The sequence below is a fragment of the Arachis hypogaea genome, chromosome 17 (genome assembly GCF_003086295.3).
Source record: "Arachis hypogaea cultivar Tifrunner chromosome 17, arahy.Tifrunner.gnm2.J5K5, whole genome shotgun sequence".
Lineage (NCBI taxonomy): Eukaryota > Viridiplantae > Streptophyta > Magnoliopsida > Fabales > Fabaceae > Arachis > Arachis hypogaea.
Window position 1 is genome coordinate 33600991 of NC_092052.1, and position 72089 is coordinate 33673079.

General features: G+C 36.0%; 1 protein-coding gene and 1 non-coding gene across 3 annotated transcripts; both read right to left on the bottom strand.

Annotated features, from left to right (window-relative positions):
• Nucleotides 1-42814: 42814 nt before the first annotated feature.
• LOC112767216 (uncharacterized) lies at nt 42815-45682 on the bottom strand. 2 transcript variants are annotated; one of them, XM_025813102.2, is made up of 3 exons: nt 45522-45678; nt 45088-45234; nt 42815-43663 (listed from the first exon to the last, which is right to left on the bottom strand). In XM_025813102.2, exons 1-3 carry the CDS (start codon nt 45610-45612, stop codon nt 43071-43073), a joined length of 831 nt encoding a protein of 276 aa, XP_025668887.1. In that variant the 5' UTR covers nt 45613-45678; the 3' UTR covers nt 42815-43070. The 2 variants fall into 2 exon arrangements, with proteins under 2 accessions (XP_025668887.1, XP_025668888.1); XM_025813103.2 differs by lacking the exon at nt 45088-45234 and having other exon boundaries at nt 45522-45682.
• Nucleotides 45683-71236: 25554 nt separating this feature from the next.
• Nucleotides 71237-71308, bottom strand: TRNAD-AUC (transfer RNA aspartic acid (anticodon AUC)). The gene has a single exon. It is a non-coding gene; the product is annotated as a tRNA-Asp (tRNA).
• Nucleotides 71309-72089: the final 781 nt, after the last annotated feature.

Consider the following 72089-nt stretch of genomic DNA (forward strand, 5'->3'; position numbering starts at 1 on the left):
TTCCTTAGACCTTCTTAGTCTACTCTAACTTTCATCAACCGCCAATTCATTGGTCACTTAATTCCAATTAGAGGGTGAAGTTCAAATCTAGTTTATATGCCACAAAAATCCTAATTACCCAAATATAAGAGGATTATATGTCACGTATCCCGTTAAGTCCAGAAAATTAGAAATTTAGGAGAATATGTTTTCAAGCTGTTGTTCAAGTAAAGAGCTTTTCCAAGTTATACAAGAACTCAATTAGAAAAAGGGTCATACTTCCGTTCCACCCAAATTCATAAGATAAAGAACGAAAATAATTCTTGAATTATAAATCAGTACATGAATTAAAATAGAAAAATAATAGTATCAATCCATACAATAGACAGAGCTCCTAACCTTAACAGTGGAGGTTTAGTTGCTCATGGTTCAGAGAGAAAACTAGGATTCTGAAAAACTGTAAATTGCGGAATGAGGTAGAAGAGAAGAGAGCCCCGAAGGGCTGATTCTTTTTCCTTTTATATCTAATCCTAATTAATGTAAAATATATTTTCTAAAACTAAAATAATATCTTTTCCTAATTGTAAATAAAATAAAAGTTGAATCAAAAGTAATTTAATTGATCCATTCGGGGCTTGAAGAGTGTGGGGACCATTGGATTCATTAAGCTCCATGCTGAATTTGGCTTTTTCCAAGATCAACGTGGAGAAGGCAGCAAGTGCTCAGCGTGTTCCTTTGAATCCACGCTGAACTTGTCTTTTCCCAAGTTCAACGTGGAGAAGGCAGCAAGTTCAACGTGGAAGATGAAGAGGTTGCTGGAGAAGAAATGTGCACTATTATATATCGTTGGAAAGCCCTAGAAGTTAACTTTCTAATGCCACTGAAATCACGTCAATTAGACCTCTGTAGCTTAAGTTATTCCAGTTTTAATGCAAGGAGGTCAGGATTGACAGCATCATTCGCTTTCTCCCTTTTCTGCTACAAAACTCCATCAAATCCATCCGAATGCTACCTGAAATAAATAGAATTGTGAAAAACTCAAAGTGGCATCCATAGTGGCCAAAAGATATTTAAATTTTGATTAAACGTAGCAATTCAAGTACAAATTCACAAGGAAAAGATACATAAGATGCTCACGCATCAGAACACCAAACTTGAATTGTTGCTTGTCCTCAAGCAACCAAAATAAGTGCATGATTAAGATGTGAATTTGCATGAGAAGTGAGAGTTCAGTTATGCTCAAGTCTATTCTTAAAGTGGGGTTTATCTCCTGCAATTCTGAACAGTTTTGGCATCTCACTCTCCCTTGAATCAGAGGACTGTCAGTGTTATTCGGAATTAGAATCCGGATTATATTATGAATTCTCTAATCTTTATACTTCAGTTTAATCCTTGAACACAGCAAATTTCCTTTAATTCTCTTTTCTTTGGTGCTTTGCACCTTGAGCCTAGCCGTGACTTTAAATGTTTTGTCTCAAGGGTTACTTGACACAAAAACACCACAAGCACTTAACTGGGGAACTCTCTCTAAGTTCTGAATTTTCTTTCAGTTACTCCCAGACAGTGGTGCTCAAAGCCGTGTGCATACTCTGCTAAATGCATTTGGTCTCGACTCTAAATATTCTGTCTCAAGGATTACTTGACACAAGAACACCACAAGCATATGACTAAGGAAACAACTCTTTGATCTTTTAATCATATCTGACCTCCTTAGTCATTGATACTCAGAGCCTTGGACATTGCTTTTATTTTTCTTTTGCTGTTTCTTTTGCTTCAAGGATTAAGCTTTCACTAATTTTAGAGAAGTCATAATAGTTCTCTAAATTCTTGTTCCTTATACATCAACATCCTTTGATTCAAATTCAAATATGCATTGTTCATATCATGCATTCAAAATCACAAATAATACCATCACATTTAAGTAAATAAGACTATTATTCAATATAACTCAATCTCTCATGCAATACATCATTTTCTTTTGAAAATATATTTTTAAAACTAATTAAAATATATATATTTTTGTATTTTTTTTCAACTTTTTTTTGAATTAGATATATATAGTTATTTATTTATGCATTTATTTATGTATTTATTTATTATATTTTTTCTTTATATATATATATATATATATATATATATATATATATATATATATATATATATATATATATACACACGATAGATAGGGGGTTTATATATGTAAAAATATATAGGAGGGGGAGGGGGATAATTTATATATACGGTATATAAAGAGGGGGGGAGGGGGGTTAGTAATATAATTATATAGCCACCACTCACATAAACATCACAAAAATGACTTTATGGTAAAGACGCCTACGTGGCAAAATCTAAACCATACATTCAAAAGCCACACTTTTCACTTAAAACCGTAACTCTTCACAAAGAAAAGCGTCACCTAATGGAAAAAAGTAAATTAGAAGATTTAAGAGAAGAAATAATTAAATTATCAAAATTAATAGATCAAAAACTAATGATTTTAACTAATGTTAATTGTAATGACACCGAATTCCTAAAATCAATACAAAATGATTTTTCTCAAAATCTTTATTTTACTATAAGTTTTATTGAAGGACTTCAAAAACCTGAAAAAACTTACATTTCACATGGAATTTCTAAAAAATGCTACCATGGAAATGATTCCCCACATCTTTATCATACTTTTAACCCACAATTAAATTCTATAGTAGATATGCTTGAAGAAATTTTAGTATCCATAAAATTTCAAAGAAATAAGAAAAAAGAGGAACCTAATATAAACGAAATCAAACAGATATTAAATAAATATTTTCAGAAAGAGAATCCCAAAGAAGAAAATTTTCAAAATATAATCAACATAGCAGAATTAAAAGTAAAACCACCATTGAAATTATGAATATTGAAGAAAAATTAGAAGAAGTTACAATGCTTTTTAAAAAATTAAAAATGGCTCAGGAAAATAATATTATGGAACAGAGATTTCAAATAGAAGAAGAATTAGTAAATTCTGAAAATATAGAAAATGAAGAACACATCCTAGATTATTCAAGTGACGAAGAACTAGCAATTCCAATACAAGTAAAAAACGAAGCTGGAACATCTAAGGATAGTCAATCTCAATTTAAATGGGAAACATGTTTTGATAATTATGCTTTTAAAAAAGGGTTTATAAATAAAGATTCAAAATATACAAAAATACCATCAAAATACGTTCCTAAAACCCAGGAAATGGAAGGAGAAAGAATGCTCGATTTAGACTGTAAAAAGAATGAAAAAGAAATTTTCGAAAATTGGTTGAATTCCTTCTTATTAGAAGCCTTTACTAATCCAAAACTTAGTGAATTATCTGGAAGAGATATTTGGAATTACATAGGATTTCATACTAAAGGAACTATAAGAGATTATATGACATCAATAGAAAACCAAATAATAGAAGAATTAGCAACAAAAACAACAGCTTATGATAAGATATTACATATAATGATGATTCTATATAAAGAATTTTTTGGAAAAAATATTATAGATCATAGACAAGAAGTCTATAATAAAGAATATCAAGAAGCAAAAAACCATTTAGCTAATATTCAGATATATGATTTATGTAATGTGGAGTCTTATATATGTGAATATAGAATACATTATTACAAATTAAAAGAAGAAGATAAAAATCATTATCTTAGTATGTATATAACAAAACTTCCATATCCTGCTAATGAATTTATAATGGGAAGATTTATAAGAGAAATAAATAGGGGAACAATTGAAAATAATTTTGGTGGAGCAACCTCTGCAATAAGAGAGGAAATAAAAGAACGTTGTATGCAAGAAGCGACTCAAAAAATATTTGCAAATATAATTAGAATTTGCTGTCAGGATAATGAAGAGATACCCCAAAAATATGGTCTTAATAAAAATTTTCAAAGAAAAAGAAAATATCAATTTATAAAAAGAAAATACTATCCAAACTGGAGAAAAAAGAGGTATTTTAGAAAAAGAAATAATAATAAAAACAAAAGACAAAAAAGTGACTATTGCCCAAATAAAAAAGAAAATTGTAAGTGTTGGTATTGCCAAGAAGAAGGACACTATGCAAATGAATGTCCAAAAAAAAAGATAAAAAGGATCTTACCAAACAAATAGAAATTGCTAAGTCTTGTTTCATGGAACCATTAGAAGAATCTGATGATAACCTAGACTATATTTTTGAATATGTCTCAGAAACAGACTCAGAGACTGAGTAATAATGCCACATTTATTACTATAAAAATAACAGAAAAATTTATAAATGCTTTCATAGATACTGGAGCAACACAATGTTTTGCTAGTACAAATATAAAACTCGACTGGAAAAAATTAAAGAAACCATTAAGAGTTAGAATAGCTGACAAATCAATACATAAAATTGACCAAAAAGCAGAGATGGCTGAAATTTTTATTCAAAATTATAGGTTCATTGTTCCATCTATATATATGTTAGATTCTGGAATGGATTTTATCATAGGAAATAACTTTTTAAAGCTATATCATCCATTCATTCAAGAATTAACATATATAGTTTTAAAAGCTCCACACGATTCTTCAATAAATCAAAAATCAAAACGTATAAAAATACGAACTACTACTATAGATAAGATCTTAAAATTTAAAATATTTTCTATATTAGAGACATGTTATTTAAATTTATACTTTCAGATAAATATTCCAAAAAATAATCTTGAAATAAAGATAGAAGAACTTTTGGATGAAATTTGTGCTGAAAATCCTTTAGATATTAAAAATACAAATAACGAATTAGTAAGCATTAAATTAAAAGATCCTACAAAAGAGATAAATGTTCCAAATAAAATTCCTTATTCCGCAAGAGATAGAGAAGAGTTCTCATTAGAATGTAGAGATCTTTTGGAAAAAGAAATTATAAGATTAAGTAAAAGTCCTCATGCGGCTCCAGCCTTTTATGTCAAAAACAATAATGAAATTAAAAGGGGAAAACGAAGAATGGTTATTAACTATAAGAAAATGAATGAAGCAACTATTGGTGATGCTCATAAACTTCCAAGAAAAGATTCTATTTTAGAAAAAATTAAAGGAGCAACTTGGTTTTCATCTCTTGATGCAAAATCAGGATATTGGTGTAAGACCCAGAATCTTTGAAAAGTCTTATTATGATCAAGTCTCAAATCATATGGTTATTTATAGCCTTAATTTCGGAAATCACTTTATTAAATATAATTAAGGCAAGTTTTGATTTATGAGATTTGAGATAAGTTATGATTATTATCCAATTTCACAATTATTGGATTATTTTCTATATTCAGAGTATAAAGTTGGTAGTTGTGAAATAATAAGGATTTCTATATGATTTGAATTAAATAAGTAATATTTTCAATATTAATGCTGCTACTTTGGAAAATAAGGGATTTAATTATATTACTCCTAATTATTTGATTTGGATATTTTATTGAAAATAATTTGTGAAATTGGTGAGCAAATAATATTTTCTATATATAATTAGTGTTGGATTTAAATTGGGTTTCAATTACTATATTACCCTATTTTAAGTGAAATTACTAATTTGTCCCTAACCCTAATTTACACACACCTCACCAAAAGCAACACTCAGCCACCGAAACCCTAATCCAGCTACCCTCTCCCCCCAAAACTCAGCAGCAGCTGCGCAGCCCCTATGCTAAACACACACACGCTGTTCCTTGAGAAAGAAAGAAGGAAACAAACAAAGAAAGAAAGAGCGATCTGAGGGAGAGAAGGAGGGGAGGGCGGGCCTTCACCGCTGTCCAACCCGCCGCGCCTCGCCGCCAGTGCTGTCATTGTCACCATCGATGGAGGAGAAAGGGGAGAGCGCTCGCGAGGAGCTGCTGCAGAAGCCACCGCCGTGCACCCTCGTGCCGTCGCTGGAGATCTGGCCGTCAACGCCGATCATCCTTGCACTGCGTCAGAGACAGAACTGCGAACTGGAGGGAGTGCGACCCACAGCCACCAACAGAGAAGAAAGAGTGCGCGGGAATGGTGAAGCCGCCGCTGTCACCGTCGCGTGTGGAGCTGCCGCCGCGTTTGACCTCTGTTGCTGTTGCACTTCGACCGCCGCCGTTCTTGCCGCTGTCGAGCCGCGTCGGAAGGAAAACGCCGCCGCCGTGTGCTGTTAGAACTTCTGGAGCCGCGTTGAAGCTCGCTGCGAGAAGAGGAAAAGACTAGGGCTAGCGCCATTATGCTTGGTAAGGACCTGCAGCAGCTGCTGCTCCTGCTCTGTTCTGCTTTATTCTGCCCTCTGTGTAATGGTTATACTTGGTGCCATTCTGTCCGCTAGAGCTGTTGTCATCGATTTGGAGTTGCTGCGGAATGGGGCCACTAGGAGAGTAGTGCTGCTGCTAAACCACAGGCTCTGCGGCCGAGACTCTGCCGCCGAAGAACACTCTTCCGGTAAGGGTTTTAATTGAGGTTTTTGCCTTTTTGGAATTCGTGAAGGTTTTAATGCTGCGTGGTTTTTCTAGTTGATCCACCAGAGCTTCTGGCCACCGTCGGAGCTATTGTCGGGGTCGGTTCAAAATTGCAGCTGCCTCATTGTGTTATTCGGTAAGAAGTTATGTGTCGAGAAGCCTCGCGTTAGTATCCTGTTATGTTTAGTTAACGAATATGAGTTTTGGTAACGTGGGGTCGAGTCCTGATTATTATATGCTGCTATTAGTGTTGCTATGGTTGTTGCGAATGTGGCTTGAAGCTGAGGTTGCGGTTGTTGTTGATTTCGGGTTGAGGTGGAAAGGACTCTGTGACGCGTTTGAGTTATGGATTTGCGTTCTAAGGTAGGGGCGATTTCCAAAAAACTATGTTTTATGTATTGGAATTATTACATATGGTTACTGATGTGAGACAATTGGTATTTGGTGATTGTATCTGCCTTGTGTGTTATTGGATTGTCTCGAATGGTTGTGGATGTTTGTTTGGCTGAATTATTGTGCGGCTTGTGAAATATAATGTTTTGAAGTTGATTCTTTAAAGATTTGAAATCTGAGTTTGATCCGTTGAGCATTGATTTGAATTGAGTCAATTATTTTGATAATGTGAAAGGTCAGACGCACTTTTGAATTCAGCCTGGTTTACTTTAATTGACTTGGTTTTGGACAAATGATTTGTTATTGAGCCGTTTCTTTAAAGCTTTGGAAATGAGTTAAATTGGTGGATATTGATTTGATTTTGAAATGGTTTCCTTGAGATATGCCACTGAGGCGACTGTTGGATTTAGCGTGATTTTGAATTGATTTTTGGGTTCTGGACTGTTGAAAAGGATTGAGGAACGGTTTAGTTGGGACCCGAATCGGGTGGCAAAGTCCAAGTTTTAGGGGAGATGCTACCGAAATTTCTATAAAAACCGAGGCTTTATTTGAAATGTTATTTGGGAAATTTTGAGTTTAATGCCTTTCCTATTTACTTGGAAGATTGTGAATTTAGGGCTTCTTTTATTACCTTTACTTAGAACAATTATGAAAACGATGAAGCTACGCTTTGAAAGAATTATTGAAAAGAGAATCATGATTTCTCCTTATTTTTTTAAGAAGAATAGTATGTCTTTGGGTACAAGTTATTCGAAAGAGAATTTTGCCTTGAGGCTGCTTTAAAAGGTAAAACGGGCTTATGTTTTTCTCTATTAAACATAAAGAGTGTCCATTGGAAGAGTTTTCATGATTTTAAAAGGAATTGGATTTCGATTGACGAACCTCATTATTTTGACGTTTGAATAAGATTCAGAGCACCCTTTGAACTCTAGTTTAACATAACAAAAATGATTCTCTTATCAGTTTGAAACGCTTCAGATTTAATTATGGAATTGAATCCGGTTTTGTTTAAGTAAAGGAAATGGCTTTGAAAGAAGTAAATGATTATGTGACTCGGTTTGGCTTAGATCTTATTTTATTACTCAAATCGGAAAGCCAATGTTTTAATGATTTTAAATGAATTTGGCGAAATGAGTTATGTTATTCTCCCCTAAAGACTTGGGACTCTGCCGAGAAACTTTTGTTATAAAATCCCATTGTTGGATGGGTGATTTTGAATATCTCAAAGAGGCTTTTAACTTGCCATGATTATGGAAGTTTTGGAAAGAGGATGTCGAAAGTGGCATTGTTTTAAAAAGGGAATTTACCTTGAGTAAAAGTGGCTTATGAGCCTGAGATGATTTGGGAAATGAGATCTTTAAAGCCAAGGCTGAAAAGAGTTGAAACTTGATTTCAAAGTGAAATGAATTGAGAAAATGATTTATGGCTTAAATGCTGATTTCATAAATCTGATGATTTTGAATGGTGGAAGTGCTGTTTTATTATGAGCCGGAATGGCTATGTATGATTATGAATATTGACTGGTTCTGGATTGAACCGTGAGCCAAAATGGTTGTGTGTGATTATCAATATTGGCTGGTTCTGGACTGAACCGTAAGCCGGAAGGCTGAGATGGATGTTGATCCATGGATGAGAATGAATGCATGTATATGCTGAATTATTGATAATTGTGATTTTTGCACTTCCACTATTGGAGATGAGGGTTTCCCTGGGTAGTAGCAATGGCTAGCCACCATGTGCTTCAGGTTGAGACTCGAAGCTCTGTTAACCCAATATCGTAAGTGTGGCCGGGCACTGTGAAAGGCCCGGATGAGCTCGCCCCCATAAATATTCACCAGTGATGGTGATGGATAAATATTCACCAGTGAGGGTGATGGATATGGATCATGATTATGATCAAGTTTATGATGAGTATAACTCGAGTTGGGGATGCACGACAGAGGGACAGTCCAATGGTTAGCTACCAGGACTTGTCGGGTTGGCTCTATAACCGACAGATGATATCATCAGCCACTAGGGACAGGCATGCATCATATGCATTTGTGTGACATTGGTTGGGTGTGCATATTATACTTGGTTTGCCTATGTGATTAATTGCTAACTGTTCTACTTGTAATAACTGTTTGTTTGTGCTTGAACTTCCTATCTGTGTTTGCATCTGGGACTCTGTTGGATTGTGGTGATTGGTTGTTGGTTGGATTGTTTGGGCCTAGGGCCGTGGTTGGAAAGAGATGAACTGATGGTTGATTTCGGTTTTGTGTTTCTGGTTTGGAATAAAATTATGAAAGGCTATTTTGGTTCCGCATAGATAAACCATTTTGAAAGGGTTTTGAGTTTTGAGAATTGAACGGTTCTTCTTTCCGAAAATGTTTCCGACTTTACTTTCATTGTAAACCATTGTTTTTGAAAGGGGCATAAGACGGTTATGAATCACTGGTACGGTTTATCTTCATGTATCCTATTACAGTAATTCCCAAAAACCCTCTACTGAGAACCCTTTCGAGGATGATGTTCTCACCCCCCTACATTTTTCCCCCTTTCAGGATATGGGCGCAGAAGTCACGAAGAGTTTATTTTGTTTTTGAGATGCTCTATGTTGCTTTAGATTATTATTTTTGTACCCTCGACTTTATCTTGATTTATTCTGTAAGAGGGATAGGAATCGTATTGGTTAATGTTTGTAATATTATTTATGTATATGTATGTATATATATGGATGTACTCTTTATGAGTTTTTGTAAGTTGTATGGTATCTATGGATGTACGTTATCGAACGAAAGTAATTTTCGAGAGCGGTTTTGCGGTTTAAAGTTTCAAACAGGCTCATATTTTAGTATTAAATAGTATAAAAGTCGTCGTAATGTCCGAGCTATCAGAGTCGCGCAGCCGGAAGCGCGAGCTCTGGTAGTTAGGGTGTTACATTATGGTATCAGAGCAGTTCTTCCTGTAGAGCCTGAGGAATGGACTGACTATGCTTCAATTGCATACTCTGAGTGTTTGTCATGTATTAGGTCTTGTCGAATGACGAGGATTAGAGCTTTATGCACATGACGGTCTATTGATTTAACGCTGTTAGTCTTGTATTGCATAATTCCTGAGATTAAGTTTGGCCGGCTTAATACTAGTGAATTATGTATATGAAAGCACTGATGGGTTATCATAGATGAAATACGAGTTTTGAGTAAAGCGAATCGCGGGTTTTGGGAACGTTAGAAACTATTTCTCGAGGCTATTCAGTTGTGTGTCTTGAATTCTGTTTGAGTTGACCTGTTCTTTTGTATCCTAACTTGAAGTCCTTGTTTTCTAATCCTTTGGAAAGTAGTTTGATTTTTTCAACTCTATTCTTCTATCCATATGCATTCTTGTTTGACCTTAAGTGCACATGCTGGTTTAAGATCCTTGTTGCATCTATCTTCCTCTGTTTGAGTTCTTCTTGATTCATGTGTTCCTTGATGTAGCATTGAACTTGTCTTAATGTGCCGTGACTTTTAGCTCCGGGTTCCGAGTTCATTCTTAGAGAACTTGTTGATTCAGTTTTCCTCTTATTTGACAGTGATTACAGCTAATTTTGAGATTTTTATAAAAAATTGCTGTTGATTAGATACATACTTATCTATATATGGACTTTGAAGATTTCTTATATAGTTTAACAATTATTTACTCCTAATACCTCGACTGTACTTTTACTGGTTTATAGAACTGCACCTACTTAAAATACAAGTTGACTTTCTAGTAACTTTACTATAGTTCCAATGGACATCTTCATTTGATTACGTATTTGGATATTTTTCAAAATTTTGGGAAAGAAAGGGAATTTTTCACTTTTATCCCGGTTGAGTTTCATTTGATAAACTTTACTTAATTCATTTCGATTTGAGTTTGATTTAGCATACTACATGGCTTATGCCATTGTTGTTTTTTTTGAAAATGTTGGACTCATAACTTTCTTCTTATGAGCGGACTCGTTCCTTCTTAAGCTTTTCACCTCTATGAATGTCATACGTGATTCTGTTTTTAACTAATCTTTTACATCTTGTGAACATTACCATTGATCTTGGTTTGTCCTCTCTTGTGAATCTCATCCTTATATGAGTTAGTTTGATTCGTTTTAAATTAGTGCATTGTTTATTCTCTCATTTTCTCTACAAGAGTTTTTAGTAAAAAATTTATCATTGAGAAATTACAAATGATTGAGTTGTCTTTTTCTATGACTTTTGTATTCTTTTGGATCAATTGAAAGCTTGTTTGATGACTCATGCCTAGTGAATCTTGTTTGAACTACTTTGATTTAAGATCCTTTCTTGCAAGGCTTGACTCCTTTTTAGTACATCTTAAACTTCTTGAATGTTCTTCTAAGATGGTGATTTTAAGAACACTTTTGGAGTCTTGTTTTGAATTTTTTTAAAGAAGTTTTGAATTCTCTTGTAAAAAGTTTTAAACGGAATTTATTCTCTGTTGCTTGATTTAGATTGAAACCATTGTTCAATTTTGACGAAGTTAATTTAAAGTTGGGATGCGCTATTTTAAATGAAGTTTTGAAGAACTTCCTTGTTTAGTGGAAATCGGTTCGTTTGTAACGCACTACTTATTTCCTTTACCAAATTGTAAGTAAATTTTTACTTCGGAGTTTCTTTTCTAAAAAGAGTTTAGCTTCCTCTTTCGTACTTACTATAAATGTTATGCACGCTTGTTTGAATATGGACTTTGGGAGTTTCTGAACAAGCATTTGATTCTCTCTTGAGTTTTGTGAATTACTTTTGGTTAAGATTGTGCACTTAACTAATTTTCTAAAATATTGCCAAGCCGGTGTGCATCTTGTTTTTAAAATTCTACATGATCTATTTCAACATGAAATTGTATTGAAGTGAAGCCACGTTTATGCTATTGCTACCCTCTTGAAGAATGTTTGTTGCTCAACTTTTCTTCTAGACTGCAAAGTGATTTTTTCGCAAGTTTTCGACTCTTTCATGAACAATGTATTCGAAAGTATTTTTAATCATGCTCGAGTTCTGTGAGCTTTGTCTTGGGTTTGAAATATTCTCTTCTGTAAACCTCATGCTTCCTCGACTCAGCTTGAGTTTGTTTTAAACTAATGCGCTGATTTTCTGCTTATCGGTCCTATTGAATTTCTATGATCCAAGGGTTATTTTTGAAGTTGTCAATGAAATTGTGTCTAGCAAACTTCATTACTTGAGCATCCTTGTTTATCTGGAATTGGATATATTCTTTCAAATTTATGAGTATCGTCTTTGACAATTGTCTCCCCATTCTAAGATCTCGTATTCTTCTGAGTAGACTCGAGAATTGTTTTGATATCACGTGTGACTTGTAGACGTAGTAATGCGATGCGTTGGTTCTTTAAGACGTGATGTGTATACGGAAGTTGAAGCGGTAGGTGTGCAACGTATGAGTTGTGGGCGTTTTGTTTCTTGCGAACGGGTTTGGGGTTGTCAGGCTTGTGATCAAATTTGGGTTTGTAAAGTGCTTGATGGAGTTGGAAAGTTGAAACTTTGAGGTTGATATGAGATTAGTGTGCGGAGGTTGAGCACGTCGTTTTAACTCCATCTTGTTTGATAGCCGTTGATGCCTTGCCCCTTCTATCACATGATTGACCCATGTTATCTTTTGCATTGAGCCTACCTTGTAATGTTTACTTTGCACTCACACTTCTACCTTTACATCCTTATGCTTATGACAGTCAAAGTATTTGAAAATCGTATATAAGATTGTATTTTGAGATATTTTTGCTTCTTCCTTAAATGTGTTCAAGGGTGAACTGTTATGGAATTTCTTTCATTTTGTATCAATTTTCGAGGGCGAAAATTTTTATAAGGTGGGTAGAATGTAAGACCCAGAATCTTTGAAAAGTCTTATTATGATCAAGTCTCAAATCATACGGTTATTTATAGCCTTAATTTCGGAAATCACTTTATTAAATATAATTAAGGCAAGTTTTGATTTATGAGATTTGAGATAAGTTATGATTATTATCCAATTTCACAATTATTGGATTATTTTCTATATTCAGAGTATAAAGTTGGTAGTTGTGAAATAATAAGGATTTCTATATGATTTGAATTAAATAAGTAATATTTTCAATATTAATGCTGCTACTTTGGAAAATAAGGGATTTAATTATATTACTCCTAATTATTTGATTTGGATATTTTATTGAAAATAATTTGTGAAATTGGTGAGCAAATAGTATTTTCTATATATAATTAGTGTTGGATTTAAATTGGGTTTCAATTACTATATTACCCTATTTTAAGTGAAATTACTAATTTGTCCCTAACCCTAATTTACACACACCTCACCAAAAGCAACACTCAGCCACCGAAACCCTAATCCAGCTACCCTCTCCCCCCAAAACTCAGCAGCAGCTGCGCAGCCCCTATGCTAAACACACACACGCTGTTCCTTGAGAAAGAAAGAAGGAAACAAACAAAGAAAGAAAGAGCGATCTGAGGGAGAGAAGGAGGGGAGGGCGGGCCTTCACCGCTGTCCAACTCGCCGCGCCTCGCCGCCAGTGCCGTCATTGTCACCATCGATGGAGGAGAAAGGGGAGAGCGCTCGCGAGGAGCTGCTGCAGAAGCCACCGCCGATCATCCTTGCACCGCGTCAGAGACAGAACTGCGAACTGGAGGGAGTGCGACCCACAGCCACCAACAGAGAAGAAAGAGCGCGCAGGAATGGTGAAGCCGCCGCTGTCACCATCGCGTGTGGAGCTGCCGCCGCGTTTGACCTCTGTTGCTGTTGCACTTCGACCGCCGCCGTTCTTGCCGCTGTCGAGCCGCGTCGGAAGGAAAACGCCGCCGCCGTGTGCTGTTAGAACTTCTGGAGCCGCGTTGAAGCTCGCTGCGAGAAGAGGAAAAGACTAGGGCTAGCGCCATTATGCTTGGTAAGGACCTGCAGCAGCTGCTGCTCCTGCTCTGTTCTGCTTTATTCTGCCCTCTGTGTAATGGTTATACTTGGTGCCATTCTGTCCGCTAGAGCTGTTGCCATCGATTTGGAGTTGCTGCAGAATGGGGCCACTAGGAGAGTAGTGCTGCTGCTAAACCACAGGCTCTGCGGCCGAGACTCTGCCGCCGAAGAACACTCTTCCGGTAAGGGTTTTAATTGAGGTTTTTGCCTTTTTGGAATTCGTGAAGGTTTTAATGCTGCGTGGTTTTTCTAGTTGATCCACTAGAGCTTCTGGCCGCCGTCGGAGCTGTTGTCGGGGTCGGTTCAAAATTGCAGCTGCCTCATTGTGTTATTCGGTAAGAAGTTATGTGTCGAGAAGCCTCGCGTTAGTATCCTGTTATGTTTAGTTAACGAATATGAGTTTTGGTAACGTGGGGTCGAGTCCTGATTATTATATGCTGCTATTAGTGTTGCTATGGTTGTTGCGAATGTGGCTTGAAGCTGAGGTTGCGGTTGTTGTTGATTTCGGGTTGAGGCGGAGAGGACTCTGTAACGCATTTGAGTTATGGATTTGCGTTCTGAGGTAGGGGCGCTTTCCAAAAAACTATGTTTTATGTATTGGAATTATTACATATGGATACTGATGTGAGACAATTGGTATTTGGTGATTGTATCTGCCTTGTGTGTTATTGGATTGTCTCGAATGGTTGTGGATGTTTGTTTGGCTGAATTATTGTGCGGCTTGTGAAATATAATGTTTTGAAGTTGATTCTTTAAAGATTTGAAATCTGAGTTTGATCTGTTGAGCATTGATTTGAATTGAGTCAATTATTTTGATAATGTGAAAGGTCAGACGCACTTTTGAATTCAGCCTGGTTTACTTTAATTGACTTGGTTTTGGACAAATGATTTGTTATTGAGCCGTTTCTTTAAAGCTTTGGAAATGAGTTAAATTGGTGGATATTGATTTGATTTTGAAATGGTTTCCTTGAGATATGCCACTGAGGCGACTGTTGGATTTAGCGTGATTTTGAATTGATTTTTGGGTTCTGGACTGTTGAAAAGGATTGAGGAACGGTTTAGTTGGGACCCGAATTGGGTGGCAAAGTCCAAGTTTTAGGGGAGATGCTGCCGAAATTTCTATAAAAACCGAGGCTTTATTTGAAATGTTATTTGGGAAATTTTGAGTTTAATGCCTTTCCTATTTACTTGGATGATTGTGAATTTAGGGCTTCTTTTATTACCTTTACTTAGAACAATTATGAAAACGATGAAGCTACGCTTTGAAAGAATTATTGAAAAGAGAATCATGATTTCTCCTTATTTTTTTAAGAAGAATAGTATGTCTTTGGGTACAAGTTATTCGAAAGAGAATTTTGCCTTGAGGCTGTTTTAAAAGGTAAAATGGGCTTATGTTTTTCTCTATTAAACATAAAGAGTGTCCATTGGAAGAGTTTTCGTGATTTTAAAAGGAATTGGATTTCGATTGACGAACCTCATTATTTTGACGTTTGAATAAGATTCAGAGCACCCTTTGAACTCTAGTTTAACATAACAAAAATGATTCTCTTATCAGTTTGAAATGCTTCAGATTTAATTATGGAATTGAATCCGGTTTTGTTTAAGTAAAGGAAATGGCTTTGAAAGAAGTAAATGATTATGTGACTCGGTTTGGCTTAGATCCTATTTTATTACTCAAATCGGAAAGCCAATGTTTTAATGATTTTAAATGAATTTGGCGAAATGAGTTATGTTATTCTCCCCTAAAGACTTGGGACTCTGCCGAGAAACTTTTGTTATAAAATCCCATTGTTGGATGGGTGATTTTGAATATCTCAAAGAGGCTTTTAACTTGCCATGATTTTGGAAGTTTTGGAAAGAGGATGTCGAAAGTGGCATTGTTTTAAAAAGGGAATTTACCTTGAGTAAAAGTGGCTTATGAGCATGAGATGATTTGGGAAATGAGATCTTTAAACCCAAGGCTGAAAAGAGTTGTAACTTGATTTCAAAGTGAAATGAATTGAGAAAATGATTTATGGCTTAAATGCCGATTTCATAAATCTGATGATTTTGAATGGTGGAAGTGCTGTTTTGTTATGAGCCGGAATGGCTATGTATGATTATGAATATTGACTGGTTCTGGATTGAACCGTGAGCCAAAATGGTTGTGTGTGATTATCAATATTGGCTGGTTCTGGACTGAACCGTAAGCCAGATGGCTGAGATGGATGTTGATCCATGGATGAGAATGAATGCATGTATATGCTGAATTATTGATAATTGTGATTTTTGCATATCCACTATTGGAGATGAGGGTTTCCCTGGGTAGTAGCAATGGCTAGCCACCATGTGCTCCAGGTTGAGACTCGAAGCTCTGTTAACCTAATGTCGTAAGTGTGGCCGGGCACTGTGAAAGGCCCGGATGAGCTCGCCCCCATAAATATTCACCAGTGATGGTGATGGATAAATATTCACCAGTGAGGGTGATGGATATGGATCATGATTATGATCAAGTTTATGATGAGTATAACTCGAGTTGGGGATGCACGACAGAGGGACAGTCCAATGGTTAGCTACCAGGACTTGTCGGGTTGGCTCTATAACCGACAGATGATATCATCAGCCACTAGGGACAGGCATGCATCATATGCATTTGTGTGACATTGGTTGGGTGTGCATATTATACTTGGTTTGCCTATGTGATTAATTGCTAACTGTTCTACTTGTAATAACTGTTTGTTTGTGCTTGAACTTCCTATCTGTGTTTGCATCTGGGACTCTGTTGGATTGTGGTGATTGGTTGTTGGTTGGATTGTTTGGGCCTAGGGCCGTGGTTGGAAAGAGATGAACTGATGGTTGATTTCGGTTTTGTGTTTCTGGTTTGGAATAAAATTATGAAAGGCTATTTTGGTTCCGCATAGATAAACCATTTTGAAAGGGTTTTGAGTTTTGAGAATTGAACGGTTCTTCTTTCCGAAAATGTTTCCGACTTTACTTTCATTGTAAACCGTTATTTTTGAAAGGGGCATAAGACGGTTATGAATCACTGGTACGGTTTATCTTCATGTATCCTATTACAGTAATTCCCAAAAACCCTCTACTGAGAACCCTTTCGAGGATGATGTTCTCACCCCCCTACATTTTTCCCCCTTTCAGGATATGGGCGCAGAAGTCACGAAGAGTTTATTTTGTTTTTGAGATGCTCTATGTTGCTTTAGATTATTATTTTTGTACCCTCGACTTTATCTTGATTTATTCTGTAAGAGGGATAGGAATCGTATTGGTTAATGTTTGTAATATTATTTATGTATATGTATGTATATATATGGATGTACTCTTTATGAGTTTTTGTAAGTTGTATGGTATCTATGGATGTACGTTATCGAACGAAAGTAATTTTCGGGAGCGGTTTTGCGGTTTAAAGTTTCAAACAGTCTCATATTTTAGTATTAAATAGTATAAAAGTCGTCGTAATGTCTGAGCTATCAGAGTCGCACAGCCGGAAGCGCGAGCTCTGGTAGTTAGGGTGTTACAATTGGCAACTTCGTTTAGACGAAGAAACAAAGAAATTAACTGCTTTTACTTGCCCAACAAAAGAATCAACAAGTATGTTGCTCTATGAATGGAATGTATTACCATTCGGATTAAAACAAGCCCTAGGTATTTATCAAAGGTTTCTGGATGAAAATCTAAAAGAGTTAAATGAATTTGTTCTAGTATACATTGATGATATACTAATTTTTACAAAACAGGATAAAGAAGATCATCTTCAAAACTTATTAATAGTTTTAGAAAGATGTAAAGAAAAAGGATTAGTTCTTAGCAAAAAGAAAGCAAGAATAGCAAAACAAGAAATAGAGTTTCTTGGATTAATTCTATCCACTCAAGGAAAGCTAAAACTTCAACCAAATGTTCTAGAAAAGATAAATTTATTTCCTAATAAAATAGAAGATAGAAAACAATTACAAAGATTTTTAGGATGTATAAATTATATTTTTGATCAAGAATTTTTAAAGAATATAACAGAATACGCTAAAAGCTTATTTCCAAAAATAAGTACTAAAAAAGAATGGAAATGGGATGAAAAAGATAGTATGCAAATTCAAAGAGTTAAAGAATTATGTGAAAAACTTCCAGAAGTTTATATTCCAGAAGAAAACGACTACTTAATAGTAGAAACAGATGCTTCAGACATAACCTGGTCAGGATGTCTAAAAGCTAAGAAAGCTATAAAAAGTTTGGAACAAGAAAAAGAATCACTAGATTCTAAATATTCTCCAAAGGAATTACTTTGCAGGTATATTTCAGGGACTTTTACTCCAACAGAACAGAGATATACCACTCATGAAAAGGAAACTCTAGCAGCAATTAAATCTCTTAAGAAATGGAAAATTGATTTACTACCCAGAGAATTTACATTAAGGACAGATTCAAGTTACCTAACAGGTTTCATACGATATAATTTAAAAGTTGATTATAATCATGGACGATTGGTAAGATGGCAATTATTTTTGTTACAATATCCAATAAAAAATTGAATATATTAAGGGTGACAAAAATGTTATTGCAGATACATTAACAAGAGAATAGAGTTCGTCTACAACGCATTAGATCAAGAAATTCAAAAATATGAGCAAGAACTCGAAAAATGCAAGCATTGTCAGCAAATAAGGACACAGATCCAATCCCTCAAGAAGGCCATTGAAGCAATGAAATCAACACAACAAGCAAAACCATCAGAGTTCAGCCAGCTAAGCATGGTGGACAAATCAAGTGAAGAAAAAATTTCAGAAAATAAAACAATTGCTGAAATTATTAAAAAATCCACCCAAGATAAAAAATATTATGTAATTTATAATGGCCCTATGAAAGGAGTATATGATGCCTGGGAAAAAGCGGCACCATTCACACATCAATCAAGGATAATTCATAAAGGAGGGTTTTTAACACTGGAAGAGGCAAAGGAATCCTTTAGGGAATATGAAGCTCTCCATCCAGAGCAAACCCTAAAAAGAGAAGATAAAGCTCCAATTCAAACCCAGAGAACAGGGATAATTAGAAACATTCCTACAAGGGCTGAAATCAAGGAAAAGAAAAGGGTCTGTAGATCAAATCTCAGAGAAACCCTTAACATAGTCCTGAATTGGACTGAAGAAAAAAGGGCAATTTTGGGATATTATTCTATTGCCAAAGAACAGCTAACAAAGCTGGTTATATTTCCAGATGCTTCCCCATCTGACACCTATCAGTTTTTCCAGTATGGATTAATTGATACAATTTTAATTTTTAATGATCTAAAAATTATTAGTGAGTTTCCTGCAGGATTCGTTGATGCAGTAAAGAGATTTAAAAATATGATTGACAATGTAAATCCAAGGGATATATCCCTAAAATTTACAAACAGTCAACCTATTTTTAATGAAGAAGAAGAATGCTTGGTTCCAGCACACCAAGTAATATTCATGTCCGTCTTCCCAGGAAATTTTCAACCAATTGATCATATTCAAGATTTAAAAATTTACAGTCATGAAGGAAGGCTAGCCAGCACATTAGCAAGGGTCTTTGAAAGAACTAAAAAAATAACGAAAGAATCTCACACAATGATTAATTATAAAAGTAGAAATACTCTACTTGTGTCCAGTAAAAGAAATAAAATTGAAGAAAGAGAGATGAGACTCTTGGTGGAATTTGAATCAGCATTCTACAACTTATCTGGACTTTTAGAAAAGCTCCCTGAAGGGATAAAGAGGAATCTCTGTTATTTGATAAAAGACAAAGAAGACCACAAGTGCCAGCTATGTGCCTCAGAAATATCTGAAGAAAGTAATAATAAAATGGAATCAACCCACATGATAAAGGAAGAAGACAATGCATCTGAAGGTCACATGATAAAAGAGGAGGACAGTGCATCTGAAGCATCTCTCAACATTATTGCATAGTGACGTAAGCACTTAGGTCATAAAGCACTAACAATGTAGCTGGTGCAAGATAACAAACAATGACGTAAGCAATGACGTCATAAGAAGGGTAAGGATGGGAATTGTCCATCAAACCCAACTATTATAAATAGGTTTCTTAGGCAATTGTAGAAGGCATCAGACAATAGAAAGCAGGAGGTTAAGAGTACTCATATGCTAGGAGAGCAAGGAGGAAGCTACCGAGGCGATTCTATAGTCTGAGGAAGAATTTCCTTAGGGAAAAATAGTTCTAAACTCCCCTCTGGAGTTAGTATCTACAATCTCCCCTCTGGAGATAAAAACACCTTATGTAAAATATACTAAATAAAGGAAGTTTTCCTCCAGAAAGGTACATCTTCATCCTAGTCTTTCAATTATGAATTATTTAGAAAGTTTAGAATTAACAGAAGAATCTGATTATTATAGATTAACTGCTTTATTAGATAATGAAAAATAGGCTGTTCTAAAAACAGAATTAAATCTCAAATCGAATGAAAATTTTAATAAACAAAATCCTTTAAAAGAAGTTTTTAATAGAAAAAATATAATATACTATGGAAAAATTCAACTTGAAGCCCCTATAAAGATAAAATCCGCCAATGGAGAACTTGAAATAGCTTTGATAAATGATGAAGAATTGAGTAAACAGATTGAGAAAATTAAGGATCAACAAAAAAGATCTAAAATTGGATGGATTCATATTAGTACTATACAAGTCTTAATCAAATCTACATATATGAAAGGAATTAATTCACCAATAAGCTTAGCAATCTGTGACAAAAGAATTACTGATGACCCAATAGATCAAATAATCGGAATTGTTCATGGAAACTTGGCAAACGTAAATGTTAAATTCAATGCCCATCTTGGATATGCTATACCTTTATCAACTGAAAATCTTGGAAGATCTATAAGTTTGGCTTATAAATTTCACAGAAAGAATCTAATGGAACAAGATGATGAACCATTTTCAATTACATATGCAATAAATTATGCTTTAACAAATAGTCATCATAGTATAATATTTAAAAACAGAGAAAGAATTTATGTCGACGAATTATTTTAGAAAATTGTAAAAACAGAAATACCAAAATATAAAGCTATTGAAAACCCGGTTCTATTATTAAAAGAACCATCAGGAAAATTAGTTTCATCAAATTTTCAAATAAGAGAATCTAAAATTAATATCCCTTTAAGTTTATCTAAGTTAAAGATTAAAGAAGAAAATTTTGAAATAAAAGAATTAACAAAAAAGGTCGAAAAATTAAATAAAACCCTAAACACTAAATTATGACAATAAATAAAGAAGAAATATATGTAACTTACCAAGACAAGAAACAAGAGCTCTTTGAAAGAGAAAATCGTTTAAATTATTTACAGTTCTCTGAAATAAATCAAAGAGCATTTGAAGCTCTAAAGATAATCTATGACAAGTTGAAAAGAGAAGTTGAAGAGTTAGAAAAATTAATAGAATCTCTAGAAAATAGTGATGAATCAATGATAGAGTTCGCAGAAATTCTAAAATAAATAATGAAGCATAAAAAGATTGAAAAACCAGAAAATAAAATAAAAAGAAAAAGGGCGGAAAAATTAAAAAGTAAAATAAAGGAGTATAAAAGGGAATTAAATAATCTTCAGATCGAAATTGATGACCTTTTAATAAAAAGGATAGAAATAAGAATAAATATAAATAAGTTAGAATTAAACTTAAAAAATTTATAAATGCCTGGAAAACCATATTATGACTTAAAAGAATTAAAGCTGTTGAAAGAAAAAATGGAAAATGAAGTCGAAAAATTAAAAAGATATTTAGAAACAACAGAAAGTGTAGAAATAAAAGAAGTTTTTGAGGATTTGAGAAATTATCTTAAAGAAAAAGACAAACAGATAAAAGATTTTATATACAATAATCCATGCAAAAAAGAATATTATAAACTAAAACAAGATTGAAAAATTATAAAAATGAAATCAGAATTATAAATATACATCAAGGACTAGTAATAAATGATCATATAACAAATATAAGAGAAATAGTAGAAATGGTCAATACTTTAGATTATGAATTTGCAAATTATTTTTATCAAAATCCTTTAAATAAAGCACCACCAATTGAATCTATACAAATTATAAATTTATTCGAAGTAAAATATGAAGAGTTAATAGAAATTTTGAAAAAGAAATTAAAAGAAAAGTCGACTTTAAAAAATTGGTATCAGAGCCAAGTTAACGATTAAGGGTAACACTTTCTCTTTAAAGTAACACTTTTATTGACACGCTTTTAAATCAATAACAACCACAAAATGAAAAACATCTTTATAAAAAGTTGAAATTGCCAACTTTATCAGAGTCTCCCCCTAATTATATATATAGAGATAGAGATATGTTATATAGGGGGGTATGATAATGTGTGTGTGTGTGTGTATATATATATATATAGGGGAGGCGGTTCAGGAGTGTATGGGTTGGAAATGGGACCATGGGTCGATAATGGGATAAAAAGAAAGGGAATCTGGTTAGGGGGGGGATCAAGTGAATTGGAAAAAGGGGGGAATCAATCAGAGATAGCATGTGATTTGGATGAGATTTGATGAGGAGATATGATTCCACGTTGAACTTGAAGGTGGGCAAGTTCAGCGCCATGATGTACGCCATGAAACTCCTCTTTCCACGCTGAACTTGGCGCAGTCTAAGTTCAGCATGGACTCTTACCAAATTTTCCAAGTTCAATGTGGACCTGGTAGAGAGTAATGCTCAATTTATACGTGCACTCCACGTTGAATTTGGAAAATCCTAAGTTCAACGTGGACCTGGCAGAACCAACCTTCTTCAAAGTGGCCAAAAATTTTTTTTAGTGTTCGGTTCCTGTTCTAAATATTCTGCATGATCAAAACACATGTAAAATGAAGGAAAAACAGTAAAAACTCAATAAAAATCAAATAAATAATAAAACTACTACAACAAAAAATATATTAAGGATACGAAATCATCGGGCTACCTCCCGACAAGCGCTTCTTTAACGTCACTAGCTTGACACTTGATTATTGAAGTTTCTTCCTCTTCTTCCAGTTGGTTAAAAGAAATGTCTCCAAGGGGGGAGAGGTGAAGATTAGTGCCCCCTGATATAAATTCCTCCTAACAAGCTTTCTTTTATTGTGATTAGCTTGATTCACCTTGCTTGTTGGGGGTAGAGGTTGGATTGTTTTTTGCTGACCTTTACTTTTTCATGGATATTTTCTTCTGTTTCTTGGTCACAATCCCCTTTTCAGTGCTTTCCTTGGTTTCCTTCACTTCTTTGATTTCAAAATTATCTATGCTAGTCTCTACTTCATTGGAGTGTAGATTCCCATAATTGTCTTCATCCCTTACAACCTCCTTTGTTTCTGCATCTTCCTTCTTTGTTGGCACATCTTCTTCCTTTGTTTTTGCATCTTCCTCTTCTTCCATGTGTGAGGGTGGAAAGTACTCTAATTTATTGGAGTGTAAACTCTTTTGATTGATTTCCTCACTTACTTCTATAGGATCTTGTATTATATCTCTTGGGAAGGAGTTTGCTTGCTCCTCTTCCTGTGACTTGATAATCGACTGCACATATTTTTCTATATTTTTGACATTCGTCTTTATATCATGTAAGAATTCTTTCATGAGAAGCTCAAGATCTGATGGTATTTGAGATGAATAAGGAGATGGTGGCTCTTGATATGAATAAGAAGGAGATGATGGTTCTTGATATGGATAGAAAGGTGGTGGTTCTTGGTATGAATATGGAGTTGGTGGTTCTTGATATGAATATGGAGATGCTGGTTCTTGATAGTTGGAATATGGAGCATTGAAGTTTCTTTGATTTTGACTTTGCCAACCAAAATTTGGGTAGTTCCCCCATTCACAATAATAAGAATCACTCCCTGGGTGTGAGTAGTAACCCATGTGATCTCTCTCCATTATTTTTCCTTAGCACAAAACACCAAAAAGAATTAAACGCACCATGTGGTAAATAGGAAAGCAGAGAAGAAAGAACAGAATTCTAAAAATTAAAATAAGAAAAATTAAAATAAAACTAACTAGGAAACACCAAACTTAATTTCAGAAATTAAGAAAAATATTAGTACTATTTATTTAAATTTTTTTTCGAAAATAAATAAACAAAATTTTAATAAAATTAAAATTAAAACGCCTAATCTAAGTAATCAAACAACTAATAGTTGTTAATCATAGTCAATCCCCGGCAACAGCGCCAAAAACTTGGTGCGAAATTTATAACCACAAACTAACCGGCAAGTGCACCGGGTCGTACCAAGTAATACCTCAGGTGAGTGAGGGTCGATCCCACGAGGATTGATGGATCAAGCAACAATGGTTAAGTGTTTGGCTTAGTCAGACGAATAGAAAAGAGTGTTTTGGTATTCAAAAGCATTAACAATAATTCAGAAATTAAAACAGCAAGCAGTAAATTGATGAGAATAATATATGGAGAAACAGTTAAGGCTTCAAAGATATCTATTTTCCGGATTGACTTTTCTTACTAACTATTTTAATCATGCAAGATTCAATTCATGGCAAACTATATATGACTAAGCCCTAATTCCTTAGACCTTCTTAGTCTACTCTAACTTTCATCAACCGCCAATTCCTTGGTCACTTAATTCCAATTAGAGGGTGAAGTTCAATTCTAGTTTATATGCCACAGAAATCCTAATTACCCAAATATAAGAGGATTATATGTCACGTATTCCATTAAGTCCAGAAAATTAGAAATTTAGAAGAATATGTTTTCAAGCTGTTGTTCAAGTAAAGAGTTTTTCCAAGTTATACAAGAACTCAATTAGAAAGAGGATCATACTTCCGTTTCACCCAAATTCATAAGATAAAGAACGAAAAAAATTCTTGAATTATAAATCAGTACATGAATTAAAATAGAAAAATAATAGTATCAATCCATACAATAGACAGAGCTCCTAACCTTAACAGTGGAGGTTTAGTTGCTCATGGTTCAGAGAGAAAACTAGGATTCTGAAAAACTGTAAATTACGGAATGAGGTAGAAGAGAAGAGAGCCCCGAAGGGCTGATTCTTTTTCCTTTTATATCTAATCCTAATTAATGTAAAATATATTTTCTAAAACTAAAATAATATCTTTTCCTAATTGTAAATAAAATAAAAGTTGAATCAAAAGTAATTTAATTGATCCATGCGGGGCTTGAAGAGTGTGGGGACCATTGGATTCATTAAGCTCCACGCTGAATTTGGCTTTTTCCAAGTTCAACGTGGAGAAGGCAGCAAGTGCTCAGCGTGTTCCTTTGAATCCACGCTGAATTTGTCTTTTCCCAAGTTCAGCGTGGAGAAGGCAGCAAGTTCTTCCCTGGAAGTTCTCCAATCCACGCTGAACTTGGTAGGAACCAAGTTCAACGTGGAAGATGCAGAGGTTGCTGGAGAAGAAATGTGCACTATTATATATCGTTGGAAAGCCCTAGAAGTTAACTTTCTAATGCCAGTGAAATCACGTCAATTAGACCTCTGTAGCTTAAGTTATTCCAGTTTTAATGCAAGGAGGTCAGGATTGACAGCATCATTCGCTTTCTCCCTTTTCTGCTACAAAACTCCATCAAATCCATCCGAATGCTACTGAAATAAATAGAATTGTGCAAAACTCAAAGTGGCATCCATAGTGGCCAAAAGATATTTAAATTTTGATTAAACTTAGCAATTCAAGTGCAAATTCACAAGGAAAAGATAGATAAGATGCTCAGGCATCAGTGTCACCAAATCTTCAATGCAAACACAATCGCCGCTAATTCCAAGTTGATGGTTTTCAGTGGCTAAGAGAAGGGGGGTTGAATCTTAGCCCCTTTTTCGCTTGATAACACTTGCTGGTCTTTGAAACAACTTTTGGAAACTTTTTGCCTTTTTGTCTCGTAACCAGTCGCGAGACTTTTTCTTTTGTCTCGTACTCAGCCAGGAGACTTTTCTTTTTGTCTCATCGATCAGCACGAGATATTTTCAATTTTATCTCCTGGGCAGTAGAAATAGAAATGGAGTAGAAGAGAGAGAGAATTACACCAAGATATATCCTGGTTCAGCTGCTAAGTGCAAGGCAGCCTACATCCAGTCTCCATCACAATAATGATGGAATTTCACTATAATCATTCTTGATTACAAACACCAATTCTCCATAGGAACTACCCTTCCTATCCGGGACAAGTCCAGAATCTAAACCCAATCCTGAACTTGACTTGGTTACTGCCAAGCTTTCACTGCAAAGTGCTAACCCAACTTGCAAGGGGATTCCCACAGAATCATGAAACACAACACATATGTACAAAGGACCTCTAAGGACATCTATGGCTTTTTCTTTTAATTTTGAATTCTCTGCCTTTTTCCACTCTATGGCTTTTTCTTTACAAACCTCAATGTTTGCCTTTTTTCTATGAGACTCAAGATAGACAAAATTAAACAGAAAAATACAAAATAAAAAACATTAAAGGAAAAGAATTTCTGTAAGCTTGGGGAGCTATAGGAACTCTGTGCTCACTCTTTTCCTTTCCTTGAATCAAACCCTGACTGTTCACCCTTACTTATAAGGAGAAGCCTTCAAGGTTGAAACTAAACAAACCAAGCCAATATTCTTTTTCTTCAACTTGAACTGGTTCGGCCAGAGAGAGAGAAGAGATAATTCATGCAAAATCCAACATGCAATTACCTCTAGTCCTTCCTTGGTCACCACTCTTCATCAATCCGAGCCCTTCATCCTTGCCTTGCTCTCTAAGATGAACTTCTGGCCCTTGATGCTTCATGATAATGGTAGCTTCATCTGCTCTAATCTCTGCCTCCTTCATCACGTAGCCATTGTAGCTACCTCCTGTGATGGTTGAGCTGAACCAGGGACAAGCCATCCCTCCAAGGATCTTCTTCTCTGACCGAGATCTTCTCTTCCATTTTTGGTATGGAGAAGCCAAGATCTCTTCACAAAATCTTACCACAAGTGAATGAGAATCTTAGCCACAGCATACTTTTAGTTTGCTTTTTCTTGCCATCATTGTGATGGTCTTGTGGCGTGCTTCTTCTCTTCGGTGTCTAGCCATAGCCTCCATGCTTTCTCTGTAACGATATGACCGAAGGTAGAAGAAAGATGAGAGAGAAGATAGAGCTAGAAGAAAAGCAATTAAATGTAATTGAACAAATTAAATGAAATGGGATTGCTTTTACTTCCCTGAGTAGCGTGTAGTAATAAAGCCATCCATCAAATCAATGACAATTTCTCTCTCATAGTTCCCATGCATGTATTAACTTTATTTTAATGAAATTTGAATTCCACCACATGGTAAAAATTGGGATCCGTTGGAGGCAAAATATTTGCTTTCCCTCAATAGGTTTCGGACCAAGCATTGGATCTTTGGTTTAATATGGGCTTAATGATGATGTTAATAGAAACTGGCCCAATTAAACAATTCAGCCAACATTTATTTCATATAAGGCTGAGTTTTGATTTCATACTGGGCTTTGCTTTTTTTTTTCGGCCCAAGAACAAAAATTTATTTTAGCCATGGTCTCATCAATTTAATACTAAGGCTGAATTTTGGCCCAATATACACCTGCATTGCAAAATTATTTTAATCAACATATGAACATTAAAATCAAAATAATAATCTTGCAATCAATCATATTTATAATGTTTGATCATCACTTAAATTAAAAATGGAGTTTTCCAAACTCATCACAAGTCATTAGTTGGGTAATTTACCTCATGCAGTCTCAGCTGACGCGATGCGTAAGCCACCACATTTCGGTGTTGCATCAACACGCAACCCAAACCCTTTAGTGACGCATCACAATACACTTCAAATGGTTCATGCAGTTCCGAAAAAATCAAAACAAGCACTGAAGTTAACTTTTGTTTCAAGGTCTGCAAACTTTTCTCACACTCCGACATCCACACAAACGGCACCTCCTTCCTTGTCAACTTAGTCATCGGTAGTGCAATCCGGGAAAATCTTTCAATGAATCTCCGGTAATATCTGGCTAAGCCCAAGAATCTTCTGACTTCCGTCACCATCGTTGGTCTTTCCCATTCCATCACCGCCTCAACTTTCGAAGGATCCACGATTATTCCTTCTTTGCTTACCACATGACCTAGGAACTTTACTTCCTCCTTCCAGAATTCACACTTGAACAACTTAGCATACAATTTCTGCTCCTTTAAGATTTGCAACACAATTCTCAAGTGTTCCTCTTGCTCCTTCATCGTCTTAGAATAAACTAAGATGTCATCTATGAAAACCACCACGAATTTATCCAAAAAGCGATGAAATACTCTGTTCATGTAATCCATGAACACAGCAGGTGCATTCGTTAACCCAAAGGACATCACCGCAAACTCGTAGTGTCCGTAGCGCGTCCTAAATGCATTCTTAGGAATATCATCCTCTTTCACCCTTATCTGATGGTAACCGGATCTCAAATCGATCTTTGAAAACACTCCAGCTCCTTGCAGTTGATCCATCAAGTCATCTATCCTTGGCAGCGGGTACTTATTCTTCACAGTTACCTTGTTCAACTATCGGTAATCCACACACAGTCAAATTCCTCCATTCTTCTTCTTCACCAATAAAATTGGCGCTCCCCATGGTGATACACTTGGTCGAATGAACCTTTTGTTCAGAAGCTCTTCCAACTGAGTCTTTAGTTCAACCAGTTCTATCGGAGCCATTCTATACGGCGTAATCGATACTGGTCCGGCTCCCGGCACTAATTCAATGGCAAATTTAATCCCCCTTTGAGGAGGGAACTCAGGGATATATTCCGGGAACACCTCTGAAAAGTCTCTAACTACCGAAATTTGATCTATCTTCTGATTGTCACCTAACGCATTAGCCGCCAACAAGATATAACCCTGACACTCTTCCCCACTACAGTGCACCATCACAGAGTTTAGGTAATAACCCTCATCTACCACTGTTCCATTTTCTCCTTCCGGCATAAACTGAATCGATCGCTCAAAGCAATCCAACAAAACTCGATTCTTGGACAACCAATCAAACCCAAAATCATCTCCAACCCAACAAATAAAATCATGCACAAAGACTCTACCCTCAAGCTTAAAACCTAATTGCCTACAAACTGACCTAGTCATAACCGTCTGATACAGAGTATGTACATGCAATTTAAATGCCAATTCTGACACTTTCAAGCCTAGTTCCTCAACTTTGTCAAATGAAATAAATGAATACGAAGCTCTAGTGTCATACAATGCAATCAAGATTTTATCATCAATTAAACATATACCTCTCATCAACGGATCCGTCTTAGCAGCATCCTTGGCGTTCACAGCAAAAACCCGCCCTTGATGTTGACTCTGACCCGCATTTGGGTTCCTCATACGAGTGCAATCTCTCGCAATATGACCAGGCAGACCACAGTTGAAGCAACCACCTAACCAATCTTGCAAGAGTCATATGGATGAAAATGCCCACAACGCACACAAGTCAAATCCGGAGAAATCTTACTCTGGTTCCCTCTTCCTTTGGCATACTGAAATTGATTATAAGTGTTCTTTTTGAAGCCTCCTTGACCTTGAGGCGCATGTCCTCCTCTCTTGAAATGCTACCCCCTCGGCTGAAAGTACTTGCCACGTCCTCTACTAGTGTTCCCTCTATGAGTGTCCTTTGACGAGGCTACCGTCTTTGCATATTCTTCAACAACCCTCGTCTTGTTCACCAGATCAGAGAAAATCCGAATCTCCAAAGGAGCCACAGCAGTCATGATGTTATCCTTCAAGCCTCTTTGATACTTAATACATTTGTAGCTTTTGTAGGTCTCTGGGGCACCCTGACACACCCTAGAGAACCTACAAACCTCCTCAAAGCGGCTAGTATAGTCTGCCACAAACAAAGAACCTTGCTTCAGCTCAATAAGTTCCATCTTCTTCGCTTCCCTTACAGACTCAGGAAAATACTTCTTGTAGAAAGCCATTTGAAATACATCCCAAGGGATATCGGCATTCTGAAGCTGTAGCAAGCGGCATTCGCCTTGCCACCAGTGCTGGGCCTCTCCCAAAAGCTGATAAGCAGCAAACTCTACATATTGGTTATTCAGAACATGCTGCGCTTGTAACGCATGCTCCATGGCCTGAAACCAATTGTCCGCTTCTGTGGAGTTGGTTGAACCTCTGAAACTTGGAGGATGAACCTTGAGAAAAGTAGCCAAGGTCATCGGAGCACCTCCCATATTATCGCCATTTCTTTCTGCATTGTCATTTCCATTTCCCTCGCCATTCCCGTTTCCAGCAGGTTGACCTAACCTCTGCACAGCTTGCAGAGTCGCAGCAGCATTAGCCTCCATGGTGTTCGCAAGATTCACCATTGCCGCCATGAATTCGGTATGGTTATCGGCCAGTTGCTCATTCCTACTCTCGGCTCGTGAACGTGTACGACCTTGTCTGCGAGTGGCCATTAGGGTTTCTGTCTACAGCAAACAATCGATATCAAGGTGATCAGTCTCAATATCAAAAGCCTAGTGCTTCAATTATCACAAAAAAGCACTCACAAACAAGCATGCTATGCATATATCAAGTAGATAACCTAATAGAATCAAATAAAAAGACACACAGAGTATGCAATAAATCACAATCGGTCCATCCCTCAGGCTCACGAGCACGAACCGGTCTGATACCACTAAATGTAACACCCTATTACCCTAAGCCTTACCTCGCATCGTAAAGAAAAGGTTAATCAAAGGTTACGACAGTTCTAAGCTCATACATATAATATATAGAAAGAATTAATATAGTCTAGAAGCCCGATGAAGGATATAGCTCAAAACAGGATTTAAAAAGCGCAAAACGTACTCATGAAGCTTCTAACTTAATGCACAAGATATATATATATATATATATATATATATATATATATATATAATAACAAAAGATAAGAGTATAATAACATAAGGATATAGCCATGGCTCGCAGAGTTTAAGCTGACTAGATATATATATATATATATATATATATATATATATATATAGATAATATAGAATCTGAAAGTTAAAACAGCTTATACAAGTTTTTCTCTCAAAGTAAGCCTCTAGGCTAAAAGTAAAATACAAAAGTGAGAGAAACTAAACAAAATAAACAAAAAGACATCCAAAATGTATCTAGGATCCTCCGCTCTATCACCATCAGATCAACTCATCGTGGTGGATTGCGACCTGCATCTGAAAAATAACAACAGAATATGGTATGAGAACTGGATGTTCTCAATATGGTAACAGTACCCAGTGATGTAAGATATAAGACCCTGGAACGCCAGAGGCAATCCTAGAACTTCATATCCATCACAAGATTCATCTTAAAGCATAACTAAAACATCAAAGGATAAATTAAACCTTAACATAATAAAGGGTAATCTAACTTAAAGGATTTTCTAATCTAACAACCTATCCTCCATGCGATCCCATCGCCACTGCCTTCCGAACCTCCTCAATCCCAGTAGAAAACACAATTAATATCAATGCAAGTAAAACACAAGAATAGGCATTTAGGGCAAGTAATTCAAGTAGGCAATTAGGCATGTTATACAATTAGACAAGCAATTACAAGTTGGCAAAGCAAACAAGCAGATAGAAGATGCATATGATGAATGCCTGTCCTATTGGCTGTGATATCACATTGTCGATTCAACTGCCAACCCGACACATCTCTATGGAGATGTCGCCCTTCGAAAGCATAATTGGGAAACCCCGAGATATTGGTGCTCGGAACACCGTCTAGGATTTTGTGCCTGCAGTGATCCGAAGGGATGTGAGCGGGATACTCTTGCCATAGACCTCACAACATAAGCGGGATTAATCATCGTCTTTACGCCGCCACCGCTACCTCGACAGGAGAGATTAACCACCATCCCTGCCAGGCGCATAGTGTCTCAACAATCTCAATATAAAACAGTAATTCAGTGGTTTTCAGAATTTCAGATATCTTTCTCCCTTTCATTTCACCAAACTCATCCTCAGTACACCAGAAACCTAAGCCTCCGTTCTCTAACTTTTCAAAATAATACCAAATTCAATCCCCTAGGGTCTTTCCCATGTTTTAATACCCAAAAATAAGCCAAAGAATCTTAAATAGGTGAAACACAAGTTTACAAACTTGTTGGGAAGGTGAAATAGTTGAAAACAAAGTTTACGTTGAAAAACAGGGTGTGTGCGTACACACAGGAGTGTGTGTGCGCATGCCCAGGAGATTTTTTAAAAAAGGGTGCATATGCACAAGTACCAAATTTCATAATTCTGTTCACTCGCACAAGACATGCGAACACCCTCAACAGAATGCACCTTCCAACGTGTGCGTGCGCACAGGTTATAAAACTTCGTTGGTTATGTGCGCGCACAGGTTGTGCTAGTACTCTCAACAGAAAGTCTTCCCCTGTGTGTGTGTACGCACTAGTCTGTGCATGTGCACATGTTCGAAAAATCACAGGGGTGTGCGTGCGCACAAGGCTGTGCTTGCACACACAAACCAGAAATCACAAAATTCTGCAAAATTGCATAATTTCAGATTTTGACACCAAACTTTCCACAATCATATCTTTTTTTCCACAAAATTTATACCATTTTAAAGCTTGTTCAATTTCCTTTCATTTGATATAAAATACATTGAATTTCAAGCACGGTAGATCAAGATATGATTCATAGAAGTTCACCAAAATTTCAGTTTTACCAAAAGTTCACAAGTTTCAGTTTTACCACAATCATCAACCAAAATCAAACCAAAACCCTTACAAACTCCAATTTACATTAAAATCTACCCTTTGTATCATATTACACCATTCTTACCAAATTTTTCCTTCATATTTCATTATTCTCAACCTCAATTATCAAATATATCACATTATAAACAATTCTCCACCAACACATTCATGAATCATAAATCTTTCAATACCAAGCATCATATTCAATCTCATGTCATCTCAATCTAAATATTTTACACCATCTTTATCAAAATTCAACATCCTAATTCACTAACATGCTCAAAATCATCAATCCATCATAAATTCATCATAAATAATCATTCAATAATCCAACAACCAATTTAATTCAACCCTATCCTATGGGTTACTAGCCTAAGTGTCCATAAATAATATTATATTTTATATAGAGGAAACTGAAACTATACCTTGGCTAATTTTCAATATGTACCAAAATCCCAATTGAGCACAAGCTAAGCTTTCAACCATAATCCAAGTCACCAATCACTCCAACAAGCATCAACAATCACCAACAAGCTCCAATATTCAAGCTAATATCACATATTTCACATAAATCAAAACCTAATACTCACCATAAATTAATTTACAAGGGTTCTTGAGAAATCTTACCTCATTCACTGAAATTTAGGATAGAACCCAACATTTTCTCACTAATGAGTGGCACCAAAACAACCAAAATACAAATTTTTCTCAAGATCAACACTCACCAAACTCGAAATTCTTAGGGCAGTAGGAAGGAAGAGAAAATTCAAGTTCTTATCTAGGAAATTTAGATGAAAGTAACGGGCTCGAAGAGAGCTTCACGTAGCCGCCGACGGCACGTGAATCGGAGCACTGTAGCTCAAGATATCGCGGTTTGAAGTGAAATGTGAATAGTGCTTCTTCTCTCTTCTCCTTCTCTCAATTTCTGGTGTATGTTGTGTTTATGAGAGTGGTACGCTGAATGGGTTCACTTATTGAACCTATATATATGTTGGGCTTGGGCCCAACTTGGGCCCGGTCCAACTCGTTAGTATTTTTAGCCCGTTTGGCCCAACTTTGGACCAAACCTTTAAAATTAATGCCCGGTTTTCGACTTTAAATATTTTCCTAAGGTTTTTGACTGTTTTAATTTTTCTTGCACAGTACTGGACAAACTTAAATCGGTTCGACCGGTTTGACTGCCGATTCACGGTTTTATTCGATTTTTCGCAGAAAATACATTTTCTGACTCAGAAAAATCTACTGAGTCTAAAAATTATACTTAAATCCTCTAATTCTCATTCTAGATTTTCGGATCCTATTTTGAACAATATTAATTATTTACTTAAATAATTAATTAATCGCGGTTCTTACACCTAACACTTTCACATTTTATTTTTTTTCTTCTTCTTCTATTACTAGGTCTTTTAAAACTTTTAGTTGCATTTTCTAGATTGCATATATATATATATATATATATATATATATATAAGCTTAGTCAAAATAATGATATGTTCCAAAGAATTTATCTATAGGGAATCCCAATTGATTTGAATAAAAAAAATTTTCATTGCAATTTGATTGAATTATATTTTGTGGAACATGTTTTTGAGCTAAGAAAACATAAGCTTGTGAGTTTTTAAGCCCAATTGTGTGGTTACATCATATAACCACTATTTTCATTCTTGTGTGTATTATTCTCTTTCTATGATTGTAATCTTTAATTTGTTTAATTCTTTATGTCCATTATTTTGTGTAAGAATGCATTTATATGATTGAGGCCTTTATTTCTTTAGCTCACTTGCCCAAATAGCCTTACCTTTTATCTACCATTGTTAGCTAATTTGAGTCTATTTTAATCCCTTTTTGTTCTTAATTTTAGTACATCACTACCCCTAAGTGAAAAATAATAAATGTCCCTCGTTTGAATATTTGATTAGCTTAGCCTAGTAAGAGTGTGTATCATCAAGTGTGGGAAAGTTTGGGAACATTGGTTAAGATAAAAGTGTAGTTTTGTAGTTTTGTTGAAAATCTTGGAAATTGGGTACATACTCATCCATTAAATGTTTAAACCATATGCATTCATCTTTTTTACATATTATGTTATTGAAAAAAAATTGAAAAAAATATAAAAAAAAAGAAAGAAAGAAAAGGGAAAAAAAAGAATAAAAAGGGGACGAAATGCCCCAAAGAAAAGTAATAATAACAATGCATATGGGATGTGAATTGAAAAGAATGCATGAGTGTGTGAAAATGAGATTATGGGTAGCTAGGTATTGTGTTAGAATTGTATAGGTTGTTATATGTGTTTAGTGAGAGCTTAGGTTAATCAAAGATGCAAATTTCAAGTTCACTTGACCATATGCATCATTACCTTGACCCTATCCCCATTACAACCTTGTGGAAAGCCCTCATGATATTTGTATGCATGCATTGAATAATTGTTGATTGTTAGATGAAAAACAAATCTTGGAAAGCATGATTAGAGGAGAATTGAGTGAATCAACCCTAAACACGTGAGCAATTAGAGCGCATACACACATTTGGTGAGGGGTTCGATTGCTCAATTCCATGTTTTCACCCATGATCATCTCTTATCTTGCAAGTTTATAATTCATTTCAATAACTCAATTCAATTGTGGATTTGATTTGATCGCTTTATCCCTTATGTTCATATATGTATTCTTGGGAAACGACTTATTTTGACCAAGTAGTTGCATGCATTGCATATAGATAGTTTGCATTTAGACATTTTGCATCGAATAAGTAATACCCCTTTCTTGTCATTCTTGAGTTTAGCATGAAGACATGCTTGGTTTAAATGTGGGGAGGTTGATAAACCTCAATTTTGTGGTTTATCTTGTGTTGAATTTAGTAGATTTTATCAACTTTTCTCATATTTATTCAATGAAATAGTATGGTTTTGTGAATTTCTCCTAAATTGTGCTTAAGAGTGAAAACATGCTTTTCAGGCCTTTAATTTGCTAAATTTAACTCTCTTTAATTCCATTTGATGCCTTGATGTGTTTGTTTAGTGATTTTAGGCTTAGAAGGCAAATATTGGATTGAAGAAGTAAAGAAAAAATATGCAAAGTGGAGAATTCATGAAGAAATGAGGATTTGGAGAATTCATGGTTACACGCATGCATGCCTCACGCGTACGCGTGAGGAAGGAGTTCGCCAGGCCACGCGTACACGTGACACTCGTCATGTGACTTCATTAAAGAAAATGTGACTGGCAATTTCTGAGCTGCATCATGATGCACCACTATTTCGTGGTGCATTTTATGCTGAATTGAGGGGATTTTATCACCTTTTCTCACACTTATTCAATGAAATAGCATGGTTTTGTAATTCTATCTTAATTTGTGCTTAAGTGTGAAAACATGCTTTTTAGGCCCTTAATTGGTTAATTTTAATTCACCTTTGATTCCACTAGATGTCTTGATGTGTTTGTTAGTGAATTTAGGTTGAAAAGGCTAGGAATGAATCAAAGGAGTGAAGAGAAAAGCATGCAAAGTGGAGAGATCATGGAAAATCAAGGATTGGGAGTGCATTCATCGACGCGCACGCTGGAATATGCAGTCGCATGGCGACACGTACGCGTGACATGACGCGTACGCGTGGGAAGTAAAAATGCCAATCGACACGTACGCGTGACCCATGCGTACGCGTCACAGCTCGCACGTGACCTCATTAAAGTGAAAACGCTGAGGGCGATTTCTGAGCTTCCCAGGCCCAGATCCAACTCATTTTTTGAGCTTATTACATGCAGAATTCAAGAGGAGTCAAGGGGGGAGCACATAGTTTAGTTTTTGATCATGCTTTAGTTAGTTTCTAGAGAGAGAAGCTCTCTCTTCTCTTTAGAATTAGGTTAGATGTAGATTAGAATTTCTTAGATCTAGGTTTAATTCATTCTTTGATTTACTTTTCCTTTCTAATTTCTTGTTCCTTTACCTTTGCTTTCCTAGTTTAGTATTTTAATCTTTGTATTTGTTTACCTTGTTGTTGATGCACTCTTGTTTCTTCTATTTTTCTTTAATACAATTTATGTTTAATGTTCCTTTATTGTTGATTTGAGTTGTTGTTGTTAATTTCCTTGCAATTGGTAGTTGTAGATTTATATTTCTTGCAATCTTATTTTGCTTTCCTTTTATGCCTTCCAAGTGTTTGATTAAATGCTTGGAAGGATGTTAGAGTAGATTTTTTTGTTCTTGGCTTGGGATGGTGACTTAGGTGAAATTGAGTTGCTAATGTCCAAGTCTTGATAATTGGTGTCCATTGACTCAAGCTTCCACTAAGTTAATTAGTGAGGTGGCTAGGACTTATGGATTAGGATTGGTGTAGCTCATTTGACTTTCCTTCACTTGTTAGAGGATGACTTAATGAGATTGATCCTTGCAATTATCATGTTGTGGTTAGTAACAAGGATAAAGATCCTTAACCATCAACCCTTTCCAAGACCTTTTATCATTCGAGTTTCTTTTACTTTCTTGTTATTCATATTTCTTGTCCCTTATTCAAACCCCAAAAATACTTGTCCCATAACCAATAACAAGAACACTTTCCTGTAATTCCTTGAGAGACGACCCGAGGTTTGAATACTTCGGTTATTATTTTTATTGGGGCTTGTACTTGTGACAAACAAATTTTTTATTGAGGAATTGTTTGTTGGTTTAGAACTATACTTGTAACGAGATTTCAATTGAGAGATTCTTTACCGATAGACAATTTTCGTTCATCACATCAGGCCCAAATCCAACTCATTTCTGAAGCTATTAGAGGCAAAATTCAAGATGGAACAAGGGGGAGCAATTAGATTAGTGTAGAAACATGTCTTAGGGTAGTTTTCTAGAGAGAGAAGCTCCCTCTTCTCTCTAGAATTAGGGTTCTTAGTTTACTTTTCTCTTTAATTTCATATTTCAGTTCTTATTTTAGTGTAGTTTCATTTATATTTTCATGCTTTATTGTCTTAATTCTCTTCGTTTCTCTTGTTAATTTCTCATTTATGTCATCTTTAGTTTTATGAACACTCTTGTTGATTTTTATTTCCTTTAATGCAATTGATGACTTTTTATGTTTCTTATTGTTTATTTGAGTTATTGTTGTTATTTTCTTGCATTTGGTAGTAGTAGATTTTGGTATTCATTCAATTTTATATGTTTTCCCTTTTATGCATACCAAGTGTTCGATAAAATGCTTGGCTTAGTTTTAGAGTAGATTTTGTGCATTCTTGGCTTGGAAAGAGAAATTAGGCAATCTTCAGTCATTAATACCGAATTTATATTGGTGATCAAGGGTTGTTAGTTAATCTTGTTTCTATTGATAATGTAATAGGCTTAACTCTTGTTAATTATTGCATTATTATTAATGACTAGAATGGAAAACCTTGATTCTCAATCCTTGTCATGAATGCTTCTTTATTGTTTGTTATCTTTAGTTGTTTGATTTATTTTCTTGTCATTTAAATTCTTGCATTTTAATTTCTTGCCCTTTTATCAACCCACCCCGTGAAACTCATAACCAATAATTAAGCACTCAATTGCAATTCCTTGAGAGATGACCTGAGGTTTAAATACTCTCGATTTTTATTGAGTTTGTACTTGTGACAAACAAATTAAACTTTGATTGAGGGTTGTTTGTCAGTTTGGATCTATACTTTGACGAGATTATTTTTGTGAAAATTCTTAACCGGCATTTATCCTCTATCACGAAGACTACGCGATTGAAGGAGAAGAGGACTGGATTTATGCGTATGAAGTGTGAACTGGTTCACCGAATCAGAGTTAGGGTTTTCTAAATTTGGATATTAATTTGGATCTAGATCTGGATCCGGATTTAAAATTGTTTAAATGGTTTGGATTAAAAACCAACCTATAAAATAAATTCAATTTGGTTTGGATTGGATTTTTTATTTAAAATAGGTTTTTTTTAATAGTTTGCTTTGGTTTTAGTTTAAAATCCAAATCTGGATTTTTTGCACACCCCCTAATCATAGCTTATTCTATGATTACGGTTTAAAAGGGTGACCATAAAAATTTTTATGGTTATGGTTTTGAACAAGCATGACTATAGATTAAGCTATGGTCATGGGTTAAAAGTGTGACCATAGAGTGATTTATGGTCACGGTTTTAAAATAGCATAACCATAGAATAATTTATGGTCATAGTTTAGAACTGTGATTATAAAATAAACTATGGTTACTATTTTAAACTGTAACGTAAAGTGTTTAATAAAAACAATGATAACCGTGACCATAGAGAACTGTGACTACGAAAGAATAGGTCACGGATAGAAAACCATGATTAAAAAATAAAAAATAGTGACCATAGATCTATAGTCATTATTTTTACTGGTCATGGCCATGTTTTTAGAATGTAACCATAGACTGAAAATATGTTCTAGTGTTTCAAAATCTAAATTTGTTTTGAACGACATGAAGTTGCTTTTTGAATGACATGGTATGAAAGAAATATATACACACACTAATGCCAAATGAACAAAACTTTTTTTAATACTATTATACAATAAAAATTTAGAAGGTTTTATTTTGCATTAGTGACCTAAATATACCTTTAATGTAAATATGAGAATTTTTCAAGACATATAATAATTGTATAAAAGATTGTTCGTCTCGCTAGTAATGTTGGACATTAAAGGAATATAAGCGTGAGCAGAGAGAGCAGAGAGAAGAGAGAAAAATGAAAACTGATATGAGTGTATTGAATGATTATTTGAAAATGAGTATTATTATTTCTTTACACTAAAATTATCAAATATATATCATATGCTTGTAATACAAGACTTTACATAACAGATTCTTGATAATTAACTTTTACATGTGACACTCTGATATCCCCCCACAAACTCTGGGAGGCTTAGTAGACAACTTGAGTTTGCTCTGAAACTTCTCAAATAAGTAATTGGAGAGAGGTTTAGTGAATATATCTGCTATTTGCTCACTGGAAGGAATGTGAGTGACTGCTACTTGATCCTTGATGACTCTGTCTCTAACAAAGTAAAGATTGAGTTCAAAGTGCTTAGTGCGATCATGGAGGATTGGAATATACGTCAACAGCACAATGGATATGTTATCACAGAACACAGTAGGTGATGTACGACACGATTGCTGAATTTTGATTAGTAGATTCTGAATCCAGATCAATTCTGCAAACACAGTTGCTAGCATGCGAAATTTCACCTCTGTAGAGCTACGGTTGACAGTAGGTTGTTTACTGCACTTCCAAGAGATAAGATTTAAACCATAATAAACACAATAACCATAAATAGATTTGTGATCATCCATATCCGCAGCTCAATCAGAATCTACAAAAGCAGTTAATCTTAAGTCAGTTGAAGGATAAAATTCTAAGCATGTGTGAAGCATACCTGCCAAGTAACGAAGTACTCGCTTGAAATGAAGGGCCTCAATTCCTAGAAAAAATTGATATCACCAAGATCTTTAAGAAGAAATGTAGAATGTAATTGTTGTAGTACTTTCATTATTTCAGAATTATCATTTCCTATTACAAACATATCATCTACATAAAGTAAAACATAAATAATAGATTTGTTAGAAAATTAGTGAAGAGAGAGGGATCAGACTTTGTGCACTGAAAATCAAAGTTTCTTAATGCAACAGTAATGGTCATATACCATGCACAAGGTGCTTGGTGTAGGCCATAGATTACTTTATTAAGTTTACATTCTAAATAAGGATTTGAGTGGGAAAAATCTGGGGGTTGACTCATATAAACAGTTTCATATAGCATTCCATTAAGGAGCGCATTATGAAACTCGTATTGTTTGATTGTCCAACCTTTAGAAAGGGCTAAGGTTAAAATCAAACGAATAGTCATAAATTTAACCACGGGTGAGAATACCTAATCAAAATCCACTCCAACAATTTGGTTAAAGCCTCTTGCCACTAATCTGGCTTTATGGCGAATAATATCACGCTTTGAATTTTGTTTGACAGCAAATATCCATTTGCAAGAGATGATTTTCTCATTTGGTGGGGCTTCCACTAATGTCCAAGTTTGATGATGGACCAAAGCTCGATATTCTGTCAACATGGCTTCTTTCCAGTGTGGAGATTGAAGAGCAGCTTTCACACTCTTAGGAAGTATATGCGATGCAGACAATGTCTGAGCTTGAAGTGTTTTTGGTTTAAGGTGTCTAGTTTTGGATCTGGTAAGCATATTATGTGTATTTGTTGGGTTTGTATGAGAAATAGAGAAAGGGGGTATGGGTGCATGGATCTTTGATGCTGTTTCATTTGTAGAATTGTTATCGTTGGAAGGTGAAGGTTGCATGTTAGCTGCTGAAGACAATGGTTGAGATGAAGGATGATTTGGAGGTAGAGAAGGAATCAGTTGAGCGGGTGTGAGAATAGTAGGGAGTAATGTAGAAATTTGTGGCAACAATTCTAAGATTTGTGGAGTGGTAGAGTTTTGTGTTAATTTAGAGAAGTGGAAAGTGTAAGAAAATTGTGTTTCATCAAAGACAACATCCCAAAAAACAAAGATACGGCCATTTTGGTTCATGCATTTGTAACCTTTTTGAGTTGTGCTGTAATCAAGAAAGATGTAGGGCTGTGATCTGGGTTCAAGCTTGTTGTGATTGTAAGGGCTAAGATAAAGAAATCAAAGGCACCCAAAAACACAAAAAAGAAGGCATAGTCAGGTTCTTGATGATACAAAATTAAGGAGAGTTGTTACCTGTAACCTGGGAAGGCATTTGATTTATTACGTATATAGCTGTAGAAAAAGCTTTATCCCAAAAATGGAGAGGGAGAGAAGTTGTTGCTAGGAGAGCAAGCCCAGTCTCTACAACGTGGCGATACTTTCTTTCAGCAATCCCATTCTGTTGTGGAGTATGTGGGCAGGTAGTTCTTTGAACAATCCCTTCATGAGCTAATAAAATATTTTTGAAAGACTCGTGACATATACTTAGTACCATTGTGAGTTTGAAAAGCCTTGATGGTATAACCTAATTGATTTTCCATGCAGGATTTATATTGCTTAAACACTAAAAAAACTTGTGACTTATTTGTGAGAAGAAAAATACTAGTATGGCGTGAAAAGACATTAATAAATGATACATAATACCAAAAGCCATGCAAGGAAGTGATGGGAGCGGGTCCCATACATCTGACACAAATAGAGATAGAGGAGTATAATAAGCATGCATAGATGGAGTATATGGAAGTTTATGCGATTTGGCCATGCAACATGAGGAGCATACAAAATCTGAATTAGAAATTGTATTCACTGGCAAATTGCACTTATTTACAATTCTTTGTATAATAGGAATGGTAGGATGTCCAAAACGTTTATGATAAACATCCAATGAAACATACTTTGCAAACAAGACTGAAGGTGACTTATAAGATGATTACACAGCTTTAGGTATGGAAACTTTCTCAAATTTATATATTCTTGTCTCACCCTTGTCTTTGAGAAATTTGTTTTACACAATTTCTCAGCTAGTGGATTGTTGAATGGTTTATCCTTGGAATTTGATGAAGTAGAAACTACTGGTATTGATTCAGCATCATCATCATTGGTTTGAATACTTTCAAGTTGAGTCATGGATCTTGGGCGTTCTGATACTATAAAAGAATATAAGCGTGAGCAGAGAGAAAAAAAGAAAATGAAAACTGATATGAGCGTATTGAATGATTATTTAAAAATGAGTATTGTTATTTTTTACACTGAGATTGTTAAATATATATCCTACTCTTGTATACAAGACTTTACATAACATATTTTTGATAACAAACTTTTACATGTGACACTCTAATAGATATATGGTGAATTCTATGGTGCCTATAACTTGGTGTCTAACTTTTGCCTAACTTATTTTTTATGGCAACTTTTGAATATTTAATAATTATTTATTTTTATACTTTTAAAACTAAATATTAATTTTTAACCCTTTTTGATAAGTTAGGCAAACACTTTTAGGCACCATAGCAATCACCTAGATATATATATCGATTGGGGATAGTTGATATGAAGTATAAGTCATATACATAAAAAGTTTCTGAGTACAGGAAATAAAAAAGAAAAAGAAGACAACATTGAGTGTGAAAATGAGAAAATAATAATTTGATTAATTTATAGAATACAACTGAAGTTTATATAGATCAGAAGCTATAACAGATTTAACAAGAAGGAATAACACATAACTGATCACACAATAATAACAATTTTATTCTAGTAGATGGAATTGACTACATAAATCAAACAACTTCTATTATAATTAAGTAACTTATTATTATTATTATTATTATTATTATTATTATTATTATTATTATTATTATTATTATTATTATTATGTGATCACACATACTAGAAAATTGAAAAGAGAACGTCATTATGTTACTCTTATCAATTAGCAAAAACATAAAATTGAATTAACATATCAAATATTCTTTTATTTCATAATTTTCAATTACAAAGGCAAGTCATAATAACGAACTTACAATATGATCAAACTAGAGAACGAAGTAATATATTATATAACTTAACAAGAAAATAAGACTTAGCACATGGACACAAATTATATCCATAAAACCATCATGGCAGATGGTGTTATTTAATTTAGGACATATAACATATAGTCGTAATTTGAAGCACACCATCATATAGCAGTGTTTTTAGTTTGCATTATTAGTTCTTTATTGTCTCCTTATCAACCTTCTCATTCATATTGAGCACACCATAACCTACTTTGCTATCTCTTGGATCTTCATCAGGTAGAGAATCTGCTCGGGAAGTAGAATAGGCATAAGTCACTTCTCCCTCATCATCATCATCGCCACGTGAATAAACAACAGATTTGCCTTTTACTCTTCTTTCTTTAGCATCACGTGGATCCTCATCAGGAGGTTCTGCTCCAATGAGATTACCAAAATAACCTTCTTTGGCACCGCGTGGATCAACAAGAGGTTCAGCTGAAGAGCCATGGACATGATCTAGCTTCAAGTCTTCTTCTCCGCCGTCATCTTCATCAGGAGGTTCTGCTCGTAAGAGATGGCCGTAATAACCACCGGCTTTGGAACTATATACTCCTTCGCCATCACCTTCAGGAGGTTCTGCTCGAAGGACATGGCCATAATATGAACCTTCTTTGGCACCGCGTGGATCAATGATAGGAGGTTCGGCACTGGAAACTTTGAAAGAGTTGGTTTCTGTTTTTGAAGGCTTCATCATTTTGCGATGCCAGAGTACTCCACCTGCATCCTCATCATTGTTCTCCATTTCTGTATATTTTGAAGGCTTATTAGTTACTACCATATAGTTAGCTTTCAACCATGCTAAGCTTATAACAAAATAGCCACTAATTTAAAATACAAAAATGTTATTTATACTTAAAATCAACCACAAAAATTAGTTATTAATGTATTTATGTGTAAATCTATGTGTGGTTTAATTTATTTTCAATGTATATTTATATTCCAACATATATTTTATACTGTGACCAATTTTAGTGATTAATTTTAATGTATACGTAATATAGTCGTTTAAAATATGTATTAAAATATAAAGTAAAATGACAAATAAACTCTTAAAAATTTATATTTTAAACAAATTAATTCCTAAAAAAGATCAATGAAGTCTTTCACGATAGCAAACATAGATAGGTTAGTTCAAATTAAAATTTTATACCCTAATTATAGGAGCTAATTTGGAGGTAGTGTATTCACATCTCTTATGTTAGAAAATTTTATTGGTACTTTTTTAGAAACTCACATATTGAAATAAAAATCTTCAAGAATTTTTTTTTATAGTAATTCTCAAGGATTTCTTTGTCACTTTATATTAAAATATAAAATACATATAAAAAATGAGTTAAACAATACATGTATTTATATACAAATAAATAATAACTAAGTTTAGTGACTAATTTTAATATGTAAATAATATTTTTTAATAGCTTTATAAGAATAATTTTGTAATGATAACTTTCTTTCATTAATAACAAACAAAAATCTTAGAAGGACAATAAAAAAATTAATTAAAAATAATTTTAATTTGTAATTTTTAATGACCATTTATATGTTATTTTATATTTTTTAATTATTGTTAGAATAATTAATCATAATTTTACATGTAATATTTATTAATTATAAATGTTAAGTTAAATAAAATAATTTTAAGTTTCTTTTATATTACCCAATAACATATTTCTTTGGGAAGAAGAGAAAGGGGGATGAACTCTATAAATATATAGTTCTTTAAAAATGTTACATATTTGCACATCAAAAAATACTTATTAAATTATTTATTATATATTTGTGTATAAATATATTTGTAATTTAAATTATTTTTAATATATATTTTATATATTAATATATTTTATACTAATGTTAATTCTAGATATATAATTCTTGTTAAGTTATACGTTAATAAATAGACAAAAAGAAAATATAATCTCTGTTTGTTTATGTAATCCTTCATTTCAATAATATTGAATTGGAGTTGGATTCTTAATAGAGAGCTTGAACAATAATTATAGTGATTATTGTATGAAATATATAACGCAGTAGATAATTTAATTTGTTCATATAAACATTAATTACGAAACCATTAAATTATTTTTGTGAAAATACTTACACTTTAGCATTTCATATGCATGATTATCTGACTAATCAGGAAAAAAAAAAAAAGTAGAAAGGTGCTTTACCGATATATTTAGACCAGCCATCAATGGCGGCTTCTGGGGGTGGGGTTGTTGTCGTTGTAGTAGGATTGTAACCAATAGAAGGATAAACCCAGTCATTTATTGAATCTTTTCTCTTTTGAACTTTCAAATTATACTCTGTTTTTCTCTCTTTTAATGAATCAAGAAAATATAATGCAAAATCATGTTATAATCAAATGGTGAAATATATAATATATACAAACGTACTTTTATAACATATGCCATGATAAGAGCAACTTTTTATTATATAATATCAAAATTAAAGATCATGAAGAATAAAACTTAAAAATCCAATTTTGATTTACAACACCGCCATGAACTAAAGACTTTATTCATAAGCAGGGGTATTAGTTGTATTGTTAAATTGTTCGGATAACTAGTTACGTGCATAATCATATTTTTATGAGTAGACTCACCTTGGGGCAATTCATGATAAGCTAGAACATGAGAAGACAAGAAGAAAACCCAAAGAAAAACAAAGGAAAGATATGCCTTTAAATTATCCATATCACCGATCTTTGGTAGAGAGACACAAAAAAGGGATATGGAAGTGTAGTGCAGGTATAATGGAATTAGGCAAATATATATATAGACTGAGATATAATGATGATGATCACAGATCAAACTTGCATGGCCTCTTGGCCAATATAGAAAGTCAAGAGTCAATTATGTTAGTTAAATATGAATTTATTTACTTAGGTAATAACCAATATTGTTAAGTGAAGAGTCAAGTATTGATGAAATATGAATATAATTAAGGTGATTAGGGAGAACCACACTGATATCTACCCTTGAAAGATCAACATATTGTTGATGTGATCCCTTTTTTTTTTTTCTTTTAAGGTGCGTAGTACCCGATGAAAGATATTTAGAATTAGAAATTAGTTTATAAGTGTTTGTCTTTCAAATGTGAGTTTTTCAGTAGTAAAAATCTTTAAATTTTGATTAGTTTTCTTGTGCCGTTAGTTTGAAATTATTGATTTGAAAATAAAAAAAAAATGTGTTAGTACTTAAAATTATTATTGTCAAACTCGTGAGTTAACCCATATATATTTATATGAATTTACGAATTTAGGTAGTGAAATCGAATTAATTCAGACACAGATTTAATTTTGAGTAAACTTAGTTTAGGTAGTCAAATTTGCGAATCTAGAAATGAATTTGCAAGTTTATTTTTTGCCTTTAATAATCCAAAACGGAGTCGTTTTGCCAAAAAACAAAGAAAAATTATTTTCAGATGTAGGATTTCACGTAGATAGAACACGCACTCCTTTCTGACTCTCAACGGTGCCGTTTCTTACTCTCTCAAGTCCCAACTCTTATTCTCTCACTATTCCCTATTGCCGACCACTGTGTTGGTGCTGTTTGCCACCGTTATTAGCGTTGTTGTCGACATCTCCTGCCTCTATTGTACTTAACGCTTTCGTCTACTCTAATCGTCTTTGGATCCGATTCTCTTGCTCATTAGTTTGCCTTGCTTCGCATCTCAACCATCCGCCTTACTGCCACCATTTGTTGCCATTTACCTGTTTCTCCTACCTTTTTTTTCCTATTTCGTCGTCGCTTGTCGTTTCTCACTCTCTGGCTCTTTGCTCTACTATTTTGCTTCATGACTTTATACTGCATGACTTTGCTGTGTCTTTTTTGATCGATTTTGTGATGGTTTTCTGTCGCAGCTAACCATCGTGGGTTCACTTTATTAATGCATATTTGCTGTATTTATTTGAGGTTCAATGTTTATGGGTGTTTGTTGTTATAGAATGTTCAATGTTCAATTTATATCATTCAAAATTTATAAATTGCATTGCTTTTAGTATTGAAGATTTAGTAAATTACAGGGTTAGTATATGTAATACTCTAATATTTTTTAAACTAGGTTTAAGCCTTATTTAGATTATATTGGTTGTTGAATTTTATGAAATTTTTGAAATAAAATCTTTATATAAAATAATTTATAAAAAAAATAGTGGATAATTAGTTTTTATTTTTAAAAGTCATTTAAAAATAGTGAGAGTCTTGATCATTATAATCATTACTAGTTAGGGAATATAAGTGGACCTAGTGATACTAACACGGAAAATCGGCGTACTATGCTATAAAGGCAAAAACAATGACAAAATTTACTCATATCAAATAATCATATAAATAAAGAAAAGAGTAATACCCCAAATAGGTCCCCAAGAAATTTACCATCTGACAGTTTTGTCCCCCACAAAATTTAACTAAGATTTCGACCCTGAGGTTCTCAGATATCCACCAGATACGTCCCCCAAAACCGTTTGATCCGGTTAACGTGGTGACGTGTCAGGTTAATTGCGACATGTCACCTCCAGGACATTTTGGTCCCCATCCATGCTAGACAAAACGACGTCGTATTGGAACCAGGGGCAAAATCATTCTGAACAACATAAAGTCTTCTTCCTCCAACATAACAAAAGGTGGTAACATAACTAAGACAACAACTTTCACACTAATTCTTAGAAGCATCATTTCTTGAAAGACTGGTTCAACCCTGGTGTTGGAATGAATTTGAACAACTTAGATATTGTGCCACTGGTTGCAGCTGCCATTGTCTCAGCACTAACACTCCTCGAATTCTTGGCCCTAATTACTGTCTCCTTTGGACATCTAAAAGAAAGCTAAGCTTGGAATAAACAGTATTGTTATCACCATGTTTCACACAGAGTTCAACTGCTTACATTAAGCCACTTACAAGGGGGCATACCTTTGGATTGCTTGAGACATTTCTTGTCACATCTGAGGGAAAATTGTCAACTTGAGTATATTGAGAGGGAGGATTAGGCTCTTGCATGCTACCAGTTCAAATACATCAGCCTGTGTTTCCAATATTAACAAACAGGGACAATGAAAGTATTTGAGTGTAACATCACGAATTATAAGTCAAATAGGTCCCCTAAGATACTATTATAAGGCAAATAGGTCCCGCACATGAAAATGGCGCCGTTTGCATTATCTGTCCAAGTGGGGACGAATTTGTCCTCTCCGAAACGACGTCGTTTTTTCCCTGGTTCCAATACAACGTCATTTTGTCCAGCGTGGATGGGGACCAAAATATCCTGGAAGTGACATGTCGCAGTTAACCTGACACGTCACCACGTTAACAGGATCAAACAGTTTTGGGGACGTATCTGGTGGATATCTGAGAACCTCAGGGTCGAAATCTTAGTTAAATTTTGTGGGGGGCAAAACTATCGGATGGTAAATTTCTTGGGGACCTATTTGGGATATTACTCTAAAGAAAAACAAACATCAAAACCACAATTGAGTCACTCAATAAAGATAAAACAAGACACGCAGAAAATTTTAATTCTCGTACTTTGTACAACTATAACTAAAACAATCGCCTATTCTCTATCTTTAATATGAATTTGAGCAAGTGCTTAACGTTCTGTATCTATGTCCTTGATATCCGTTCCTAATCATCTTATAGTGTACACGTCTTTTCAACTCAATCAAGTAGTATATTGCTTCGCACTGTGTCATTTCTGATGATGGTACGGGAAGAGGGGTGAGAATAAACAAAAATTTCTCAATAATTTATTTATGTGGTGTCATTGTATCCATCTCCATCTACTCTGAATTTTAAAATAAAAATAATGATGATGCAATGATGAGGTTCAATTAGTATTTTTAAAAGTCTTTGTTAATTGGAGTGGTGTGGCTTTTAAATTTTTCTTTCTTATGTTATGACATATGTGACTCAAGACTGAATGCCTATAATGTTAAAACATACAAAATGCAAACACATAAATCTTGACTTAATTTCTCTTGACATTCTCCTAATTTCTCTGTACATAAAAGAAAACGATCTTTTGGTGATATAAACTCTTATGCAATGTATCAAATTGACCTTAATTTTTCTTAAGCATTCTTTTAACATTATTTTGACTTGGAGTGTTTTGAACTCAAACTATGTATAAAATTGATGGGAGACCCCTTCTCTTACTGAAGGTTCTTATTCCAAAATTTTGTCGATCACATTCTCTTACCGAAGATTACTTCGATTATCTTGTCTTTGGGGGTCACCTTTCCTTACCAAAGGATCATTCTTTCTATTCTTTAATGCATATAATGTAAACCCCAAAAAGTTTACAAACAATTAGCTAATAAAATAAATATTATTCAAAAAATTAAAAAATTAAATGTTATAATTTAAAAAAGTAGAAGTATTTAAAACACAAATTTTAACACTAATTTTAAAGGTTTTGGTTTGAAATTGGGCCAACAGATTAAATAGATTGAACTGGGCCCAAAGCCCAACCCAAATAAGCCTTTTCCCCACTTGCAGACACAATATTTCAAATTTCATTATGAAAGGGGGAGTCCACGGTGAGAAGGGAGAAGACCAATAGAACCCTAACCCCTTATTCCACTTCCAACTTCAAATCCTTATAACTTTTAATTCGGAGCTCTGATTGACGAGCCGTTTATGGTCACGCAGTCATCTCATCGAGCTCTTCAATTCTATCTGAACAAAGTGGTATGTACCTCTATATTTCATGTCCAATTCTCTTTTTCCCTCTTTTCCACGAATTCGGTTTAGATTTTGAGTGATTTAGATGATTTTGGAGTTTTAGGTGCAATCTACTATTGGATAACTGTTGGATTTTACTCCAATCATCAATGGGTAAGGTAAGAATACTCTAAACCCTTGTGGTTTGTCCAATTTTGTGTACCCTAGTGCTAATTTAATGAATTGTATAAACTAGCTTGAGTTTATGTTGAATTGGAGTTGAATTGTCAAATTGGAGCTCTTGGAACAAACCTTGGGTGGTTGGAATAATTGGATTTGACTTGGAGTCTTAGAAGCTTTGATTTTGGCATTTTGAGCTTAAGAAGGAATCGACCAAGGTATGGTTTTGGTTTCTCATAGATAATGTACAATATTACGTGAAAACTTAGGTTAGTTGACCATAGGATAGGTTGAATTATGTGAACTTGTTAAGATTTAGTAGTTTTGTTGAAAATGTTGGGTTTATTATGACCATGAGATGATGATTGATGTGGATGATGCTTGTGAGAATTGATAATGATTATGAAAGTTGTGGGAGATATGGAAAGGATATGGGTATGGTTTGAATATTGTTGGAGTTGTTTTAGGGTATGAAACTTTAGTTTAAAATTGAGAATTTTGGAAATTGGAGGTTTGGTATTTCTTTGGTATAAGCTGATTTTTCACCAACTTCGGCGGGCTATAACTTGGCCTTTGAAATCCCAAATTTTGTGAAACTTGTTTTGAACGAAAATTGGATCCGTGAAGTTTATACCATTCGAAGAACAGACCAAAAACGAGTTTTAACAAAAAAGTTATGCGCGTTCAAAGTTGGAAATATTAAACTGGTTTTTCGGAACATTGCAGCTTTTGCAAATTCTGACAGGCATATGTACGCGAACATGCACATGACATGGACCCTGGGCTCTGGCCAGACGTCTTGTGTACACGGGCATGTGCATGCGTATACGGAATGGGCCAAATGATAGGCTCGCGTACGTGAGCAACGCTATGCGACGTGAGGATGTTTCCCTGCCCAAGGGCTCACATACGCAGACAAGGGGCGCATACGTGAGATGGTCAAATTTCATACTTCCGCGTATGTGGACATGGTATGCGTACGCAGAACTCCTTTTTCTGAAAATGTTATTTTTTTAGTTTCAAACTATTCCTCTAATTTTCTAAACCTCTGTAATTATCAATTGAGATTTTCTAGCTAGTGTTTAAATTTTTTAGGGTGAGCAAGAGAGTACTAATAAAATAAATGAAGGTAGTTCTGTTTTGCATTTAGATCTATAGATTTAGGGTTACAGAGTGCTGTGGGTAGGTCAACTGAAGTAGTTTCATGAAGTGTTTTGAATTGATTAAAGAGAAGATTTCGGAGTATTAGTGGAGATAAGTTTGAAGAACTATATGTGAATTATAAATATAATATTGGGCGTGATTTGATTGTGAATATGACTATTTGATCTTGAGCACACTTTCTCAAAAGTGCGACTCTAGTGAGATGGTGGAAGGTGAGGATTCCCTTCCTTATTTCTCATGAAATTGTAAAATCACCTCCAATGAGATGGTGGGAGGTTAGGATCCCCTCCTTTGTTCCTCCTGGACATATGAGAACATACCTCCAGGGTAGACGCAAGGATTGTGGTTCGCCCCACTTGCTCCAGGTTGGTTAGTTAAGGCCCCCCGGGTATATGCAAGGGTGTGGTTTTCTTCACTTGCTCCGGGATGAGATGGTTTGAACTCAGTGGGTAAATGAAAGGGTGTGGTGTGCCCCCACTTACTCCAGGTTGAGATGATTGTGAGCTTCCTGGGTAGATACAACAATCACCCGACTTGCTCTAGGATGGTATTTATGATCAATCTTAGTCTCCCTGGGCAAATGCAGTGACTTGCCCCGACGGGTTCCAGGTTGAGATTTGAGGTACATTTGACCCAGCCACATGATGGATTATTGATTATATATATATATATATATATATATATGCATATGCTTGTGCTTTGCATCACTGGGACTGTCCAAGGTTTGCTAACGGACATGTCGAATTTGGTTGGATAACTGACAGATGATATCATCGGTCATAGAGCAGACATGCATCATGTACATTTGTATGTTTTGTTTGAGTATGCATATGTTGGTTTGTCTAATTGCTTATATATGTCTATATGCTACATGACTTAAATATTGTATCTGTTTCTTTAATTGTGTATTACTTATATGCTTTATATGTCTTTACGACTGAGAGATCCCTCATACTAGCAGAGGTGACGCTGAGGGTAGTTCTACCAGTGATGAGGAAGTTTGAGTTGGTAGAAGATAAGGAGTTAGATTAGAAATAGAATCCCTTAGATAGAGTACCAAATTTCTAGTTTAGTATAATCTTTAAGTAAAAATCTGAGTGTTAAAGTTCTAAGAATGCCTCTGGCTTTCTCAGGACCTTATATATTATCTATGTGAGCACCTCTACCATGCTGAGAATTCTCGGTTCTCATTCCATACGTATTTGTTATTTTTCAGATGCAGGACGTGATGTGCCTCGCTGAGCATACTGGATTTGTTTTCTTGGGAGCGAAGACTTGTCTTTTGGTCTTTTTAAATTATGTACTTAGTTATATATGTACTTTCTTCGATTTTGTATAAAAACATGTTTTGTCCCTCTTAAAGGTTGACCATGGAGAACTAGGACTTGTATTTGTCTTTTGGTTCACTGTTGAGTTGTATATTGTAACACCCTATCACCCTAAGCCTTACATCTAGCCATAAAGCAAAGGATAACAAAGTGCCACGACAGTTCTAAAGCTCATACCATACTATATATATAGAAAGAATTACTAATACTAGAAGCCCGATGAAGGAATAAAAGCTCAAAGTCGCATAAAGCGGAATTTCAAAATGCGAAGCGTTCACACATGATAACTAAATGCGTTGGCATAAAAAGAACAAGACATAATATATATGAAACCTTGTAGATAGCTCCAAGATACACAAGGTAATAATTAAAATAAATAAGATATATATAAGTATGATTTACAAAAAGAGGACTAGTCACAACCTGCGGAGTTTAGGCCGGCTAGTCAAACTGAATACAATAGAGTTTTGAAGTTTAAAATAGCAACAGCATGTCTCTCAAAGTTTTTCAGAAATAAAGCCTCTAAGGCAACAACGTTAAAGATACAAAAGGTGAGAGAATACTACAACAAAAATAAAGTGAAATAAAACATAAGGAAGATCATCCTCCGCTCTATCACCATATCTGCAAACTCACCGTGGTGGATTGCGACCTGCATCTAAAAAGCAACAACAATATATGGTATAAGAACCGGAGGTTCTCAGTATGGTAACACTGCCCAAAATATAAGATGTAAGGTTCCGGGATGCCAAAGGCAATCCTAGAACTTCACATCGATACTGATATTCAAACTTAACAAAATAAATAACTTAAACCATAAACCATACACGGGGTTATCTAAACTTAGGAAATTTCTAACTAATACCAATCACACTGCTGTATTCCACAGCTTTCACCAACCTACCCTCCACGCGATCCCATCGGCACTGCCTACCAAGTCTCCTTAGCACCAGACAATCACAAATAATGCAAGCAAGTAAAACACAAGTAGTATACATATATAGCAGGTAAATCAACTAGTATTTAGGCATATTATTCAAATAGGTATAACTCAAGTAATCAAAGCAAGCAAGCACGTAGAAGATGCATATGATGAATTTCTATCCTATTTGGCTCGTGATATCACTTGTCGGTTCAAAATGCCAACCCGACACATCTCCGGGAATGTCGCCTCTCTACCACGCCGGGGATATAGTGCCCTGCACACTCTTATAGTAGAGAATCTACCACGCCCAGGATATAGTGCCCTGCACACTATTGACCCGTGGATATAGTGCCCGACACACTCTTTCAGGTTATAGTGCTCGAGTTCACTCTTGTGGCAGAAATGTTATGCGAGCGGGAGACTATCTCAGTCATCACATTTCAACTTAGGCGGGAGACTGCCTCGACCCCTACACCAGCACCGCTACCTCAACAAGCGGGAGACTGTCACATCCCTTGCCCGAGGAACATAGCGACTTACCAAAATAATGCATGACACATGAGCGGGAGTCTGTCACAACCCTCACATCCGAACGTAGGCGGGAGACTGTCACAACCCCTACGACGAAGAACAATGCATATCACAATCATATAATCAAATCTCATCGTCCAACCTCAATATCACAAGTTCATCATCAACCCAGCTCCCCATCAGTTCACAAGACAATACCATCCAACTGACATACCAGGTCTAAGTCACCGTCTTCTAAACTCATGCATAAATTTACCAATTTATTTCACCATCCCATCTCTATTAGTCTTAGGGACTAATTACTAGTTAACACTCTTAAATAGAAGATAAAGAAGTTTGGAAGGCTAGAGAACCCTTGAAAAGTGAAGAAAAACTAATTTTTAGCAAAACAGGAGTTGTGCGTACGCACACCCCTGCCATGCGTATGCACACGGTTAAAAATGGGTGGTCGCGTACGCGGCAACCTGCTCGCGTACGCGAGTGTTCCAACCCGAATGGAATGCTCGCGTTGCGTGTTAAATTCTCGCGTACATATGGGTCAAAATCCTGAACTTTCATGTGCACATGTAGTGTCTGCATACGCGAGACCCCCAGGTAGTGGAGAATGCCCGCGTCGTGCACACTGTGTCACATACGTATGCTGTATCAGACCCAAAAAAATTTTAAAGCTGCAGAAATCAAATTTTTGCTCCAAACTTTCGACGTTTATAACTTCCTAAAAAAAACTCCATTTTTCTCAAACTTTATATCATTTTAAATCTTTTGAATTAATCTTCAATTTAAAACAAAATCCAATCAATTTTAAATACCGAGGCCCAAGTTATGATCTACCAAAGTTCATTAAAAACAAGTTTTTCAAAACCATGTAACATTCTCTAGTTTCCAAAACTTCCAAAACCAAACCAATTCATATTTATTCTAAACCATGTCAAAATAGTCCCATTGTACTTAAATTATGTTTACATACTTTTCAATAATTCCATAACCTACTAATATACAATTTCATCTAAAAATTCCCATTTACACATATCTAATTCTCAATAAATAACAACCTAAAACATCATTTCACCATCCCCAACATTTACCAACATCAACAAGCATCATCATTCATTATCAATACTTATAATCATTGGTGCACGAATTGTGAATCACACTTTTCACAACTCGTACCACTAACCAGCAAGTGCACTGGGTCGTCCAAGTAATACCTTACGTGAGTAAGGGTTGAATCCCACGGAGATTGTTGGTTTGAAGCAATCTTTGGTTATCTTGAAATTCTTAGTCAGGAAGTCAATTGTATTTATCAGTTGAATTGCGAATAAACAAGGGAGCATGGGTTAAAGGTTACTTGTTATGCAGTAATGGAGAATATGTTGGAGTTTTGGAGATGCTTTGTCTTCTGAATCTCTGCTTTCCTTTGTCCTCTGATTCACGCACGCACGTCCTTCTATGGCAAGCTGTGTGTTGGGGCATCACCGTTGTCAATGGTTACATCCCCTCCTCTTGTGAAAATGGTCCAAATGCTCTGTCACAGCACGGCTAATCATCTGAGGTTCCCGATCATGCTGGAATAGGATTCACCCTCCTTTTTGCGTCTGTCACTACGCCCAGCACTCACGAGTTTGAAGCTCGTCACAATCATTCAATCCCTGAATCCTACTCGGAATACCACAGACAAGGTTTAGACTTTCTGAATTCTCATGAATGCTGCCATCAATCTAGCTTATACCACGGAGATTCTGATTAAGGAATCTAAGAGATATTCATTCAATCTGATGTAGAACGGAGGTGATTGTCAGACACACGTTCATGAATTGAGGAAGGTGATGAGTGTCACTGATCATCACCTTCTCCATAGTTAGGCGCGAATGGATATCTTAGATAGGAACACGCATGTTTGAATGGAAAACAGAAATACTTGCATTAATTCATCGAGACACAGCAGAGCTCCTCACCCCCAACAATGGAGTTTAGAGAGTCATGCCGTCAAAGAGTACAAAGTTCAGATCTACAAATGTCATGAGATGCAAATTAAGTCTCTAAAAGTTGTTTAAATACTAAACTAGTAGCCTAGGTTTACAAAAAATGAGTAAACTATGATGGTTGGTGCAGAGATCCACTTCTGGGGCCCACTTGGTGTGTGCTGGGGCTGAGACTTAAACAATTCACGTGCATAAGGCTGTCTTGGGCGTTCAACGCCAGGTTTGGATCCATTTCTGGCGTTAAACTCCAACTTTTAATCCTTTTCTGGCGCTGGACGCCGGAATTGGGCAGAGAACTGGCATTGAACGCCAGTTTACGTCGTCTATCCTTGAGCAAAGTATAGACTATTATATATTGCTGGAAAGCCCTGGATGTCTACTTTCCAACGCACTTAGAAGCACGCCATTTTGAGTTCTGTAGCTCCAGAAAATCCACTTTGAGTGCAGGGAGGTCAGAATCCAACATCATCAGCAGTCCTTTTTCAGCCTGAATCAGATTTTTGCTCAGCTCCCACAATTTCAGCCAGAAAAATACCTGAAATTACAGAAAAACACACAACTCATAGTAAAGTCCAGAAATATGAATTTTTCCTAAAAACTAATGGAAATAAACTAAAAACTAACTAGAATATACTAAAAACTATATGAAATTAACCCCAAAAAGCGTATAAAATATCCGCTCATCACAACACCAAACTTAAACTGTTGCTTGTCCTCAAGCAACTAGACAAATAAAATAGAAGACTAATAGGTTGAAAAGCAATAATATCTCAGAGTTTTTGAGTGAAGCTCAGATTCTAATTAGATGAGTGGGACTAGTAGCTTTTTGCTTCCGAACAGTTTTGGCATCTCACTTTATCCATTGATGCTCAGAGTGATTGGCATCTATAGGAACTTAGAATTCAGATAGTGTTATTGATTCTCCTATTTCAGTATGATGATTCTTGAACACAGCTATTTTATGAGTCTTGGCCGTGGCCCTAAGCACTTTGTTTTCCAGTATTACCACCGGATACATAAATGCCACAGACACATAATTGAGTGAACCTTTTAGATTGTGACTCAGCTTTGCTAAAGTCCCCAATTAGAGGTGTCCAGAGTTCTTAAGCACACTCTTCTTTCTGCTTTGGACCTTGACTTTAACCACTCAGTCTCAAGTTTTCACTTGACACCTTCACACCACAAGCACATAGTTAGGGACAGCTTGGTTTAGCCGCTTAGGCCAGGATTTTATTCCCTTAGGCCCTCCTATCCACTGATGCTCAAAGCCTTGGGATCCCTTTTTTAATACCCTTGCCTTTTGGTTTTAAGGGTTATTAGCTTTTTTTTTTTGCTACTTTTTCTTGCTTCAAGAATCATTTTTATGATTTTTCAGATTATCAATAACATGTCTCATGTTCATCATTCTTTCAAGAACCAACATATTTAACAGTCTTAAACAACAAATTCAAAAGACATATGCACTGTTCAAGCATTCATTCAGAAGACAGAAAGTATTGCCACCACATGTAACTAATTAGAATTTCTCTTATTAAAACTCGAAATTTTATTGCCTCTTATTCAAAAGATCTACTATTTTATTCATGTTTGCTGATGATGAGAAAAATAAACTATGGCTTAATTGGAGATAAAATCAAAATAGATACTAATTACTACTATATGACTCCTAAGGTGAACTTCTCTAATGACACTATCACAGAGTTAAAGCAGAAATTGGAATTTAATAACCTTTGTTCTGGAAAATGGGTGTTCCTCTGATCCGTGGGGTGCTTGATTCTTCAAGAGATAACTTCTGGCGCTTCAGTTCCCTTAAGTCACGCCCTTGCTCCTCTTGTTCTTTAAACATATAGGTCAGCATTTGACTGTGTTCCTTCTGTTCTTTTATTATTTGCTCCATAGCTTCTCGTATCTTGGTGACAGACGTCTCAAGATACTCCCAGTATTCAGATTGAGGGATTTCTGGGGGAAATTCCTGTGTTTTCTTCTTGGTGGGATCATCCTGTGCTTGTTGTTTTTCCATTGATGCTTTGGTGATTGGTTTCTCAACTGAGATATACTCAGTTATTCCCATCCTTACCCCGGCGTCCTTGCAGAGCAGAGAAATCACGCTTGGATAAGCCAACCTGGCCTCTTTAGAATTTTTGTTAGCAATTTTGTAGAGTTCAGCTGAGATCAGCTGATGAACTTCCACTTCTTTTCCCATCATGATGCAATGGATCATCACTGCTCTTTTAACTGTGACTTCAGAACGGTTGCTAGTAGGCAGCAGAGAATGCCCAATGAAGTCCAGCCATCCTCTGGCGACTGGTTTGAGATCCTCTCTCTTGAGTTGATTTGGGACACCCTTTGTGTTGGTAGTCCACCTGGCTCCAGGGATACATATGTCCTTTAGAATCTTATCCAGGCCCTTGTCTGTTATCATCATTCTTCTGTTGAAGGAGTCTGGATCATCTTTTAGCTGAGGTAGCTTTAAGATCTCTCTGATCTTGTCAGAGATGGTATGAACAATCTTTCCTCTGACCATGGTCCGATATTCATAGAAAGCAGTTCCAGATAGTTTCTGCTTGTCAGTCTGCCACATATTAGCATAGAACTCCTGGGCCATATTCCTCCCTACTTTCGTTTCAGGATTAGCTAGGACTTCCCAGTTCCTGATTCGAATTTGCTCCTGGATCTCCGGATATTCATCTTCTTTCAGATCAAATCTAACTTCCGGGATCACTGATCTCAGACCCATTATTTTGTTATAATGGTCTGAATGTTCTTTAGATAAGAACTTCCCTTGTTTCCAAATTGGTTTTGGAACGCTCTCTTTCTTACCTCTTGGAGTGGGTTGTTTTCCTTTAGGAGCCATGATCTTAGTGATCGCGGATAAACACACCAAACTTAGAGGTTTGCTTGTCCTCAAGCAAAAGAAAAGAAAGGAGAGGGATAGAAGGAGAGCTAGGTGCAATTGTTGATGGAAGGGGAGGGAGGCCGAACCCAAATTTAAAGGGAGGGAGGGTGGGTTTTCGAAAAAAGAGATAAAGATATGATAAAAAAGATTGATTTGGAAAAGATAAGATAGAAGATATGATAAGAGAAGATTTTTGAAAAAGATAGATCTAGATTTTATTTATTTTTTTTTTGAAAAAGATAAATTGGAGATTTTGAAAAAGATATTGATGAGTTGAAAAGATAGATTTGTTTTTAAAAGGATTTGAAAAGAGTTGGATTGAATTTGCAAAGAGGGTTTGTGCTTATGGATTAAGATATATTTGATATTTTTAAGGTAGGGTTTTTAGAAATTAGGGATTTTAGAAATCAGGGTTCTTAACATGTTTATGCAAGAAATCATGAATTGAAGTATGAAAATCAAGATTTAGAATGAAAAAATATGAAGAAAAATGAATTTTGCCTCCTCCCCATCATCCTGGCGTTTGAACGCCCAAACACTGCCTGTTTTGGGCGTTCAATGCCCAAATGCTGTTCTCCTGGGCGTTCAACGCCCAGTTGTTGCCCTTTTCTGGCGTTGAACGCCAGATTGCTATCCTTACTGGCGTTCAGCGCCCACTGGCTGCCCCTTTTGGGCGCTGAACGCCCAAAATAGGCTCTTACTGGCGTTTTCTTGCCAGTGAGCTCTTTTTCTCTATTTTGTATGCAGATTCCTTCTGTAACCCTGTGAACTTATGCAATTGATTCTTTACCTTATTATCAATGAACTCTATATAAACAAATAAAAATAAAAATAGAAATAGGGCAAAATTCTTGGAGGATTGATGCCCCATGGCTGGGTTGCCTCCCAGCAAGCGCTTCTTTATTGTCTTTAGCTGGACCTTGCTGAGCTTTTAGTCTAGCTTCAGCCTTGAGCACTCTTGCTCAACGTTGCCTTCAAGATAATGCTTGATTCTCTGTCCATTGACAATGAACCTCTTATCAGAATCAATATCTTGAAGCTCCACATAACCATATGGTGATACACTTGTAATCACGTATGGTCCCCTCCACCGGGATTTCAATTTCCCAGGGAATAGCCTGAGTCTAGAGTTGAACAGCAAAACCTTCTGTCCTGGCTCAAAGATTCTAGATGACAGCTTTCTGTCATGCCATTTTTTTTATTTCTCTTTATAAAGCTTGGCATTTTCGAAAGCTGTGAATCTGAATTCCTCTAGCTCATTTAGCTGGAGCAATCTTTTTTCTCCTGCTAATTTGGCATCAAAGTTTAGGAATCTGGTTGCCCAGTAGGCTTTATGTTCCAGTTCCACGGGCAGGTGACATGCCTTACCATACACAAGTTGGTATGGAGAGGTCCCTATAGGGGTCTTGAATGCTGTTCTGTAAGCCCACAGAGCATCATCCAAGCTCCGTGCCCAATCCTTTCTACGGGTACTTACTGTCCGTTCTAGGATTCTCTTTAATTCTCTGTTAGAGACTTCAGCTTGCCCGTTAGTTTGTGGATGATATGGAGTAGCCACCTTATGGCGAATTCCATACCGAACCATGGCAGAGTAAAGCTGTTTATTGCAGAAGTGAGTGCCCCCATCACTGATTAGTACTCTAGGGACACCAAACCTGCTAAAGATATGTTTCTGGAGGAACTTCAGCACTGTTTTAGTATCATTGGTGGGTGTGGCAATGGCCTCAACCCATTTTGATACATAGTCAACTGCCACCAGAATATAAGTGTTTGAGTATGATGGTGGGAAAGGTCCCATGAAGTCAATTCCCCATACGTCAAACAACTCAATTTCCAAGATTCCTTGTTGAGGCATGGCGTAACCATGAGGCAGATTACCAGCTCTTTGGCAACTGTCATAGTTACGTACAAACTCTCGGGAATCTTTATAGAGTGTGGGCCAATAGAAGCCACATTGGAGGACCTTGGTGGTTGTTCGCTCACCTCCGAAATGGCCTCCATATTGAGATCCATGGCAATGCCACAGGATCCTCTGTGCTTCTTCTCTAGGCACACACCTACGGATTATTCCGTCTGCACATCTCTTAAAGAGATAAGGTTCATCCCACAAATAGTACTTTGCATCAGTAATTAATTTCTTCTTTTGTATCCTGTTGTACTCCTTGGGTATGAACCTTGCAGCTTTATAGTTTGCAATATCGGCAAACCATGGTGTTTCCTGAATGGCAAATAAATGTTCATCCGGAAAAGTCTCAGAGATCTCAAGAGAAGGGAGGGGCATCCCTTCTACTGGCTCTATCCGGGATAGATGATCAGCCACTTGGTTTTCTGTCCCTTTTCTGTCTCTTATTTCTATATCAAACTCTTGCAAAAGCAACACCCATCTGATGAGCCTAGGTTTTGAATCCTGCTTTTTGAGTAGATATTTAAGAGCAGCATGATCAGTATACACAATCACTTTTGATCCTACTAAGTATGATCTGAACTTGTCAATGGCGTAAACCACTGCAAGTAATTCTTTTTCTGTGGTTGTGTAATTTTTCTGGGCATCATTTAGAACGTGACTAGCGTAATAAATGACGTGCAGAAGCTTGTCATGCCTCTGTCCCAACACTGCACCAATGGCGTGATCACTGGCATCACACATTAGCTCAAATGGTAATGTCCAGTCTGGTGCAGAAATAACTGGTGCTGTGACCAGCTTAGCTTTCAGCGTTTCAAACGCCTGCAGGCACTCTGTGTCAAATACAAATGGCGTGTCAGCAGCTAGCAGATTGCTTAGAGGTTTTGTGATTTTTGAAAAATCCTTTATAAACCTCCTATAGAATCCTGCATGCCCCAGAAAGCTTCTGATTGCCTTAACATTGGCAGGTGGTGGTAATTTTTCAATTACCTCTATTTTTGCTTGATCCACCTCTATTCCCTTGTTTGAGATTTTATGCCCAAGAACAATCCCTTCAGTCACCATGAAGTGATATTTTTCCCATTTTAAAACTAGGTTGGTCTCTTGGCATCTTTTCAGAACAAGTTTCAGGTGGTCAAGACAGGAGCTGAATGAGTCTCCATATACTGAGAAGTCATCCATGAAGACTTCCAGAAATTTTTCCACCATATCAGAGAAAATAGAGAGCATGCATCTCTGGAAGGTTGCAGGCGCATTACACAGCCCAAATGGCATCCTTCTATAAGCAAACACTCCAGATGGACATGTGAATGCTGTTTTCTCTTGATCCTGAGGATCTACTGCAATCTGGTTATAGCTTGAGTAGCCGTCCAAGAAGCAGTAATAATCATGACCTGCTAGTCTTTCTAGCATCTGGTCTATGAATGGTAAAGGAAAATGATCCTTTCTGGTGGTTGTATTGAGTCTTCTGTAGTCAATACACATGCGCCACCCTGTAACTGTTCTTGTAGGAACCAGTTCATTTTTTTCATTATGAATCACTGTCATGCCTCCCTTTTTTGGGACGACTTGGACAGGGCTCACCCAGGGGCTATCAGAAATAGGATAAATAATCCCAGTTTCTAGTAGTTTGGTGACCTCTTTCTGCACCACTTCTTTCATGGCTGGATTTAGCCGCCTCTGTAGTTGAACCACTGGTTTAGCATTATCCTCCAATAAGATTTTGTGCATGCATCTAGCTGGGCTTATGCCCTTAAGGTCACCTATGGACCACCCAAGAGCTGTCTTGTGTGTCCTTAGCACTTGAATAAGTGCTTCCTCTTTCTGTGAATTTAAGGCAGAGCTTATGATCACTGAAAAAGTGTCACCTTCTCCCAGAAATGCATATTTCAAGGATGGTGGTAATGGCTTGAGCTCGGGTTTAGGAGGTTTTTCTTCTTCCAGAAGAATTTTCAGAGGCTCTTTCATGTCCTCTGAATCCTCTAAATCAGGCTGAACATCTTTAAAGATGTCTTCCAACTCTGATTCGAGACTCTCAGCCATGTTGATCTCTTCTACCAAAGAGTCAATAAGATCAAATTTTATGCAGTCTTTTGATGTGTCAGGATGCTGCATGGCTTTGACAGCGTTCAACTTAAACTCATCATCATTGACTCTCAGGGTTATTTCCCTCTGTTGGACGTCAATGAGGGAACGTCCAGTTGCTAGGAAGGGTCTTCCTAGAATGAGAGTAGCACTCTTGTGCTCCTCCATTTCCAGCACAACAAAGTCAGTGGGAAAGGCGAATGACCCAACTCTGACAATCATGTCTTCAATCATGCCTGATGGGTATTTAGTGGAGCCATCAGCAAGTTGGAGACATATCCGGCTTGGTTTAACTTCTTCAGTTAAGCCAAGCTTTCTGATAGTGGATGAAGGTATTAGGTTGATGCTTGCCCCAAGATTGCACAAAGCTGTCTTGGTGCATTGACCTTCTAATATGCATGGTATCAGAAAACTCCCAGGGTCTTTAAGCTTCTTAGGAAAGCTTTTCAGAATGACTGCACTGCATTCTTCAGTGAGGAGAACTCTTTCTGTTTATCTCTAATCCTTTTTATGACTCAAGATCTCTTTCATGAACTTGGCATAAGAAGGTATTTGCTCAAGTGCTTCTGCAAATGGAATCTTTATTTCAAGAGTCCTGAGATAATCTGCAAAGCGAGCAAATTGCTTATCCTGCTCCTCTTTCCGGAATTTTTGAGGATAAGGTATCTTGGCTTTATATTCTTCAACCTTAGTTGCTGTAGGTTTATTGCCTACAGAAGTGGTTGAAGAAGCCTTTTTAGAGGGGTTGCTTTCAGCATTTATGTGTGTCTGATCCCTCACTGGCAATTGAGTGCCAGAGTTAGAGACTGGAGTGACGTTAGATGCCAACTCCTTGTCTGTTCCTGGCGTTTGAACGCCAGAACTGTGCCCATTTTGGGCGTTCAACGCCAGATCTTGCCCATTTTGGGCGTTCAATGCCAGATTCTTGCCTATTTCTGGCGTTGAACGCCAGTCCTGCCTTGTTTCTGGTGTTGAACGCCAGTCCTGAGCATGGTCTGGGCGTTCAGCGCCAGCCTTCCACCAAATTTCTGGCGTTTTAGTTCCAGAATTACTTTTCCCTGGGCTCTTACTGTCCTCAGGTAAATTTTGGGTGGTTTGCTCATTTCTTAGCTTTTTGCTGCCTTGAGGTGGGGTATTTAATGTTTTCCCACTTCTTAGTTGAACTGCTTGACATTCTTCTGTTATTTTCCTTGACAGCTGCTGCGTTGTTTGCTTAAACTGTTCGTCCATATGTATATTAGCCATCCTTGTCTCTTGTAGTCTATCTTTGAATTCGGCTAACTGCTTTGTTAGAAAGTCCAATTGCTGATTGAATTCAGCAGCTTGTTTTACAGGACTGAGTTCAGCAGTTGCTGTTTTAACCTCTTCTTTCATGGAAGGGTCATTGCTTAGGTATATATGTTGATTCCTGGCAACTGTATCAATGAGCTCTTGAGCTTCTTCAATTGTCTTTCTCATGTGGATAGATCCACCAGCTGAGTAATCCAAAGACATCTGAGCTCCTTCTGCTAGCCCATAATAGAAGATGTCTAACTGAACCTACTCTGAAAATATTTCAGAGGGGCATTTTCGTAGCATCTCTCTGTATCTCTCCCAGGCATCATAAAGAGATTCATTATCTCCTTGTTTGAAGCCTTGGATGTCCAGCCTTAGCTGTGTCATCCGTTTTGGGGCAAAGTATTGATTCAGGAATTTTTCTGTCAGCTGTTTCCATGTCCTTATGCTGGCCTTAGGTTGGTTGTTTAACCACCTCTTAGCTTGATCTTTTACAGCAAATGGAAATAGTAATAGTCTGTAGACATCCTGATCTATTTCTTTATCATGTACTGTGTCAGCAATCTGTAGAAACTGTGCCAGAAACTCTGTAGGTTCTTCCTATGGAAGACCAGAATACTGGCAACTTTGCTGCACCATGATAATGAGCTGAGGATTCAACTCAAAGCTACTGACTCCAATGGAGGGTATGCAGATGCTACTCCCATATGAAGCAGTAGAGGGGTTAGAATATGACCCTAGAGTCCTCCTGGACTGTTCATTTCCACTTAGATCCATGATGGAGAAAGGGAGATGATGTCAAGTAAAAATTTTATTTTTATTTATTTATTTATTTCAAAAATAAATTAAAATAAAATAAATAAAAATAGGTGAAGATTCTCGAAAAAAAATGAGGAGAGAGAAAGTGGTAAGGAAGTTTTGAAAAAGATATGATTTGGAAAAGATTTTAAATTTTGAAAAAAAATCTGAATTTTTAAAAATAATTTTCGAAAATTGTTTTAAAATTAGAGAGAAAAGATATTTTTGAATTTAGTGAGAAAAGAGAAAAACAATAAAATAGCACAAGATTTAAAATTTTTAGATCTAATGCTCCTTGTTTTCGAAAATTTTGGAGGGTAAAACACCAAGGAACACCAAACTTAAAATTTTAAGATCAAGACACAAGGAAAACTCAAGAACACTTTGAAGACTCACAAGAACACAAGAACATGAAGAAGGAACACCAAACTTAAAATTTTCGAAAATCAAAGGGAAATCAACTAGAAAACACCAAACTTAAAGTTTGGCACAAAATTTAATAGAGAAAATATTATATTTGAAAAAGATTTTTAAATAGAGTGTACCAAACTGCCACGGACTTAGACTAACACTCTAGCCAATTGGGCAGTAAATGTAACACTTGTTTTGAAGAAGGATATTTTTGACTAAGAACAATAATAAGAGACTCTAAACCAAAAAGAAAAATTTTCCTAATCTAAGCAACAAAATAAACCGTCAGTTGTTCAAACACGAACAATCCCCGGCAACGGCGCCAAAAACTTGGTGCATGAATTGTGAATCACACTTTTTACAACTCGTACCACTAACCAGCAAGTGCACTGGGTCGTCCAAGTAATACCTTACGTGAGTAAGGGTCGAATCCCACGGAGATTGTTGGTTTGAAGCAATCTTTGGTTATCTTGAAATTCTTAGTCAGGAAGTCAATTGTATTTATCAGTTGAATTGCGAATAAACAAGGGAGAATGGGTTAAAGGTTACTTGTTATGCAGTAATGGAGAATATGTTGGAGTTTTGGAGATGCTTTGTCTTCTGAATCTCTGCTTTCCTTTGTCCTCTGATTCACGCACGCACGTCCTTCTATGGCAAGCTGTGTGTTGGGGCATCACCGTTGTCAATGGTTACATCCCCTCCTCTTGTGAAAATGGTCCAAATGCTCTGTCACAGCACGGCTAATCATCTGAGGTTCCCGATCATGCTGGAATAGGATTCACCCTCCTTTTTGCGTCTGTCACTACGCCCAGCACTCGCGAGTTTGAAGCTCGTCACAATCATTCAATCCCTGAATCCTACTCAGAATACCACAGACAAGGTTTAGACTTTCCGGATTCTCATGAATGCTGCCATCAATCTAGCTTATACTACGGAGATTCTGATTAAGGAATCTAAGAGATATTCATTCAATCTGATGTAGAACGGAGGTGATTGTCAGACACACGTTCATGAATTGAGGAAGGTGATGAGTGTCACTGATCATCACCTTCTCCATAGTTAGGCGCGAATGGATATCTTAGATAGGAACACGCATGTTTGAATGGAAAACAGAAATACTTGCATTAATTCATCGAGACACAGCAGAGCTCCTCACCCCCAACAATGGAGTTTAGAGACTCATGCCGTCAAAGAGTACAAAGTTCAGATCTAAAAATGTCATGAGATGCAAATTAAGTCTCTAAAAGTTGTTTAAATACTAAACTAGTAGCCTAGGTTTACAAAAAATGAGTAAACTATGATGGTTGGTGCAGAGATCCACTTCTGGGGCCCACTTGGTGTGTGCTGGGGCTGAGACTTAAACAATTCACATGCATAAGGCTGTCTTGGGCATTCAACGCCAGGTTTGGATCCATTTCTGGCGTTAAACTCCAACTTTTAATCCTTTTCTGGCGTTGGACGCCGGAATTGGGCAGAGAACTGGCATTGAACGCCAGTTTACGTCGTCTATCCTTGAGCAAAGTATAGACTATTATATATTGCTAGAAAGCCCTGGATGTCTACTTTCCAACGCACTTAGAAGCACGCCATTTTGAGTTCTGTAGCTCCAGAAAATCCACTTTGAGTGCAGGGAGGTCAGAATCCAACAGCATCAGCAGTCCTTTTTCAGCCTGAATCAGATTTTTGCTCAGCTCCCTTAATTTCAGCCAGAAAAATACCTGAAATTACAAAAAAACACACAACTCATAGTAAAGTCCAGAAATATGAATTTTTCCTAAAAACTAATGGAAATAAACTAAAAACTAACTAGAATATACTAAAAACTATATGAAATTAACCCCAAAAAGCGTATAAAATATCCGCTCATCAATCATCACTCACCACCATTCAATATCAACACCAATCACAAGATTCAAAACCCAATATCATCATTGACATTTATCATCACACATCATAATCATCTATATCCTTCATCAATAATCTTAATCATAAACAACACCAATACTCATCATATTATCAACATAACTCATATATTACACATTCCAACACTCCATATCATCCTCTTCATTATCAAACATAAATTCACATATAATTAATCATACACCAATATCATTCAATCCTATCTTAGGGTCCACTAGTCTAAGTATACAGAAACATTACATATTACATAGAGAAAATCAAAATCATACCTTGGCCGATTCTCCAAAAATAACAAACACCCAAAGCTTGATTCCAACAAGATCAACAAGCTTCAAGCACCAACACCACTTCTAAAACTCACCAACTATCAAGATATACACATATAACATACCAAAAATCAATACTATGGCTAACCAAAATATTAAACCGCAAGAGTTTGAAGAGAATTACCTTATCTAAAGATATTAGAGATAAAATCCAATAATATTCCAATGTTAGATCACCCATAAACAACCAAAACACAAAAGTCTACTAAAAAACAAAACTAAAAAATGTGAAAATGTTAGGGTAAGAAATTGGAGCATGAGTTTTAAGTTCCTACCTATGAATCTTAGTTAAAATGATGGACTCTGCAAGAATTTTGCGTGACCCCAAACGGCTTGTCAATCGGAGCACCGTAGCTCAAGTTATGAGCGATTAAAGACAGAAGTGAATATTAATCTTTTCTCTCTTCTCTTCTCTTCAATCTCACTGTGCTCCCTCTCTCCCTTTTATGGAAAATGAGCTGAAAGCTCATTAAACATGCATATATATATGTTGGGCCTTGGGTCCATTTTGGGCCCAATCCAACTCGTTAGCGTTTTAGGTTCGTTTGGCCTAACTTTGGCCAAAACCTTTAAGATTAGTACCCGGTTTTCAATTCTAAATTATTTTTGTCTTTCCAAAATAAAATAGTCAATTTTCAAAAACCTTATTTTTCTCAATACGTGGTACCGAACAGACTAGAGCGGGTACTGCCAGCTTAAGTGCCGGTACACGTTTTCACAAAAAGTTTTCACAAAAGATACATTTTCCCACTTAGAAAAATTTATTGAATTCAAATCTCACTGTTAAATTTTCAAATTAAGATGTCTAATTTTTTGAACCAATTTCGGGTAATTAAATTATTATTTTATATTATCTAAACGGGCGATTTTAATTACGGTTCTTACATATATTTATATATTCTAGCTGGCCTTGGCTTCGCAGGTCGAGTCTAGAACTTGTTTATACCTGTCCATTAGAACTATTTATATACATGTCTTTTGGCACTGCATTCCTTTGTGAGAACCACTGTTTCACTCTTCTTCCAATTTCTCTTGTTAGTCAACAACTCCTTCATAAACTTAGCATAAAGAGGCATTTGCTCAAGAGCCTCTGCAAAGGGAATGTTGATTTGAAACTTTTTGAAGACCTCCAAAAATCTTGAAAATTACTTGTCTTTGGATGCCTTCTGAAGCCTCTGAGGATATGGCATTTTTTATTTGTACTCAGGTGTTAGAGACTTCACTGGATATTGTTCAAGATCAACTGGAAAGGGGTTATCTGGATGCCTTGGAGGGACGTGTTCTTCTTGGCTCTTAACCTCTTTCGGAGCTTCTTTTTCAACCGGTTCCTCACTAACTTTTGCTTCTAAACCTGCTATCTTACCACTTCTCAGATGTATGGCCTTGCACTCTTTCCTTAGATTAGGCACTGTATCACTGGGGAAGGTATTAGGAGGCCTGTCAGGTATTTGCTTGCTCAACTGACCCACTTGAATCTCCAAGTCTCTGAGTGAAGTTTTGGTTTCCTGCATAAAACTGTGAGTACTCATGGAGAGCTATGCAACTATAGATTCCAAGTTAGATGATTTCTGAGAATGAAAAGATGCTTGATATTATTGAGATGGTTGAAATTGACGCTTGTTATTAAAGTTATTCTGATTAAAGTTGTCCTGAAGAGAAGCATTGTGGTTAAAATTTTGTTGCCTTTATGGTTGATTTTTCCACCCAAAATTTGGGTGATTCTTCTACACCGGATTATAAATTTTAGAAAAAAGATCATTATGAGGGGTCTAGAAGAATTGCCCATGTAATTGGCCTGTTCAGGGAGAAATTGACCATAATCATAGCTCTCACCTTGAGGAAAGCCACCACTCATGTCATAAGAATTATCTTGGGTATTAATGGCTGAGACTTGCAATTCACCCAAGTGTTAAGTAATAACATTTATCTGTTGACATATGGCTTTATTCTGAACAAAAAGTGTATCTAAAGCATCCAATTTCATGACTCCTTTCCTCCTGGCAGTCCTCTCAGAAGAATACAAATATTGGTTGTTAGCAACCATCTCAATTAAGTCTAGAGCCTCTTTAGTGGTCTTCTTCATGTGAAGAGAACCTCCTGCAAAATTATCCAAAGACATCCTGGCGGCCTCAGTATAACACTCCGAATTTTTTAAAAATTAAATAATTAGTTATTTATGAGTTATTATATTATATTAAGATTTTATTTTTTAAAAAAAAACTATTTTAACAAAAATAATTAAATAAAATTTTATAATTATTAAAATTTAATTTAATTATGACTTATTCTATTAATTTAAATTATTTATCAAAAATTATTTTGATAAACAAAAATTAAATTAATTATTATCTTCTTCTATATATCTAACATAACCTTCAAAGAAACCAAAGAAAAGGAAATGGAACTTGACTTACTATATATATATATATATATATAATCATGACATATGTTTCATTTCTTTATTAAACCATGACACCTAATATTTCTCAAGCTCAAACACTTCCCTAATCACATATAATCATCCTAAAAAATTCATTGGCTTCTTTTCCTTTCATACGGAGAGAGACATTTCCCTAATCACATATAATCATCCTAAAAAATTCATTGGCTTCTTTTCCTTTCATACGGAGAGAGAGACCGAATGCTTGCATGAGGAAATCGTGACCCACACCAAAAAACTCCGGATACGATTTCTTGTGATTCGTAACTCCAATCAAAAGTCTAATCTGGTAAAAGTGTTTGTATTCTCCTCCTCTACATGTTAGTATCACTTTTGTTCGGTAAAAGTTGACGGTGACGTAGCTCCTCTTCCCCTTGAGTTCGGCCAATTGGAGTTCTAGGAAGTACAAATGATTCTTGACATTTTCTTCTTCAGCAACTCGGTCAGAAAACTTCTCCAAAGGTCCCGTTGGTTTGATTTCTTACGGAGGTAGGATTTTGATAATTTTATAATAATTAAATGTGAATTTAATAAGTGAATGTTGGTTTGATTGATTATTGTTTGAGGTTGATTAAGTTTATGTTGAATTATTGTTATTTGCTTGAGATTTTGGGTTGGCTATGTATGAACGGGCAGCTGGGGTATTTTAGTAATTTTTGTGCTGGAATATCAATTAGAATAAAGTATAAATTAATGAGGTTTGATGGCTGAGAGATTAAATAAAAATCGGGGAAAAATCGATAGTAGTAAAGCTTAAAAACGAACTTAAAACTCAAGCTGAAAACTTGAAGAATTTTGGAAATGAGGTTCAGTCCTTTGATAAAGTTATAAGCAGGGAATTAAGATTTATATTTGAGGATGAAATAGTAATTTAATAAAAATTGAAGTTAGTTTTGTAATTATATACGTTTTTTGAGTATTTTGGTTAATAATTAACAAGTTTAGGGGTGTTCATACCCTGGGTCGAGCTGCCCGACCTGGGGTGATCCAGGACAAAGCAACCGACCTCTTCAAGTCAGTATAACCGACCTCTTCTTTAAAGGGTTCGGCCAAATCGCTACAAAGGCCCAAGAAAGGCCCAAACGAAGGAACATAGCCCAATCTAAAGGCAGCCAAAGCCTAGAAAGATAAGGGCGGTTCCCCTTAAAGATAAGATGACTTCACTCAAAGATAAGATAAGATAAGATAACTAACTTATCTTATCAAGAAGGTCACTCCACACTACTATAAATACGCTGGAGCACCCAGGTATAACTCACACTCTGATTCTACACAAATACCTGCTCAAAGCCCATGCTAACTTAAGCATTAGAGTCTCTTGCAGGTACCACCATCCTTCGGTGACCAAGGATCAGTAGCACCAATAGGTTCAACAAGTCGGATACGACAGCTCCGGCCACCATGTCCAACAAGTCAGACACGATAGCTCCGGCCACCACCACAGATCTCTTCTGAGATCGACCTACAGTTTCAGGTAACCCTAGGAATATTGGCGCCGTTGCCGGGGATCGAACCCGGGTCACCCGCGTGATAGGCGAGAATACTCACCACTATACTACAACGACTGATGCCGTTGCCGGGGAACTTGGAAGTCATCCCATCATCATGGCGGACAACCTTGACAACGATCTCAACTCCAGTTTGGAAGAAAGAACTCTGCTTAAAAACACGGATGCCACATCAAAAGATGTGCCTCAAAACAAGGGGGATAAACAACCCTCCAACACAAACACAAAAATCTTGGAAGCCATCTGAGAACAACAAGATTGCCTCAAACAGCTCGAACAAGAGGCCGAACATCAGCGAGAAGCTGAAAGAGACCTCCGCAGAGAAACTAGGCGACGACGAGATCTAGAGGATAAGCTGCTGAAGCTCGAAGCCGACCTCAAGACCAGAAATACTCATTCCAACCATGAGGATAACTCCCACAAGAACCAAGATCCCGTCAGCAAAGAGACCATGAAAGCTAAAGTTCCAAAAGATTTCAAATCCCCCGACATGACGTCATATGATGGTACCTCGGATCCCAGCCATCATCTCAGCAATTTCAGGAGCAGAATGTATCTCACCAATTTCAGGAGCAGAATGTATCTCACCGACGCCTCAGATGCCGTTCGATACAAAGCCTTCCCGACAACCCTGACAAAAACAGCAATAAAGTAGTTCGACAGTTTGCCTCCCAGGTCCATCACAAGTTTTGACGACCTAGCCAAAAAATTCCTTGCTAGATTCTCCATTCAAAAGGACAAAGCCAAACACGCCCCGAGCCTGTTAGGGATCAAGCAAGGAGAACAGGAAAGTCTCCGCAACTACATGGAAAGATTCAACAAAGCGTGTCTGGATATA

What these genes read in the sequence shown, in the direction of transcription:
- LOC112767216 (XM_025813102.2), bottom strand. Translation starts at nt 45,612, where the DNA reads ATGGATAATTTAAAGGCATATCTTTCCTTTGTTTTTCTTTGGGTTTTC. An exon ending in TTATCATGAATTGCCCCAAG is followed by an intron (nt 45,235 to 45,521) that starts GTGAGTCTACTC and finishes ATTCATTAAAAG; the next exon opens with AGAGAAAAACAGAGTATAAT. An exon ending in TGGCTGGTCTAAATATATCG is followed by an intron (nt 43,664 to 45,087) that starts GTAAAGCACCTT and finishes CAAAATATACAG; the next exon opens with AAATGGAGAACAATGATGAG.